Source organism: Dermacentor albipictus, chromosome 4 (genome assembly GCF_038994185.2).
Source record: "Dermacentor albipictus isolate Rhodes 1998 colony chromosome 4, USDA_Dalb.pri_finalv2, whole genome shotgun sequence".
In the NCBI taxonomy this organism is placed as follows: Eukaryota; Metazoa; Arthropoda; class Arachnida; order Ixodida; family Ixodidae; genus Dermacentor; species Dermacentor albipictus.
In genome coordinates, this window is record NC_091824.1 from 21,675,002 (window position 1) to 21,747,090 (window position 72,089).

At 46.8% G+C, this 72,089-nt stretch overlaps 1 long non-coding RNA gene across 1 annotated transcript; it reads left to right on the forward strand.

Annotated features, from left to right (window-relative positions):
• The first annotated feature begins 2,640 nt into the window (after positions 1 to 2,640).
• On the forward strand, positions 2,641 to 38,002 carry LOC135915136 (uncharacterized). The gene is made up of 4 exons (XR_010568523.1): positions 2,641 to 2,655; positions 4,243 to 4,398; positions 4,514 to 4,980; positions 37,879 to 38,002. It is a non-coding gene; the product is annotated as an uncharacterized lncRNA (long non-coding RNA).
• The last annotated feature ends 34,087 nt before the right edge of the window (positions 38,003 to 72,089 follow it).

The window sequence follows — 72,089 nt, forward strand, 5'->3', positions numbered from 1 at the left end:
GAGTCTCTTGGCCACTGAGTGCGCAGTGTACGACCGCTAGACCGCATAGTCGGCGCTGACGATCCGTACATTGATCCTCGGCGTCGGCTACAGTACCTAGCTAAATGGCCAGGCATGCCGCAGCAGTAACACACTGGCGAAGGGCGAACTTCAGAATGCGGATTGAAGTATTCTGCCGAAGACAGCGGTTGAGGGTAACGAGGCTCTTCCCTTAGAAAGTCGTAGGTAGCAGCCAGTCTTCGTGGATGAAAGTTGCGTGGGTATGGATCAAAACGTTGAGGGGGCGAATCATTGCCTGGTGGTTCGGTCGTAATGTAACGCGGTTCGTTTCTGGAGCCGTTAAGATCCGCGACATTCACCGAGTGGTTCCAAGTAGCCGAAGGGGATTCCCAAAGAGGGTCTCGGAAAACGGAAGAGCTGCAACGTGGCGCCGCATACCGTGCCTGTTCGTCATGTCGCTGGAGCTCCTCTCGGACTATCTGGCGGATGGCGGACGAAAGGTCTGGGAGCGGAGGACTCGTGTCAACACTTGCTACAGTTGTTACATTGGCCAGCCGTCGAAACTTTGGTGTAATTCGGCGAGTCTTCAGCGCCTCGAACGTACGGCAGTGCCGTATCAGTTCTGATACAGTGTGCAAGTTCTCTTTACCAATGAGGAAGTTGTACACGTCTTCCGCTTGCAGGTTTGGTAAATTTATAGCCTTGGCCTATACCTTCAGTTATTGATTTCGAAAACAGAAAAGGTGAGTTCATTCTCGCTGACACTGTGGCTTTCTTACAGTGTACGACATGAAATTTGGGAAAGTTTTCACTGTGACGGCCTTATAACCTAAATACTGCTTCGGTGCGCCCCCGTTTGTGAGGGCAATCAGGAAAGTGGAGAAAAGAACTTGCCATAGATATGTCCAGAAATTCAGCAGCTACCCCCAGCCACCCACCATAGAGCCCAACAAGGGGACGCTGCAGGACCACAAAAAGACACGTCCTCCATGCGCCAGCTGTACAAAACTACTATAACGAAATCTGATACAACCAAACTTGGCTATCCCACACAAGGTTAAACCTTGCTACTTGGAAAAAGTGGAAGTAAAAGGAAGCCAATAAAAGACAGGAAAAGTCGAAAGTAAGAGAAAGACGAAGATTAGAGAGGAGGATAAGAAAAAAGAAACAACTGATTTCCCCCGGGTGGGTCTGGGCAGGGTTGCAGTTTACGTGAAGCTGAAGCTAGAGAGGTGTATTGCCGCCACCAAGGACCCGTAAGGTCCAAACACCAGGCATTGGCTCAACCCCCAGGATCCCCTTTTCCCCGGATGCGGCTAAGCCGGGCATGGTTAGACGTGGAATCGTCGATCCTTCGTCTGCTCGGGTACGTCGTGTCGCCACACACCAAACTCCTCCTGATGCAGACGCCCCAGCGGGGCAGTAGGTGCATGTCGAACAGTACAGATAATGATGTGAAAACTACTATCACATAAAAGGAAGCCTACAAAGACACAAGCGTTTGTCCTGTCTTTGTGTCCTTCCTTTTCTACGATGGTAGATTTGGTGCTAAAATCTTTACTCTTAGCTGCCACTATTGGCGAGCGCCTGGTCGCTACGAACAACTGCAGTGGGAGCACGCTTGCGAATAAAATGTTTTGAATTTTACTGCAAGCACATACATCTGTAACACTACAGTCTTCATACCAAAGCGGGTGTAGTATCGCCCTTGTAGTGCTTGGCTGACTGGGAACTGATGGGAATTATGCATGTCATGTTGCCCACTAGTTACACGTTGTGAGTCACGAGGACGAGGAGGTTAACCCTGTGAAATAGTGAACCAAGTAAACGTTCGAAGATGTGGCCTCTTCAGCACTATGTTATGAGTATGGTCCAAATGCGCGATCTACTTAATCAACCTGCTCGTAGTGGCGGTCCCGTCGAAATGTCACGCGTGTCTATTTTCCTCCGGCTCCTCGGGATGGAGGTCTCATAATCCATGTATATAATAAATCTCGGTAAATGAGTTCGTACGTTTGTTCAAAATTTCGTGTCACCTTTGTGTTATGCGCTAAACAGCCTCGCTGGTCAATCATCTTCTCAGAGTTGAATGGCTCACGATATTATATTGCACATTGGCACTCTGCCATTTTTGGCATCATCATATGCGGAGGAATATAGTTCTACGGTACAGTAAAAGCACATCCGTTAGCTAGGTTTCTTGAAGACACCCTATGATAGAATTTAGGATGCACTTTCTTTACGGCGGTTTTCCGCTCAACATTATTCACTGCTGAAAATTTGCCTATTGAATCAAAGCAGCACGGCTCATGATTATTTATTTTCGATGCCTTGTGACCTCAGCAAAAACCTCACACGGTGTCAAAATCGTCGGCTCGTGTTCTCCTGCTGCTTGCTAAAGAGCAGTGCACAGCAGTTTGAGCCGAAGCTACACTGAATCTTTTTTTGCAGATTTGTACGTTCGAGAAAACAAGAGCCGTGTGCGTTCCCACACTTCGTGTACAGTTTGGTCGCTTATCTGCGTTCTTGAGAAAAGGCACATGGCCTTCTGGCAGCAGGCTTTTCAGCTCGGTATTACACTATTTCTTCGCCTATATGCTGCGGCCTTCATCACCACACTCTTCTTCATGCATAGCTCCAGGTGAAAAATGCATGGTACGTGTCATATAACAACTCTTGCGAAATCAGCTAGACTATAGTTGCTTTAGTCAAGTGCCCTGTAGACCAAGTGGCGGGCTTTGTCGATAATTCTGCAGTCTTTTATTGAGATGTGATTTGATCTATGTGATGTCACTTATTGCGACATTGCTTTGTATAGCGACTACACACCAAGGTGTAGCTGTGTCGGTAGCGGTAGGCAAAAATTACAGGGTCTCCTGAGATCTCTCTCAAGAGGTAAACGGCAAAAACCTACCCTTCCTCCTCTTTTACTTCGCTTTGCTCTTCGCCTCTTCACTTTCACTTCTTTTTTTTTAGTCATTACTGCTCACTATCACTACTAAGCATTTTTACTCATTTGTAATCACTTGTGGTCAGTACAAGCCGCCGTTAGACATGTTGGTCATATCGTAGTCATTAGTAGTAATTACAAGTCAATTCAGTCATTATTAGTCATTAATGGTCATTACTAAGCATATTTAGTAATTATTTAGTTGTCATTAGATATATCGGTCATTTCGAGGTCAATACTAGTCATTACTGCTCACCACTAAGCATTTTTAGTCATTTGTATTCAATTGTTGTCATTACAAGCCGTCGTTAGACATGTTAGTGACATCTTATTCATCAGTAGTGATTTCAAGTTATTTAAGTCATTTTTAGTCATTACTGCTCATTTCTAAGCACTTTAGTAATTACTAATCAGTTGTAGTCGGTACAAGTCATCGTTAGACATATTGGTTATTTCCTACTCATTACTAGTCATTACAAGTCATTTGTCATTATTAGTCGTTACTGCTCACTAGTAAGCATTTTTAGTCATTTGTAATCAACTGAGGTCATTACTGCAATCGTTAGACATATTGGTCCTTTCGCAGTCATTAGTAGGCATTGCAAGTCATTAGTAGTCATGATTAGTCATTACTAGTCATTATTAACCTCTACCAATCTCTGTTCTAACGTCATCATTCACGAAGTGGCACTATCAATCATATTTCATTGTTTAATCTGTCTTTAAGCTGTATTCATATGGCATGATGACGCTTCGGTGGACACTCAGGCGGTCAGGTCTGCTGACACAAACTTCACCATGAGCCTAGAAAGGCTTTCCCCTTAAAAATGTCCGTTAGGAGCCCTGGCGCGAAACGGATGCACACACAATATGGGCACACCAGAGAGCTTTGGTATAGGAGCTATAGGGCCTTACCGTCGCATAGAGGCCAGAAACCGACTTGGAAGTGTCGGTAGGGTAGGGTAGTGCCTGGTATGTGTCCTGACGCTAATCGTAGGCTTTGATGTCACGTGAAATTGTTCTGTTTCGTTCTGCGCGTGGACTGGCTGTTTAATACTGCGGCATAAAGAACTATGCAATAGCTATGTCTCTCTAAAATCTACTTGTGTCTACATGTGTGATACAGAGAGCTCTTTACTTAGAAGCGCGGAGGTTTGGCGGCCTATAATTGTTCGGCTACGTGTTACTAAAAGAAGGGATTAAGATAGAGAAAGGCGCTAAGAAGAGCCTTCTTTTTAGATACGTATAATATTTTTGCTTACAACACCCAATTTTTTGCCATTCCGCCGTAGTGGGTCCGAGCCATTCTTGGAGGCAAGCAACCAAACAAAAGACTAGTTGGCTCGTGCCATTTCCTGAGGCTACCATCGCCATCATCATTGGAGCTGCCTCGAGCTAAGCGTGTTCGGCGGTTCCGAGCGTTGGTTCGTGGCTGATTTCAGGGAAAGGTAAGCGGATTTCGCTTGATTAGCGAGCAGGCGTACGGGAGGGCGCAGGTCGGTAATGGCTGCTTCTTCCCATTCAGTGTTATTTTACTCAGATCCCGTTCATTTCTTTCTCCAGATCGTGTAGCAGCTGCTCGATGGAAGCTGACTTGGCTCTTGACCAGCACAGCTCTTCGCGGACGTCACCTGCAGTGGCAGAACCCGCAACGCGTGCGGTAACCCGCGTCCCACTGCATTCACGGCGGCAAATTGCTGCACTTGCCGGCCGCTCAATTTTGCCCCGCCGCGCCGGCGCTGTTGGAAATACCTATCGCTTCAGTGCCGTGAAAGCCGCCGTCCGGCGCTTCCTCAAGGACCCGGTAGGCCAGCCGCTGCCTAAACCTGTCGAGAACTGCCTAACCGCACGATTCAAGAAGATACTGAGGGCTTACGCCACGCTGGTCGCCGAAGAGCTCCGCTTTCTGCAGCTTGTTCAGTACCTGGAAGAACGGTTGGCCGCGGCTGGTCGGGAACTGGGCATCCTACAGGAGCGCCTCGCACAAGCCGAGTCTCATTGGTTCAGCCAGTGGCGGAGTCCAAGAGCAGGTGAGAATGTCAGAGCACTTATAATTGCAAATCACTCTTTCTAGTTTCGGGTTCTTTTTGGCACAACTGGTATCTCTTATTATAAATTTAGAATACGGTTGTAGGATATTTGGTGTTATTCGCCAGATGTAATGAAATACATTCAGATAAATATATGTCCTGAAATCCTTAGGCAATTTGGCCTACAGCACGTATCTATGTAGATCATATCAAAAATTACCGTGTGCCACAGCTAACGTTATTTATTTATTTATTCATATTACCTCACAGGCCCATTGAAGGGCATTGAGTAAGGGGGCCAACAGTACTGACATGAAAAAAATAGCGAAGTGCAACAGGCTATTAAAATAATTCCGCGCAACGAATTCAGGTTATCCCCGAATGTTTGAGGATGGGAAATAGATGGAATGTGATCCAAGCTATTCAACAAAAAACAGACTTTAAGAACACGGTGAAAAATAAGATGTCAAGACTTAAGGCGTTCGATCATCCGTCCTCTGCCGTCCAATTCGCTCAAAGATAAGAAAAAAAATATTTAAAGAACACGTAGCAGGATACGCTGTTAGGATGTGGAGCGTTCGGACGGCAGATAACTGACAATCGAACGCCGTACGTCTTAAAGTCGTATCTTGCATGGTGCTTTTAATGTCTGCTTTTTTTTAATAGCTTGGCTAACGTTAGCAGCAACACCCTGTATAACACCTCATGTTAGCTAGACATTGTGACGATGCACGTCCGCCTTTACTAAGTCTATCTCTCTCTTTTTGTCATCATTCGCAATCTAAATAAGCCGCGCCGGCCGTTGGTGTAGCACTGTTCGGGGCTTTCAGTGATACAAACCGCTAAAGAGAGCGTTATGGAAACACACTGCCGTTTGATTTCATTTTTCCGCCTATATACCGACGCCATTCCGCGTAATTATAGTTTGTATATACGCGTGCCCCGCTTGACCATAACTAAGATAGTGTTCAGTTAATTCTGCGGTGTCTCCGCATTTCACGTTTCACGTCCACCATTCAGAAGCGCTTGCGTGAAGCTAATGGTAGCCTTGGCGGGATAGTGCTGAGAATAAGCATGATACAATTCCGGTATTGATAGAAAAAGAAAGATGAATGCGATCGGCCACATACCTTCGTAATTTTACGAAATCATGCAGAGATAAGCCGAGTGGTAATTCGTTAGTTGCTCGCAAGCGGTACCCAATGATTTGTCAACCTTTCGATACAAAGGGGATGTCATTGTAGCAGTGCTGTACGTTAGGTTAGTATAGCACGCATCTGAACAGTGAAACGGTGTTGTCTTCCCTCTTACCTTTTCTTGTGTTCTTGCGATGTTTCATACATTACAAAGAATACAATTAGTGATTGTATACTGTTACTGGAATGAGCAATGAAAAGCTATTTAGAACTTATATTTACAAAAACAACTGCAGCGTTGGCCAGTTTCGCCGACAGCTCAAAACCCAGGTGCAGTTCGTCTTCGTCGAAGTACACGCACGCATCGTCGAAAACAAACAGGCAATATGCGTGTAGCATTATCCCCGGCGGCAGGAGCACCGTCCCGGGCCTGTAAATATCGGTGTTAACAGGCATAAGGCTTGAGAGGTGCGACATGCACAACGACAGTGGAAAGCGGGGAAGATGAAGCACTTGTATTGACTGGGGTGGTTACATATGTAACTGGAGTCACGGCACGCAGCACTTGGAATGCGCCCGTGTAGCGACAGTTTTTGTGACAGTCCGACGTGACGGGTCGGAGACAATAGCAGTACCAGAATTCCGGGCGAAATGTGCGCGCTTCTATGTTGTCGATTGCACAAGCGTAGTTGCTGCTCTTGGGAGGTCAGGAGGCGAGTGTGGGCAGTTTCGCCAGCTTAGGCTGCCCTCGTGACGGCGTTAAGTGCACGTTCGTCAACCACTGCTGCAGCGTTTAGCGAATTTGCACTTGGTTCGGTCTGCGTGGTTCGGAATTATGTTAGAAATTGTTTTCGCCGAAGGGACGTCCGACGCCAGTCACTGGATTTTCTGCTACATGGGTCCTTAACGCTATGGCGTTAACACCGACCGTGTCGTGGGGCTAAAAAATTATATGCAAATGTGACATAGGGTAGAGTAAGCTTGCGATGAATATGATCAGTATGGATGTGTCCATCTGCAAATTTCATTCTCCGCCGAACAACAGAAAGAACGGGGACCTTTTGGAGGACGCTTGAGCTTCGCCTTTAAGAGCGGAACGCGACAGCATTCAAAGACCCCTAACCTCGTTTCATGCTTCCTGGCAGCAGCAGTCTATACCGTAGAGGCCGCCCCACATGTAGCGTTTTTACTGGCGTTTTCCGGCGTTGCGCTTCTCTCTGTAGTCCCATGAAGGCCGCCAGAGAGGGCGTCCAGCCACACGAGCGGTGCGTGGACTAGCGCTGGTTGGTCTCCGCTCATCAAGGATGGCGTCTTTTTAGGCCGAGCAACGAAACGTCAGAAAATGCAGGGAAAACGCTCAATCTGGGGCGGTCTTAACGTTTACCGGCAAACGCTGGCGGCGAACGCTTGCGTGGGTCGAGTCCTGTTATTGTTTCGCATTTTTAATATTTCACTCTCAGAAGAGCCAAAATAAAAGATATGGGCTGCCGGTGTTCTGTTTTAAAACATTTGTTTGTGGGCTGCCGTTCTTATAGTTCTGAGCCATACCTTCGTAAAGAATGAACGACTAAATTTGCGCAACTTCGGTGCTAGAAGAGTGATTGGGTATGCGTGGTTTGGAATCACGTTCAAAATTGTTTTTGCCGAAGGGACGTCCGACGCAAGTCGCTGGATTTTCTGCTACACGGGTGCTTAACGCTATGGCGTTAAAACCGGCCGTGTCGTGGCGCGAAATATTGTATGCAAATGCGACATAGGTTAGAGTAAGCTTGCGATCAGTATGGTCGGACGAGACATATTTTACGAGCCTGTCATGTTTCTGTTCAGACGCTCCTTGAGACCATTAGTTTGTGGATGGTAAAAGGTAGTAAGGCTGTGCCTGGTTGAGCAGGACTGCAGGATGTCGGTGATGACGTTTTAACGGATGCCCGGCCACGGTCGGGGAGCTGTTGCCGAGGAGCCCCATGTTGTAAAATCAGGTCGTGTAAAAGAAAATCGACAACATCTGCGGTGAAGCTTGTTGGAGGCACTCTGGTGAGTGCGTAGCGCGTGGTGTAATCCATCGCCACTGCGACCCACTTGTTTCCATCTGTGCAAATAGGGTGTGGCGTGCAAAATCCTGGATGACGATGAGTCAGGATAAACAAGGACATATCTTTACTGAGCAGAAGGCACTAGCTGGCGGTCATCCCTGGGTGCATAAATCTCCCGGCTCTCTCGAAGGCAGCGCGTGATGGGAACCACGCGCCCATTTGGCTTCCTAGGCAATGGCCTTTCCTTAGCCAGCCGCCGTTCTCCTGAACGAAAGGCCAAGTAAGGCCAAGCCAACGCGAAAGAACGACTCCGACGAGATGTGCAGCGATTGGACTCCCGGCGGGGAGCGTCGATGGTGTTTTTCAGCTCTGGCGTTTCTGACACGCCGCAACATAGTTCCGGACAGAGTGGGCAGGGCCCGGCCAAAAGAAGGGTCGGCAAATCTGCTGGTAAGCGAGGGAGACGCGGAGGTGACCGGCGGCTGGCATATCGTGAAGCGCATGGAGAACTATTGATCGTAGGTGCTTTGGCATGACAAGTAGTAGGGCCGGACCATCGGGCGGACGTTGTGTCGATATGAGACAACATCCCGGAAGGCAAACAAGCGAAGGGGCGAATCCGATAATTAAGATTCCAAGGGATCAATGATGGTGCGAAAGGTGGCATTGCGGAATTGCTCATCGGTAACGTGGAGACACTGATAAACAACGAAAACGCAAGCCTTGGTAGTGGTGTCAGAGACGCCCGGTAGTTCCTCCATTGTATAACGTGATAAAGAATCTGCGTCTTGATGTAGGTGGCCCGAGTTGTATACTACTATATAAAGATATTCTGGTAGCGGCCGAGCCCAGCGACCACGTCGACCGGTAGGATCCTTGAGTGACGAATGCCAGCAGAGCGCGTGATCTTCCGTGATTACGGAGAAGTGCGTGCCATACTATTACAGGCGGAATGTGGAAACTGCCCAGACAAGAGCTATAATTGAAGCTCTGTAATCTAATAGTCATGAACAGCAGGTTGCCATTATCCCTCAAGAGAAAAGTGTATAACAGCTGTGTGTTACCAGCACTCAAGTACGGGGCAGAAACCTGGAGGCTTACGAAAAGGGTTCTGCTTAAATTGAGGACGACGCAACGAGCTATGGAAAGAAGAATGATGGGGGTAACGTTAAGGGATAAGAAAAGAGCAGATTGGGTGAGGGAACAAACACGAGTTAATGACATCTTATTTGAAATCAAGAAAAACAGATATCCATGGGCAGGACATGTAATAAGGTGGGAAGATAGCCGATGGTCATTAAGGGTTACGGACCGGATTCCAAGGGAAGGGAAGCGTTGCAGGGAGCGGCAGAAAATTAGGTGGGCGGATGAGATTAAGAAGTATGCAGGGACGACATGGCCACACTTAGTACATGACCGGGGTAGTTGGAGAAGTACGGGAGAGGCTTTTGCCCTGCAGTGGGCTTAGCCAGGCTGATGATGATGGTGGTGATGATGAACCTAATAGTTTCGCTCCACTGCTGTGAGGAGGTGGATAGCGTAGGCGTTCACACGTCACAGTTGGCGTTGGGCTGAGGGGGCTCCGATTCCATGGCCAGTGGCATCGGTATTGACCTCTGTATAAGAGGACGGGTCAAAGTGGGTACCTATAGGGGGCGTGGCGAGAATGTAGAAGTGGGAAAAAGTGGCAGCTTGAGCGCGACCCCGCGTAAAGGGCACATCTTTCTTCCCAACACCAGTGTTGGGCAGGCAATCACTGCAAAATCTTTCACCAACCATCGGAAATAGGAGCATAGTGCTGCAAAAGTTCGGACGTCCTTGACAGACTGGGGTAGAGGAAAAGGTGCTACGATATGATTTTTCTCTATGTCTGAATAAAGGAAGCGTCGACAAAGTGACCCAACACTGTAGTACAGTGAACTAGAAGCAATTCATAGCAACGAGCGGAGGGGGCTGCGCCTTGCGGCGCGTGTCACGCGCAGTGGCACCCAAAGCGGTGGCGCTGCCGTCGACCACTCTTGAAGGCGACAGGTCTGGGCACGCAGTACCATTGCATTTCAGCGGCGTGTTTTGGTGGTGGCTTTTTCCTCTGTGCGGTTGTGCGTCGGAAGCGTTCTCTTGTGAATGCGGCCACTTGCATCAATGAGTGCAAAGCAACGTCTCAACCATTGCTACGCTCCAGGGTGTAGCACAGGATACACCCGAACTAACAGTGCGAAGAAGCTATCGTTAATCAAGGCGCGTGAAGACCCGGAACGGAGGTGCACGTGGGAGAGAAACTTACATAGAGCCGACAATCCGCTAACCACAGACTGCGCGGTATGTGAGCTACATTTTGAGCAGTGCTTCATTGTTCGGGACTATGTGCACCGTATAAATGGGGAGGAAGTTCGCATCCCACGCGGTACGCCTACGCTTACTCCGGACGCAGTCCCCACAATTTTGCCAAATCTACCAGCTTACCTGAGCAAACAGCCTACTCCCAAGAGGAACGAAAGAAAAAGGAAGGGCGATGACGAAGTCCCACCACGAAAAAGGCACGAGGGCAGCTTGCAGAGACGACAGAGGTTGACGAACCTACGGGTGCGACGGTTGACAACGAAGTCTGTGTGGCCGCGACTGTCACTGCGGTGATGAAAATAAAAGTGCCTGAGAAGCGCTGGGCGCTACATGAACTTCACGACGCAGATGGAGTATGTTTTACTTCATGTTCCCTCGACTCGCTCTCAGGTGAGGTGAATGTGGAAAAGGCCGTGTTCTTCACTGCAAACAGTGCCGGTGCTATGCACTCGAAGACGTTCGTGCTGGGTAAGCAGGTGGCTGGCGCGTCAGTGGCAACTATTCAAGATGCTATGACCACTCTGCTGGAAGCGCATGATATGCACCTCTGCAAAGGCGCAGCGTCACGGAATGAAAGCTGCCTAACTACCAGCTTAACATTGAGATTGCAAGGCGAAATTAGGTGCGAGGCAAGAGCAGTTTATAGTACTAACTGCCTAGGCAAGATAACAAAAGAAGGAACGGCTTGCGTCGTTTGCAAGTATCTAAGAAAAGCCCTTGTTAGGCGGCAGTGGCGCCTCGAAAGGCGTCAAGGTGAGAACCAAAGTTGCAATAATGCTAGCTCACGGTGGCATGGCAGTGTTTTGAAGAAGTTGCAAGCATGTACCCGTAAAAACAAGCGGATTTTATCGAAGGTAGACAAGCTCGCCTTGGACCTCAAGAAAATCAAAAGCGAATGTGCTGCAACAGCTGAAGATGTACTTGCTGAAAGTTAAGCTTTTTGTCACCAAAGCAGCAGCTCGCTGTTAGGCAGTGCTTCGAGCCATCAAGAAGGAAGAGTCCGCGGGGCATGAAGTACGACAAAGAATGGATCCTTGAATGCATCTTGCTCAAAATGAGAAGCCCAAAGCTGTATCAATATATGCGGAGGCAGAACATTTTGGTACTCCCAAGTGAAACAACCCTGCGTAAATACACTGATCAGTACAGAAGCGGCTACGGGTTCAATGAGAAAATGCTGAGTGTGTTGGAAAAGAAGGTTGCCCACCTGAATGTGTTCCACCGACATGGTGGAATAGTCGTGGATGAAATGAAGCTAGCTGAACATTTGTCAGTGACCACAGGAGCGAAGATTGAAGGTTTTGTGGACCTGGGCCCGTACACACCCGCAAAAGAAAAAAAAAAACATTGCCATGCGATCATGGCTTCGTAGTGATGTTTGTGCCTCTGGTTGGCAGCTGGACTCAGGTTATTGGTGTTTTCGGAAGCAATGAGAATGTGAAAGGGGACCTGTTGGCCAAAATTGTGCTTGAGTCCACAATTTTAGCAGAAAGGGCTGGCCTGTTTGTGGACTTCGTAACTTGCGATGCAGCGGCCTGGAACAGGAAAATGTGGCGCATCTTTGAAGGAAGTGGTCTGCAAGAAGCTCCATCCTGTTGAGAGCAGTCGGTTCTTACATTTTCTCACTGATTTTCCTCACCTAGTAAAAAACGTGCGAAACAGGCTTCTCACCACGAATTTTCACACCCCTGATGGTGTAGTTTCAATGCCGTTTTCAAGAGAAGTTCTCAAACTGGATAGCAATGCTGTCACTCTGAAAGCAATGCCTGGAATAACCAGCGTCCACGTATTCCCCAACAATTTCGAAAAAAATGTGGGCAAGTTATGCATTCCAGTTTGGGCATGGCCCTTTGAGGGCATTTTTTCTTTACCGTACTCAGTTGGAAAGGAGCTGTGGTGAAATTGAAGTGACAGAGAAGTTCTTCATGAGAATGAAGTCACTGATTGCTGTGATGACTGCAAGGTACACAGCCGAAGCTCTCCGACTCCATTCTGCAGGTGAAGAAACCATTAAGGAAATGCTCTGTTTCCTGGACGTCTGGGAGCGCCATGCTGATAAGAAGACATTTCTGAGCGAGTCCACTGCAGAAGACTTAAGAGTTACTCTAACAAGTACTCATGAGCTTCTTCGCTATTTGCATCACTAAGTTGGCTTTAGCTACTTGTTGACATCGCGGCTGAGCGAGGATAAAGTGGAAAACTTTTTTGGAATTGTGAGACTCTCATCTGGCTGCAACTCACACCCAACGCCACAGCAGTTTCTGCTAACTGTTGACTGTCTCTCTTTTTATAACTTGGCGCACAGTGTTGCAGGCGGGAATGCAGAGGGAGATGTCATGAGTTCTCTTCTTGATGTTGGGGACCGGGAAGAAACTTCAACGCAACAGCTGATTGACCAGATGAAGCTTTGCACAGAAAAACAAGCGGTAACTTCGAGTTCACATGGCAGTGAAGCAGTGGAACACGAGTACCGTGTCCAGAGGAGGGACTCAAGGCTTATATATTACATTTCCGGATACGTGGCCAAAAAGTGTGTGCTGCCCACCAAATGCTGTGCGTGTAATGACAGCCCCTTACTTCCAACAGAAGTAGGGCGCCGCTTGCATGCTGCAGAATTTGTGCGCCATAATGATGGAGGTTTGCTCTACCCCTCGGTGGAACTGTTCCGCTCTATAACAAGGCTTGAAGACATTTTCACTAATTGATTAAGTGCACAAAAAGTTCATCGGGAAAGCGTAATGGACATCCTGCATATGATTCATTGCACCGTTCCCTTGAAGGTGGGATGCAGAGATCTCGCAGAAAGCCTGACTCCTCGCATAGTCAGCTTTTATGTCACCACACGGCTCCATTTTTTAATCAAAGGCTTGAATAAAGCATATATGCTGTCAAAAAGAAAAGCAGCACAGCACCTGGAGCTAAGCAGACTGACTTAGCCCAATTGTTAAGCTGCTTGTTAAGTGCAATAAAGCTCTAGGGATGATTCTTGCGCTATTACAGAGCGCCTGGAATAAATTCGTATGGGACAGAGAAAGCAGTTTCGAAGTCGTTCTCCCTTCTTTTTTTCTGCGCGTCAGATTTCGTCTTGTGCAGCACGTATTTTAAAAATGAAGTGCTTTCTCGTCTAAATATTAGATCAGCCTTAATTTGACGGATATCTGTGCATGTGCACCCTAGCAGACACTGTAAACAAGGTGCCTTTGCGATCGCGAACATCACGCGAATATTTGGTCCCGCAAATGACAATTGCTTCGCAAAATTTAGTACACGCAAATTATTCGGGTATTGCCGTCTACTCCGAGTTGACGAATAAGCGTGAAAAATAAATTGCAGCGCATCGACTGTCCTTCGTCTGCTACTGGCTTTGCTTAGTAAGACACGCCCAAAATCTCACGGTCACCTCAAACACCTCAACGCACATAAAGTACCTGAAAAATAATTGCGAACCCAAGCTGAATTGCGTTGAAACAGTGGCTGTACGTAACCAAACACGCTTTCTATTTTTGTGTGCCACGTACGCTTCAGAGGGTAAACAGGACGAGCTTTCAAGAGCAGTTGATTGCAGCGCTGCCGCTGCAGGTGCCACCGCGCGCGTCAGCGGAGAGGCGCGGTCGTGCCACTGGAAAGTATTCTAGTACACTGTAACTGCAGTCTTCCGGCGAGCCAAATGACACTTACAAGGAATCCAGTTAGAGCCCAGCCTTGCGGAAGACTTCTAGAGCACCTGATAACCGCTCAAGGTGTGTCTCATATGTAGGGGAAAATTCGAGAACGTCGTCTAGCCAGTAAAGACACCTTGTTTTTTTCTAACCCTTGAAGCAAAGAGTGTATATCATACGTTCATATGTTTGAACGTTGCTGGGGTGCTGCATAGACGCAATGGCGCTGAGGAGACTGAGAGCGAGCGCGACCAGTGTCATCTACAGGAACGTCAGACGGAGGAGACAAAGGCTCGACGAGTATCGGCGAAGGTCAGCATATGCGCGAGGAAAGGGGGAAATTACCTCTAATAGGAGGATGTCAATGAGGCGTGGCAGTGGCGAGCTACTTGGACCATTGGGTGGCAAAGAAAGCAGATTGGTTTGTTGTTCGGAGTTATCCACTCAATAGGGTTGCGGAATGTGGGATGATAAAAGATGACACTGCGAGGCACAGCTGTGGGTACAGGTCTGGCGTCAGGTCGTGAGACAAAGCAGCCAACAGGAAATCCGAGGTTACCAAAATCTTGCCCCCGTACTGCCAGAATGAGGGTGATCGCTGGTGCTGACATGTCAGTGGTGTGCACAAGTTGGCGCGAAAGGAGCGGAGCTGGACTTGCAGCCTGGACCTGGCCGCGGGCGTCGAGGCCGTGTTAGGGAGGGGAGAGAACTGTGGAATGACGCGGCAGCTTTTGGCCAGCTCGAAGCAGTGGCATTCCCGGACGATGGCGTCGATAATGGAAACATTGTTTTGTGTCAAGTTGAACGCTCCGTCCATGATTCTTTTAAGGCCATCGCCTACTTTGTGAACCTCGACCTTTTTCTTGTCAACTTTACGACAAAGAGCAAGCAGGGCTTGTATGTAGGCGACACGATTTAGTGGCAGACTGCACTCTGAAGGCAAGCTCTTTTCTTGCAGCCAGTTGGCGAGTGGTCGGGCTTCCAGAAAGGTCGCGGACATTCTCCTTGAAAGAACCCCAGCTAAGCAGATCGTGCTTGTGTGTCCGGAACCAGACAGGTGGCATTCTGCCCAAGTAGAATATTAAGTTTCCTTGCATCATGGTAGGATACCAATGGTCGTTCTGCCTAGCATGCTCATACATGCTGCGCCAGACTTCAATGTGAACATGATTTTGGCCGGAGAATATTCCTTGATCGCGGGCGGCGGTTGGTAACGGTGACATATTTCGTAGTTGGCGTCGCAGGCGTAGATGAAGATGATAAGTAGCCACCGGGAGCTATGGTGGAAAGCTGACATTGCGGCTGCTGGAGAGCATGTGGTGAGGACGGGAAGCGCCAACTTCCACCAAAATGTCACGCGAAGGTGGTATGAAAGAATGACGACAGCTTAAAGTGTGTTTTTATAAAAACTATTGCAGCAGTGCCCAGTTCAGCCGAAACCTCGAGACTTGGGAGCATTCATATTCATACAGGTATCTATGTGGACGCATTTACCTTGGCCGAGGCTTTAGGTTTTAATGCTAAGGGAAAAGTTAGTAAACCTGGCTATACATATCTTTCAAAGATAGTTGAAGTACTTGTGTTTGAAAGCTAGGAAGATCCCAGGCTTACGGGAACGTTGCATTTCTTGTTGCATCAAATTCTCTAGGTTTGATGGTTTCTCATTACGAGCCAAGTCTCCCGAGGGCCAACCATAGTGGATGCAGAATTATGAATGATAACTTTCATGGCACCACTCATGATCTTGTTTTAGTGGGTACACTCTTTAAAACAATAGAAATTCCTATTAGAGTTAGAAGAGACAACATTGGCGACGCGATCAATCCGCTAGCAGGAGAGTGATGATTAAAGTGCATGGATTTGTCTCGCGTCCATGCGTGTGCGAAAACGAAATGATGACAGCGTGAAGACGATGACATGACAAGGGCTCCTTCTCCACGCGTTTACTCTTATGTGACCAGCTACTCCGCCGCGCATAAGCTCTAAAGTCACGCAGACCCCACGCACGGCGGATGTACATATATACTGCTCTGCGAGAAAACCGCCGCGTTGCTAAAGTGACGTGGGCATTAAGCTGCTCGTTTCAAGTTTCCACAAACAAACGGCGCCCATGACTACCTATGGCTGCCTACCTATGCGCGTAAAGCGCAGCTGTGGTGAGCCGGCAGTAGGAAATGGTGCATCTTCAGAAGATGCATGCATTGGAGTTCGGTGGCGATTGCGCGTCGCAACTGTCAACCTAGGTGGCCGAAAATCATGACACAATTCTACCCTGGACCATAAAATATTAAAATGCCACATGACCCTCGCACAGTAGCGTGCACGTTGCAAACACCTAGTTGCAGTCCGGCTGCGAACGAGCCCCGAAACTTCATTTTTCAAGAGTACCCGTGCCTGTGTGCGCGCGTAGAATGACCAGCCAATCGTCAGCAAAATAGCTGAGGAAGCTAATGAAAGCTCGACGCGTTAAAATATTGCTGCGATGGCTTGTCAACGCCACAGACTGGTGCCCGTGCTCCCTAAAGTAGGATGATTTTACGTTATCTTCCTTGGACATTCACTCTCAACGCATTTTGGAACCAATCTTTTTTATTTACAGCAAGCTTTGTCATTGGAAGGTGACTGAGAGCGTTGCATTCGCATAATTGATCAAACGACGAAGTCCTCGTGATCAGCGTCATAAAATTGAAAATGGCTTTCAGGCACAATAATAGAAACTTTGCCTGCATGAACTACGCGGTAACACAAAGGCACGTAGGGCATCTGCAGACAATCTAAATTTAGACGCAAGTAAAGTCAACAATAGCATGCTGCCAAGTTTAAAGTATGATTTAGCTTGCGCGAAGGATCTGAACTGTGGGCGAGGCAGCATGTTAGGTAAGTGTGCGGCTTTCAGTTAGCGCCGTCACGAAGAGACAAATGCAGCACTTACATGTGCCTTTGAATTTAGCTGCTTCCGAGTTTGTGACCGCGAAATGTTTGAAATCGTCCTCGTTCACTCAAACAGTTGCGCAGTGGCCTGGAGCTGTGCGTTACACGAGGCCTAGGCACGCCAGCCGTTTTCGGCCAACACTGACGCGATTTGACAACACTGCCACCGTTTCTACATCACAAGATGCTTCGTGTCTTTTAGAGGCTACTATATCCCAAAGAAGAGCATTGACCCTGTATTCTCGCTAATGTATTCACGCACCGGCTTCTAACCTATATTTTCCTCAAATATTTATTCGCCCGATTGCGAGTTGTTTTAGATGGGAAGCCCAGAATGCAGCACGACCCGATGCAAGCAAAATATTTCCTAAATAGAGCAAACGAGAAATCAACGTGCACTTTAGCACGTTAGCGCAAGACATTTACCCATCTTCACCTCAACTTCAGGACACTTGCTTCATGCTCCAGCAAGAAACCGAGACGAAGTCGAACTCACAAACGACTGTATTGTCGCCTATGTTGAGTGGTGGTCAAATTCTGTTGGACGTGTAGTTCGCATGAAGCAGCATGAGGAGTGTCGTGTGCACACGCGCTTCCGAGGTATTGGGAGACCGCAAAGACCGAAATAGTCAGGAATGATGCTGCCTGAAATTTCTCGTAATCAAAGTTGCCGTTGCAGACGCAAATATTTCTGTTTTTTTTTTCGAGAAAGCGATAGAGTTGCCACAGCATGTGAATACGTGGCATTGCTGAAGAGTTTAAGGAGTTCCGCGAGGGCTATTCATGATTAGCGTAAATGGGTATTCTTTGATGGCTACGTTTTTAATATATGAGTACTATTGCGTTGTTATAACATCTTGCGAATGTACAGTGCAAATTGTAGGAGCTACCATACGTATTGCTGATGAAGAGAATTAGACCAAACCAGTGACAATGCAAACAAGAAGGAACGAGAAGCACTGCGTGCATTGTCAATTTTATTGCATTAATTTTCATCATCATCAATGCTCGACCAAGTAGCGCAAGAAATGATTCGTTTAGATCATATCTGCGGTTTCACCCAGAAGTGCGGTAAAACCGCAGATACGAGCCTTAAGTGGCTCGTGCACGATGGCTTTGAAAAGTAGGCGACGTATAGTCGAGTGGTACAAAAGAAAAATCCATGTCGTTCGAGGGAGCGCCGGGTGGAGAGGGGAACCAGTGGAGCATGCATACAGAAAAACAGGTGATGCGTTGCTGCTGATGTCACGCGGCGGCTGCGGCGCTTGTGGCGACAGTCGCCTCCGAACATGGGGAGAGGAAAATTGCGGAGAAGGGGCCCTGACATCGCTCTTTGTGAAGCTAATGGTATCTTCGGCTGCTCTCCTCCATACCCCGAAGCAGAGTCGGGCAGATCCGGCGTTCCCTGAATTCAGAGGACAAGCGCGCTAGCCGAACGCGTGGCTTGTTCTCGGAGGAGGGACATGGCATATGCCAAACCACGTGACTACTGCAAACGTCCGACCGTTCGCCTATCCAAAGCTCCCGGCGCTGCCTCGAAATCCGGCCGGCGCGCCGTGGGATGAACGTTCGCCAGGATGCAGTGGCCTCGCTTGCCTAGGTTACGGTGCACCATCGCCAGCGGCAGTGACGTTGCGCTGTGATGACATTGCGGGAAACGCTCCAATCGCGCCGACTGCTCCTACAACAAGGTTCGGAGCACCTGAGACCGCTTGAAGATGGGGGAGAGCAATTGAGAAGAACCAGCCGAACGCAGGACGCGCCAACCTTTCAACCAGCCGAAGACAATGCAGCTTGCGAGAGCGCTCTACAGCGCTCAGAAACGACCAGCCGTAGATGCCATAAGTGAAGCCGAAAGTTGGCGTTGCTTCGCCATCATGTCGGACCGGTTCTCCCCCTTTGCTTACATTTCTCGCGAAACCAGGCTGCGCTGAGCGCAACCGGGCTGCTCGGACGAGCGCGCTCCGCAGTAATACTACACAAAACGATATAATCACGATGTCTCATCGCATTACGGTTCGAGAAGTCATGTTGAAAGAAGTTCATAATTAATTTCACAAATTGGACCGCGAGGTCAGATCGGCTGATTCTATCGACTTTTATTAAAGTAAACAAGCTTTATCAGGCAAGCCAACTGAACTGTTCTCATCAACCGCAGGCATGGGCCGCTGCCCAGTTCATGCGCGTTTAAAAAAGAAGTCACCTTTATCGCTGCCTTCTGCTTTTTTCCTCTGCTTGAACTTCCTGGGGCTCCCACACGGACATGCGGGCTAGATGTCTGGCGATACGAAAGAAGTGTACGCATTCTCACTGCACTGCAAGAACGCACTGGAGGCAGGTACGACACACCGACCCCTTAGCGATCCATTTGGAGTTTTCGAGCACAAACACGTATTCTCGCCGGGGCTTGAAGAATCGTCGCGCTTTATCGAACATAGTTCTGGTGGCCGCGTATCACTACGACAGCGCGCCGGCGATGTGGCAGAATGTCATTTGTGACTTCGCGTTTAGGTTCAGTGACTGCGGCCTAAGGTGCCTTCTTTCCCCGGTAAATGAAGCTTCACGGAACCACAGCTTTAGGGTAGCCGGCGCACGATGCAGAACATTACGCGCGTAGAATCGGCCTACGTGCCACCATGGAAGAGCTGTTTGATGTGCTCACAGGCGTAGGTTCTGTGGACTTTTGCTCACTCTTGCAGCGCATCCGCTAACCTTCACTCACCGCGCTTCTCTCGCGCACAGATAAGATACGCCTATGGTAGGGAGGATTCGTTCCTTAAGTCAAAGCCACCGTGTCCTTCCTATCTTCGCAGATGAAGCGGCGACTGGTCGCCACACGGTGCCGAGGGCAGCAAAATTCAGATATTCTGCGTAACGCTCTATCAGCACGTGCATTGTAGTAGACCTGTGCAGGTGTGCATGAACCTATGGTAGGTGCCTATGCTTAAAACGATTCGTGCTGTCGCTAGTACTATGAGAAACAAGCAACAGTTGAGCAACATCTGTTTTAATATGCACAAAAGCAACTTGTTACTGAACACGAATATTCTAAAGCCAGGGCTATGCACTCTTGATGCATATGCATTCTACGTGCCGCAAATGCATCATGTGATGTCAAAAACAGGAATCACTGAGCTGCAAGGCCTTCATTCTACGGATTCTGAAACGCATAGGTTTCGGGCCTGCGATGGCACGTTGGCATTATTCCGCCGTAGAGGATAAAATTTCCCCCGGATATTCCTTCGTCCGTTGCCATTGCCGCGGCGCGGTAGATTGCGTACAGCATTGGATGCGCATTCATTTCGTGAGCTTTAGTTCCTCCTGTCCCACCTGGCCACAGCAACATGCAGGAGAGCACGGTTGAGGTAACACAGCGCAACAAAACACGGAGACTAACGCAAAGCTGCCGACACAGCGCCTTTGCCACGGTACAAAACGTACGGAGCAACACGTGTGAGCGCACAGAACCCTAACAACACTGCCATTGTGGCTCGAAAGCATGGCCGTTACAGCAAAAAAAGAAAAAAAAAGGCGACAAGAGGAGATTATACCACGTCACTTTCTCCACACTTTTCTCCTAGCGCGCGGAGGGAGCTAGTAGGGCCTCTCCGCAACTTTTTTCTTCGTACATGCCTCCAAAGCAAGGGAGACGGCGATGGAGGCGGCTCACCCGAGGCCTAGCGGATTGCGCGGCAGGCCTCGGAAGCACGCCGGGCCCGAGGATGCTCGCCAAGCGAGAAACTAGGTGCGACGTGCGAAGCAGCGGGAGTAAGGCGTTCAAACGCGAGCGCTGCTTTCTACTGCTGAGACGATGCAAGGTGATTGCTTTCAGCTTGTTCTACACATTTGTAACCCTTGATGGCAACAAACATGCGGCAGCTTTAGGTAGTGTATTAGGTGCTCTCATGTGTCGTTGAAGGGGTCGATTTAAGGTGTCACACGTGTTCAAAATGTGGCTCATTCTATTTTGCAAGACCTCTGACTTCTCCAATCATATAGCTCAATGCATTACCAAGTGTGGACCAAGATTTCGCCTATCATAGCTCTTCATATTGTTCATATTGTGCGTTTACCCAATTCTTTACAATCGCTCCTAAATTTCTAAATTTACTCCCACGTCACATTGATTTGAATTTCTCCACTGTGTTTCCCTTGCTCATCAGCTTTGTTACAATGAAGACAAGCTCACCGTTCACGTGCTGCACGCGTTACAAGACTTACCCAACTGCACTCGTCTGCATTTTTACTAGACATCTGATAGCCTCACTCCCCATGTCGTGGACCTCGCCGTCTTTCTACACTGAAGCTTTCACACTGATTTAGGAAATGTTAGTCAATGCACACCAGAATCTAACAGTTGCAAGCTTAAACACAAACATATGCGCCTCACCTTTACCTACTTAAACTATAAGGCAAAGACCTGCGTTTTCCTTTCACCGTTTCATTTTCTTTGAAACAGTCATTAAAGCGATAGCGTTAGAAGAATCATGTGTCGAAAAATTGACGATCTGGGGTCATGGTACCAAAATTGGGGGGCGGACCCTCTGTGAAGACCGAGTACATCATTGATCGGTGGACCAGGCTACCAGCACAATGAAGGAGAATTCGATAGAAGAGCCGAGAGCAACGCGTTTTACGGTGTCATGTATTCACGCAAAAGACGTGGAACTTCCGTGCCACGCGCGCTTGATTGCCACACTTTTTTTGTGTCTTTACTGCGAGCTATTTCTTTGCCATTATGAACATCCTCAACCTTTGCGAGGAGGCAAACTAACGACCTTTGGTGTTAATTACGGGCAGGTTAATCAAGGCAACGTTAATTGAGATGGACTTAATTTGGCCATTCGAACCCATGACATTGGCTTGGAGTAGAGCCCACGGCCTTGGGTGTTAATTAGGTCGAAGTAATTATGATGCGTGTAATTAAAATATCGTTAATTAGTACACCCGAACCCACGACCTTAGGTAGGAGTCGAACCCGCTTACCGTGATGCTAATTAAGACAACATTATTTAAGGCTGCTTGATTAAGGCATTAAGATATATTTCATTAAGACACTAGAACCTAAGGCGTTTGGTGGGGATCGACCCTAACATAATAATGTTAATTAGGGTTAAGGTAATTAAGGTGTAGCCTCCATCGACACCTCAACGCGGGGACGCAGAAAGTTACCGGGGTCTCTCATATTATCCTACGACGACTTAAAGGCAAAAGTCCAAGTGTCAATGCATTAAAGAAGAGCACATGAGGTACACAGCCTCGTTAATTCGCTGAGCCACCTCTCTTAATTCGTTTTGATAGTTTGCTTTGTCATCCCTCCTAATTCGAAGTTCGAGGGTGTGACTCCCACGGAAGATCGTTGGTTGGAGAGCCCTAATTAGCTATATATTGTCTTAATTAACTCACCTTCATTAACAACAAAGGTCGCTGGTTCGACCGGCAACTATGATCTTGTGTTCGACCCCCGCCAAAGGTCGTGGGCTCGATTACCTTAATTAACTATATCTTAATTATCTGTGCATTATTTAACATTGGCTTAATCAACACCAAAGGTGGGGTGTTTGACTTGCACCAACGGCATCATCATCATCATCATCATCATCATCATCATCATCAGCCTGGTTACGCCCACTGCAGGGCAAAGGCCTCTCCCATATTTCTCCAACAACCCCGGTCATGTACTAATTGTGGCCATGCCGTCCCTGCAAATTTCTTAATCTCATCCGCCCACCTAACTTTCTGCCGTTCCCTGCTACGCTTCCCTTCCCTTGGAATCCAGTCCGTAACCCTTAATGACCATCGGTTATCTTCCCTCCTCATTACATGTCCTGCCCATGCCCATTTCTTTTTCTTGATTTCAACTAAAATGTCATTAACTCGCGTTTGTTCCCTCACCCGATCTGCTCTTTTCTTATCCCTTAACGTTACACCTATCATTCTTCTTTCCATAGCTCGTTGCGTCGTCCTCAATTTTAGTAGAACCCTTTTCGTAAGCCTCCAGGTTTCTGCCCCGTCGGTGAGTACTGGTAAGACCAGCTATTATACACTATTCTCTTGAGGGATAATGGCAACCTGCTGTTCATGATCTGAGAATGCCTGCCAAACGCACCCCAGCCCATTCTTATTCTTCTGATTATTTCTGTCTCATGATCCGGATCCGCAGCCACTACCTGCCCTAAGTAGATGTATTCCCTTACGACTTGCAGTGCCTCACTGCCTATTGTAAATTGCTGTTCTCTTCCGAGACTTACATTACTTCAGTTTTCTGCAGATTAATTTTTAGACCCCCTCTTCTGCTTTGCCTCTCCAAATCAGGGAGCATGCATTGCAGTTGGTCCCCTGAGTTACTAAGCAAGGCAATATCATCAGCGAATCGCAAGTTACTAAGGTATTCTCCATTAAGTTTTATGCCCATTTCTTCCCAATCCAGGTCTCTGAATACCCCCTGTAAACACGCTGTGAATAGCATTGGAGAGATCGTATCTCCTTGCCTGACGCCTTTCTTTATTGGGATTTTGTTGCTTTCTTTATGGAGGACTACGGTGGCTGTGGAGCCGCTATAGATATTTTTCAGTATTTTTAAATATGGCTCGTCTACACCCTGATTCCGTAATGCCTCCATGACTGCTGAGGGTTCGACAGAATCAAATGCTTTCTCGTAATCAATGAAAGCTATATATAAGGGTTGGTTATATTCCGCACATTTCTCTATCACCTGATTAATAGTGTGAATATGATCTATTGTTGAGTAGCCTTTACGGAATCCTGCCTGGTCCTTTGCTTGACAGAAGTCTAAGGTGTTCCTGATTCTATTTGCGATTACCTTAGTAAATAGTTTGTAGGCAACGGACAGTAAGCTGATCGGTCTATAATTTTTCAAGTCTTTGGCGTCCCCTTTCTTATGGATTATCATTATGTTAGCGTTTTTCCAAGATTCCGGTACGCTCAACGTTATGAGGCATTGCGTATACAGGGTGGTCAGTTTCTCTAGAACAATCTGTCCACCATCTTTCAATAAATCTGCTGTTACCTGATCCTCCCCAGCTGCCTTCCCCCTTTGCATATCTCCCAAGGCTTTCTTTACTTCTTCCGGCGTTACCTGTGGGATTTCGAATTCCTCTAGACTATTTTCTCTTCCATTAGCGTCGTGGGTGGCACTGGTACTGTATAAATCTCTATAGAACTCCTCAGCCACTTGTACTATCTCATCCATATTAGTAATGATATTGCCGGCTTTCTCTCTTAACGCATACATCTGATTCTTGCCAATTCCTAGTTTCTTCTTCACTGTTTTTAGGCTTCCTCCGTTCCTGAGGGCATGTTCAATTCTATCCATATTATACTCCCTTATGTCAGCTGTCTTACACTTGTTGATTAACTTCGAAAGTTCTGCCAGTTCTTTTCTAGCTGTAGGGTTAGAGGCTTTCATACATCGGCGTTTCTTGATCAGATCTTTCGTCTCCTGCGATAGTTTACTGGTATCCTGCTTAACGGAGTTACCACCGACTTCCATTGCACAAACGGTATAGGATACTACTACTACCAGAGGCCTAGGGTTCGATTCCGACTAAAGGTGATGGCTAGGACTCCCACCAATGGCCGTGGATTTGAGTCCGTCCAACATGTCGTGGGTTTGAATGATTAATTAACTTTATCTGCATCAAAATCACCCTAATTAGCCTTAACAACAAAGGCCGTATGTTCCACTCCCATCAAAGGTCGAGGGCTCGTAGCCCGTTAGTACCTTTCTCGTCGTCGACACGCTTTCGCTGAAGGTCGACAGACCGATGCTATAAATAAGGGTTTAGCCTTAATAAAATTGAGTGGCGCCTGCTAGATGCGCAAGCAGGGCAGGCGCTGGTCCACGATATTGGTCAGCCATTCGAGCTCACCAAGGACATGAATCGGCTGATATTGCTCCGACTTTCACTGAATTTCTCCCACCTGGGCCAGTGGCTTCATTGATGATTCAACGACGCCTTCTTGGCCATCTCGAGTGCCACTCGCGTCCCAAGACCCAACCTCCGGCGCGCGCTCTCAACGCTCTTGTCGTGATACGGACCATGTCACACGTAGAGGTGAGCAATATGCGGTGTCGATCGCAAGTCGCCCAAGGCCAGACAAGCACGTGAACAGGCTAAATCCACGGAAGCTCACGCATCTGCGAAAGCGTCACGACCAAGCTTGCGGCGTATCATCTCCACCGCTGACAACTTACGCTCCTCGTTCGTTTCACATGGCCTACGTGAACTGATACAGAGGTATCTGCCTTCACACTCGCCGCGCAAGCGAGCTCTATACCTTTCGTCTGTAGCGCCACGCTCAGACTAGTCGACTGAAAACATTTACTGGTCCCTTTCGCTCCCAACGGACTTGCATACCACGGCCGTTGGGTATAACAATACACACAAAAAAAGAAAGCAGCGGCTTGGTGCTTCAGCCAGTCTGCATTGGGAGCAAACGTGATAACCGTAGCAGCATTCTCGGCCACTGGGCTCGGCCGAACGGTGCTAGAAAGAAAAAAAGGAACTCAGGGACCGGTCGCGTTTTCCGTGGGTGACGGCGTTCGAGAGAGAGAGAGAGAGTGAGCGTTTATTGTAGTAGAGGTTGCCTGGTTATGGTTATAGGCCCCACTGGTTGCAGCCGTTCACCCAGTCTGGTCAAGGGTCGCCGCTGGGCTTCCCAATTCCACCTTCACGAGTCGCGCCTCCCACGACCAGTTAGGGAGAGTGTTGTCTTGCAGCGGCAAGGTGGCAGCCGCCGGGCGTAACGTACATTGGAATCCTACGTGTTCCAATGTCGGTGTACCGTCCTACCACAGGTGTTTGTTGGCGTATTAATCTGGGTACATATTGTGTAGCCTTTATAAATGTGGGAAAGTGTTTGTTTGGAGGTGGCGCCAGTCCCGTGCTTCGTCGTGTCTAGGTCTGGGTGAGGAGGGGCTTTCGTTCGCCTACTTAGTTGCTGTAATTTGAAGATTTCTCTTGGCGCTTCGAGTGTGGAGGTGTTCTCTTGGGTGGTGTGGCCCGAAGCTCGGTCTATCATCATGCTTCGAGCCAAGCAGTCCGGCCGTTCGTCCCCCGCTTTCCCTGTGTGTACCGGGGACCAGGTCACGCAATAATCTATAGTGAGTTCCTTTCCTAGGATGCGGAACACGTAGCCCGGTACAGCCACCCCTCCCCCCCCCCCAAAGGAAGATGCGGCAGGCGTCTTGTGAGTCCATCAGTACGTAGGTGGATCGGCCCTTAGTTTCCGTGGCGCGTATGGCTAGGGCTATGTCCACAGCTTCGGCCGTTGCAACTTATTTCGTGTGTATGGATTCTGCTGTGGTTGTTCGTCCTTGACTAGTCACGACTGCTGCAAATGTATTGAGGGTGCCTGTATTTTTGTCATCAGAGCTCGCGTCTGTAAAGTAAGTATCCGGGTCGCTTCGCCTCCTTAGTAATGTGGCTGCCCGCGTGCGTCTCCGTGCCTCATGTTGGACTGAGTGCGTGTGCCTCGTAGACCTCCTGTCTCGGATTTTAGATGACAGTAGTATCGGCTCGTCACCGCAATATTGTGGCATGAGTGGCTAGTGAAGCCATTGTAAAGTACTTGTAAAGTAAAGTTCCTGAGGCGTCGTGTTTAGCCGTTCACGCTGCGCCATTAGGGTAACAGCTGCATATTCGTCGAATGTGTTCATCATTCCCAAATATTGCAGTAGGATCGTGATTGTGCTTTCAACCAGGCTGAGTGCTGCTTTACAGGTGATTCTTATGAGCTTGTCCGCATGTTCGATGTCGTTACGCCATGTCGTTCGGAAAGGCAGGGCATACGTTAGACGACTAAGGACGAAGGCGACTATTAGTTGCGTAGTGTCTGCTTCGGTCATGCCTTCTCGGCTGCGTGTAACTTTACTAATAAGCCGGTTACGCTCTGAACATTGCGTATGAGATTGGAGAGCGCTATGACGACGCTGGCCGTTTCTTGAATGCACATTGCCATTACGCGCAGGTGGGATGCCCTCTGGATGGGCTCTCACTCCAAGATAAGCTGCAGATCCGGAGCCCTGGTCGCATGGGTATGTCTAGGTTAATATGAATGTACTCCGATTTCACTGGAGCGCACCTCAAGCCTACTCGCCTTGTATAGCTCTGAATGGTGTTGATGGCCCGTTGAAGCGCGTCCTCTCTGTTTCCGTAGGATCCTTTGCAGGCCCAGAGCGTAATCTCGGTATATATGGTGCATCCAAGGTGCCGGTTCTTCTGTAAGTCTAGGAAATTCTACGTAAGCCGATGTTAAAAAGAAGTGGTATCAATATGGATCCTTGAAAGGTGCCCTTATCTGGTAGGCGATAAAGAGCAGAACGTGCTCAGCCTAGCCCTATTTTAACAGAGCGGCTGCTCAAGATATCTTGAACGTATTGAAATACTCTCTCTCCACCCGACATCTCGTAGTCCCTCTAGTATTGTAGTGGGTTAGGTGTTATAAAATGCCTTATTGACGTCGAGTGATAGCCAGATTCTATCCATACTACCCAAAGGAGGGTCGCGTACTTCATCTCTTAATAGAAGGCAGACGTCCTGTGCATTGATTCCCCTGCAGAAGCCGTGCAGACGTGGGTGATGTGGATCTTAGATGGTTGAGCTCGTGCGGCTTTACCGGTTTTGGTATAAGCACGATGTCTCGCTCCTTCCATTTTCGCGGTATTCTTCCGTCCAATCACCAGACCTCTTAAGTCGAATAAGTGCTGTACGTCACAAAGATTGTGCAGCACTGCATTGGTGATTTGGTATGGTCCAGGATCCGTGTTCTTAAAGGTTTGTGCCGCTGTGGAGAGCATTAGGAAGGTGATGGGGGCACCGAAACTCGAGATATCCTGTCCTTGGTACACTCTCATTACGCGTGTGGATGTCCGGGAAGCACCGGTGTAGGTGCATTTTAGGTGTTCGAGTACTTCTTGTTCTGAACCCTTCTCCTATGAGTCGTCGCGTGAAGTCGGACGTCTTGGTGAGCGTGCTAGTTGGAACTAACATGCACAGAAGAATGGCCCAGGGGCTGAGGGTGCTTCTGAGGGAGTCACAGAAGCTGCGCCAATTTCGATTATTCAACTCATTGCATAGGTGTTAGCGTCGTCTGCCAGCAGGGTTATTCGGCGCGTAAGTTTGCCATTGAGCCACTCCGGTTTCCAGAGCTTGGTGAGGCTTCTGTGAGCCTCCTAGAGGTGGGTTATATGGCTGTCTATTGCTTGTCTTGTATTGCTCACAGACGTCAGGCGACAGCGCTCATTACCTCTGAAGTCTCGCCCTGTATAACCAACCGCCACCGACAGCACCCGCACGTGACACCACTGCACTAACCCTTTAAAACTAACATGCCCAGGATGACGAGGCCACCTTTGACGAAGATAGGTCCTCCTATCGAAACGTTGCCCAGCCATTCTGAGGCACCTGATCCCTGTTTGCAAACTTTATACTACACTACCAAATTATGATATTCTCTTTGTGTGTCACTGTGAAGTTAGCCAGAGTATGGGCTCTCGAAATGTTTTGTGTGCGTGGTTACGATGATTTTCGCATCTCGGTCGCCCGAGCTAAGGCTGCTATGACGTTTACGCGTTTTGTTTTTACTCCTTTGAGCGAGTTGTCGACGTACCGTTGAAGATTGTGACGCTCTGCAAAACATAATTACATTGGTGAGCACGTATGTTCAATTTTCCCTTTCAGACGAGTGGTGGGTGTAGGCGTTTGTACTATAGGCTGTGTTTGTGGTAGTGGTTTGGTCTGCCTGTTCGACAGTTGTGTGGGTGCATTAGCTTTATGGGTTCCTCCCTGCCTCCTCGTGCTTTCCATTTATCGTTTAGGCGTTCCGAGCTCATTTTTCATGATGTTTGCCACTGCCGGTACGTCAACATTCGCAAGCACCTGTCACCACTTTGCATCAGACGACAGCAAAGATGGCTCCATCAGTGAAAGCTGCCCTTTTTCGAACACGGAATTGCTGCCCGACATGCGCAGTCTACCACTTCAAGAATTTCCTGCGACAGTGAAGTCACCGGCATGGCCAGTAAAAGACTGTCCTCAGCGATACTTCGGCAGTAGGCTCGGCAAAGCGAAGGGATCATGTCTCAAATGCAACGTTTCCTGCTTTCTGTCCAGGTTGCCATGTTCGCCACTGCCGGTACGTCAACATTCGCAAGCACGTGTCTGCATTTTGGATCGGACGACAGCAAAGATGGCTCCATCAGTGAAAGCTCCCTTTATCGGACACGGACTTGCTGCCCGACATGCGCAGTGTACCACTTCAACAATTTCCTGCGACAGTGACGTCACCAGCATGGCCTATAAACGACTGTCCTCAGCGACTCACAACTCTGGGCCGTCCAGCGAGCCGAGGAAGCCGCTTCGAGACAAGGTCTCGGAACCGCATCCGCGGCGGGTGCCCAGACCCACTAAAAAGACGCCGGACTCAAATCTTGCTGATTTGAAATAAAAGTTTACGCTCTCTCTCAGCGACTCAGCGATACTTCGGCAGTTGGCTCGGCGAAGCGACGAGGATCATGGCTCCAATGCAACGTTTCCTGCTTTCTGTCCAGGTTGCCCTGTTCGCCACTGCCGGTACGTCAACATTCGCAAGCGCGTGTCGCCCCTTTGGATCGGCCGACAGCAAAGATGGCTCCATCAGTGAAAGCTACCCTTTATCGGACACGGACTTGCTGCCCGACATGCGCAGTGTACCACTTCAAGAATTTCTTGTGACAGTGAGGTCACCAGCATGGCCTAAAAAATACTGTCCTCAGCGATACTTCGGCAGTGGGCTCGGCGAAGCGACGGCATCATGTCTCAAATGCAACGTTTCCTGCTTTCTGTCCAGTTGGGTAGTGTCTGTCTGTATAGAAGATACGAGAGGTGTCTTGTAGTTGTGCCGAGCCCACATACGGTTTTGATCATTGCTTCTGAGTGCTTCTGTACGTTGATGCGACTGCTTTGCGGAGACATTGAGCAAAACACTGGTCCCGGTCCCTCTGTGCCAGAACTGCTTCAGCAACTTGCTGAAGGTAAGCAAGCTCTACGAAATAATCTGGCCAATGTTATTTGCCGGCTAGAACCGACAGAAAAAACTGTCGCAAATTTTGGCATGCGCGTGAACGAACTAGACAAAAAGGTGAATGAAATATCAGCAAAGACGGAAGAAATTGAGCACCTACATAAAAACATAGCAGTAGTCCAGGAAACACTGGAATCGTGTAAAGCAAGGTTAGTTGACCAAGAGGATAAAAGTCGAAGGAACAACATGACTGTGTTTGGCATCAAAAAAGACGAAAATGAGACTGAAGAAACATAGCGTCATAAGGTTACTGACGACATTTTCCACTATAAACTTAGAATTACCTGTTCTTCAGTGGCGCGCATTTATAGGTATGTAGGTCGCCGAGCTGCGAAGTCACCAGTTATCTTGTACTTTCAGGATTACTTTGAAAAACAGGGCGTTTGGCGCAATGTTGGAAAGCTACAGGGAACCAGCGTGTCGATCCGAAACGACTGATCTGCTGAAGCAGTCAAAAAGCGTAAATTATTTGGCATAGTGCAAAAAATGAAAGCAATAGCGGCAAGAAGGTTTCACTTATTCACGGCAAACTGCGAATTGATAACGCCTACTACGTGTGGGATGATGCATCGAGTACACGGGCGCCAGCACCTATCAGCAGAGGTGATAGTTCTGAAAGATCGCGGTTGCAGGACCAAGCACAAAAACCACGAATATTGTCTCTAAATGCCAGAAGTATTAAGAATAAAACTAACGCCCTTGAACTACTACCCCTTTCCTATGACCCGCACGTTCTTGTTCTTTCAGAAACATGATTACATGATCAAATAAGTAATGATGAAATTATTCCCCCTGGCTATCATGTTTTTAGAAGGGATCGTGGTTCAAGGGGCGGGGGTGTCACCGTTATTGTGAAGTCATTTGTCCAGGTCACTGTCCTTGACCAAATTCCGGATCACGCAAGCCTGTTTTTAAATGTCATGTTCGCGCTTGACCTTCTTATTACGCGCAGTATGTCGTGCTCCTGATTCTCAATTAACATTTCTTGAAAGCCTATATGACCATTTGTTAACCAAGCGTGAAAGCAATGTGATTATGACGGGGGATTTCAATCTACCAGGCTTGGACTAGTGGAGCTTAGCTTACGGGAGCTGTGCCTCTGGTGATGTAATTATGGACAGCATGTTAGCTTTAAACCTTAACCAAATTATGCGTGACTGTACCCGCAAAAATGCTCTCTTAGATTTGTTCTTTGTCAGTGAATTGTTCTCTAATGGTGAACTCAGGGTTGGGCCTTGTATTTCAAATCACCATTTGCTTTCTTTTTCTTGTCGTACCGATAGCGTTAATAGTACTCGAAATTTCTCTGTTGCCTACGTCCATGATTTTGACCACGGTGACGACGCTTGTATTATTGATTATTTGGATGATTTACTGCTGCGTACTAATCAGCGCGATGTACACAGCTTAGGGGAACGCCTCAAGGAAGGCATATTATTTTCTGTCAAAACTTTTTCACCTCAACGGAAAGTGAGAAATAGGCGTCGAAACCTTTGGGTGAGTGGTGATATTATTCATTTAAAGCGAAGACTTCAACGTCTTTGCCGACATCATTCTACATCTTCTCAGTATTTGCAGAATTTGAAAGATGAATTACCACAGAAACTGTCAACTTCGAAATCACATTATTTTAAGGGTACTCTTCCTTCATTCATAAAAACAGATCCCTGCAAGTTTTGGAATTACCTTGGTCATCAAAAAAAGGTCATAAGAGAAATTAAATGAGAAGGAAATAGCTCAGCTCTTTATTGGATAGTTTCAGACTGTTTTGGGGCGCCTTTCAGATATTTTTGATGCACCGAAACGATCCATCGATCCTGCCGAGGTTCCTGTCGCTACCACAGAAGGGGTTTTGCTTTGCTTTGTAAAATAAATATTCGGAAAGGTCATGGTCTTGACGGCATTCCAAGTGCTTTTTTAAAGCACTTGGAATGCACTTTATGCGGACCAGATCTTGGAGCATCTTGCTAAAATTTTCACTTTATCTCAACAAACGAGTGAGTTGCCTAAGGATGGGAAGAAGGCTCGTGTTGTACCGATCCATAAAAAAAGGATAAGTTACTCATGACTAATTACCGACCGGTATCAATTATTTCTACATCCTGCAAACTCCTATAGCACATCGTGGCCCACTTTATAAATGACTTTTTAAAGGAAAAGGATATCCTATCACCTTTTCAGCATGGATTAAGGAAGGGCATGTCAACCACTACTCAACTAATTACGACGGTTCATGACTTTCTCAGTGAACTGGATAACTCGGGACAGATCGATGTTCTTTTTCTGGATATGGCGAAAGCTTTTGACATGGTACCGCATTCAAAACTTCTTTATAAATTGTAGTTGATTGGTCTTCCGCTGTATCTTGTAGAATGGGTCAGAGCATACTTAAGTGGTAGAACGCAGTCTCTTGATGTGAATGGCGCCCTTTCTGAATCGCTTGCTGTTACTTCCGGTGTTCCTCAGGGTAGTATTTTAGGACCTTTGCTTTTTTTAAATGTATAAATGATTTAGTAAATGTAATTCCACGGTCAGTGTCAACAAGATTGCTCGCAGATGACTACATTGCATATAAAGAAATAACATCAGTAGAAGACCATCAATTGCTCCAAGAATCTTTGCTTAAATTATGTCAGTGGTGTGAGGAATGGAATATGGATATAAACATTGTTAAGAGTGTGCTTCTCCGAGTTACGCGAAAAATAAATGTTAGCTATTACCAAGATTGCCTCCACAACAGTCACATTAGCGAGGTCTCGCAATATAAATATCTAGGAAAAACTCTTAACAACCGATTAACCTGGGGCACTCATATCTCTGAGATCTTATCAACTGCATTCTCGAAGCTTTGTTGCTTGAGACGAAAATTAAAACATACTCCAAGCCATATTAAGCTCTTGGGTTATAAAACATTCATCCGGTCCAAACTTAAATACTCCTCTATAATTTGAGACCCCACATTAAGAAAGACATCTATCAATTAGAGCTCGTTCAGGGAAAGGCAGTACGTTTCATTTGTCATAAATACAGAAGATCAGACTCCCCAACACAGCTTACGAAGGACAATAATATGCCGTTTCTCAGTACACGGAGAAAACTGAACCGCATTTGTTTCCTTTATAAAATTTTGGCAGGAAAGCTTAGCATTGCTGCCCCCTCATTCCTCAGACACTCGACTACTCGAAGGACGCGCCACTATAGCGAACACTCATTACTGCCTATGTTTGCTAAAACAAACTTATTTAAGCACAGTTTCTTCCCTAAAACAATAGCTGATTGGAACGCGCTTCGTGAATCGGTTTTTCGATCTCCTGATGTGGAACAGTTCCTTCAAAACTTCTTTCTTCAGTAGAAAGGAATGAATTTTCTTAGGGGAAACTTTATTGTTCATTGCTTTCGTTTCTACTCTGTCATCTTTTATTTTTGGTATGGTTGTATGTCACACGCAATGTAATTTTTTTTGCATGTACGTGCTGTTATGATTTGTGTTTTCATGCCCCTCCTGCTTGGGACAATTCTGGCCTCCAGTATTATGAAATAAAATAATATAAATGTCCAATCTTGCCTTTAGTTGTCTGTTTTCGGGAACTATTTGTTTTTTTCCTCGTTTTGTGCAATAGGTGTGGTTGTGGAGGACGTCACCGCTGCCCAGCTTAACTGTGGATTTGTCAGAACAGAGACCGCCTTCGATGCTTCTCTGCGTGACCGTTGCGTCTTCCTTGCTTCTCCTCCCTGGACATGCTCTCGTCTTAGTGAGCGGGATCTTCTCTGGTGAGGTGACGCCGGTCTGGACCGTGCGTTCACTCGGTGTGGAGATGGCGCTCTCGTCCTTTCCTGTCAGTCGCTTTGATCGCTCCTATGGCCGTTTGTGCAGTCCGATTCCTCATCCTCTGAGGCGAACCAATGGGCTTTTTTCTGCACGGCACTGTGCTTGTCAGCGCTCTTTCTGACTTGAGGTTTTTTTGGTTGTTTGAGGCGTCGTTGGCAGCTGCGGTCCCCGGTGACGTGGACCAACTCACACCAGGCACACTTTGGCTCACATGGGTGGCCGCCACTCGGTTTCTGAGTCCACAAGTTCGGTACACTTGCAGTTCGGGCTGTGGACAGACGTCGGTCTGATGCACTTTTCCATGAGATGTTTTGCGCACCTGAGCAGTAGCACAATAAGGATGACATGAGAAATCCCTTCCGTTATAGTACACCACCCGAAGTAGCCACGGGCCACGGAATGTAAAGGCGGCGCTCTTTGGTTCGCCGATCATTCTTGATTGGGTAAGTTCGACGCCTTGAGTCCGTGTACGTATGTTTGCTATGATGGTCTCCGGTGGCGTCCGAAGTGGAAGTCCGTGTATAACTCCCCGGATAGCTTCCTCTCTGGGGGCAGCGTATACGTTCACGTCATGCGAACGTTCGTCAATAGCAAGGGAGTGGACTCGGCGTGCCTGCTCCGCGAAGTCCTGACTCGATGTCGAAAATTTGGCGATATTGGTGCCAGCCTTTATACGGAGCGAAAATTGCTCACCTGTTAGTTGCTAGTCGCAGGCCGTGACGATTGCTTCAGCGAGGGCCGGCATGCTGATAGGTTCCAAAGGCAGTCGGTGCGGGCGGATAGCTATCTTGAAGTCATCCTTAGGAAGAGGAGGAAGTTTGGGTGTCCATCTTCGTCGTTTCCTTAGTATCGCCGGGTTAGTGCCGCCTATTGAGTCAGTTTTTCGCTTGCGCTCTCGCGCTTGCTGCTTCTTTTGCAGTAGTGCCAGGACTAGCTGCCAGTCGTCGTCCCTCTGCTGGCGTCCCCCGGCGTTGTGGTGAACGGAGCCTGCTACTCCGTCGTCTGTTCTGTCTAGATGTATTATATCCATGTTATTCGCTGGTGCGGTCTCACCACGCATTCCCGTAACCATGCCCAGGCAGAACGGTTGCTGTTTGCATTCCTGACGCGTTGGAGCAGCACCGGCTGATGATCTGAGCTGGCGTCGCCATTATCGTCGCTGACCAATGGTCCGGGTTTGTAGGATGTCTGGGCTCCGCCAGCTTCACCAATGGACACGTGGGCAGCACGCCCCTGTTCCTTGTATCCTCACGAGTCGACTGGTATCTCAATACCATGGGTGGAAGCACAAGTCTACCACAAACACATCGAAACGCAGAATGTGATGTGGCGGCGTTTGCGCGCGTTTGTTATGCCGATCCCAGAAAAACAGACAACTGGTGGCGCCACGGCTGATCACAGCACTTCCAAAGCACGCGGCACGCCATGCCTTTTATGCGAAGCATATTACGAGAGCTCAACCCAGCTCCTCAGGCGCGGCGGTGTCGCCATGAAATCACGTGACACCGTGACGTCACGACAGAGGAGAAGTGGCTTTGGCTCAACTCTTGCAAGACGGGCTGGGTGGGAATCGAACCAGGGTCTCCGGAGTGTGGGACGGAGACGCTACCACTGAGCCACGAGTACGATGCTTCAAAGCGGTACAAAAGCGCCTCTAGTGAATGCGGTGTTGCCTTAGAAACGAGCTGTTTCTAAGGCGTGCGTCTCTTGCTCAGGCGCACATTTCGTTGCCGCGCCGAACGCTGCTTTGCTCGACGCTCACCGCGTCCAATGCGGGGCGCGTAGTCGCTGCCCTGTAGCCCATTGTCTTACACCCCTTGGCGGGTCGACGGGAACGCTGTCGCGTTCCACTCTTGAAGGCGAAGAAGTAATGCATGAGTTGTTTCTTTGTCTAGCCGAACCAAATATAGCCAAGCAACAGCAGTTCACCAGGCTAAACAGTGGTTCAACAACTAAAATAAAGGCTAGTATGCTTCGCATCCTGGGCTTAACCTTACCTAAGCCACAGCCATTTTTTTTCTTGTCCAGCGGCAGTGGCACTACACAGACTGACCATGGGCCCTGTTTAACCCTCTAACTGGCTGCTCAACAGTATTGTTGATCTCAGAAAAATATCTGCAGACTCTGTGCAAAGCCAAATATTAGCCTTTGCCTTTTAATTTACCATAATATATGTACCTGCTCAACAGCGGTAGTCACAAAAATGTCGACTGTGAGCAGCAGCAGAAGTTTTGGTGACAAAACTCCAAGACTTTTTTGGTATCGTCTTAGCGGACGTTGTGGTCATATCGCTAATGCGAATTTTTTTTCCTTTGTTTAATAAAGCTATTATTTTTTTTTCTCCAGTGAGCTGCATCTCACGAACACACATTTACCTTGCCATAGTAAGTACCGAACACAAGTTTTGGACCACACAATTGTCTCTAAACAGCTGATCAAGAATATTTTTGACCCACTTTATTAACCTAGTTTTACCAGAAACCTTTTCATATTTCATTTGGTACATATTTCCAAAATATTAAGAAGAAATAAAGCAACATCAAACATTCTAGGTCAGGTCTTTCCTATCTTGCCAGTTAAAGGGTTAAACTCTTGTACAACTTTTTTTGGCTATGAAGAAAAAGCTACGGAAGCAAAGCGGGCACAAGTGAGAGCGCTTCCCGAAGTAGTCCCATGTTTTAATCCACTACAAACACCTTATTAGCAACAGTCAAATAAGGCAAAACAATACCTCTGTGTTTCAAATTTTGTTTATTTTGCGGATTTTGCCTTCCGCGTCTGGGCAAAGGCCGCACGTCGCACGTGGAAGCTGCATCGATTCAGCGTCTGTTCTAAGCAACCAAAAGCATTGTCAAGCTATAGAGAAAGAAATTCAAGAAGAGGGGAAACTCGGCAAAACTGGCAACATAAATTTATCACGCCGAGTCTTAATCCCATCTGTCAGTTGACACGAGTATCAAAAAAAAGGATCTGAAACTAACCCTCAACCTTTAATTTTAGGCAGACTTTTGCCTCATGGGTCATATCTTCCAATACAACTTGTCACATTTCTCTCTCATTTTCTTTAATTCACTTGGAAGTGAATACTAAACATATTCATTCTGGATATGAAATACGGTGCAAGTGTAAAGAAGTGGTTTACTCATACTCGCCTCAAAGGTTTTGATAAATTTGGCACTAAGTTGATGTCTACATGTCATCGCAGTTGGCGGAAAGCAACCTCAAGGTACATAAACTTCGAAATCGCTCAGATTGTGGAAAAATACCTGACGCGGCATCAACATGGCTATGTCCGACATATAGTTCTATCTCCATCTCTCCGTTTAGGCAATAAAATGCAGTTTTTACCATAGCAACTTTGACGCAACTTTGCCAACTAACCGTGGTATTGCCATTTTAAAAATTCTTTTCACTATCGTAGCCTAACAGTGGGCATTAAAAACCACGTTGAAGAACGTCATGTCCCACAGCTGTATCAGGATCCCAGAAGGATATAATACTTTTGCATTAAAACAAGTAAAGAGAAACCAAGTAACATGAAGCAACAACGCATTTCAATGAGAATGTCAAGTAACAAATTGAATGTCCCGTGAGCGCTCACGGGACATCACCGTTCATCCTCATTGTCTTATGCTAAAGTCACTGTCAATTTAATTTTTTACTTACAAGCACATATAACTGCTGGCGGGATATGTTGAATAAAGTTAGCCTGAGCACAAACATATAGTTTGAATCTATGCAGTGATGCGGATAGCTTTCGGAGCTGTTCATATTGTTCAAAAGGCAGCCACCATTCCTTTACTGGTTGGCGCTGTAGATCTTTCCAAAATGTGGTACTATTCCAATTTGTTTATTTTCATGTACGTACCTCTCTCTATTTCCAGGAGACCATGCGCGAGGCCCGGGTTGCTGATGCCACGGATGCGTCACACCACCGTCTTGTGGGAGCAAGTACTCGCCAAACACCGCCAGCGGTGTTCTAAATAAAGGCTTTGGATGAAAAAATTACGACAGAACCCATCTAAAGGTTATTCTCGGTGGTGATGTGATTTGCATTTAAACAATGTAGCAATGCACCGTCTTCCTAAAGTGGAGTTTATTTTTACCTCTCTTGGTCATTCTTGGTATTTCCTTGCTCATATATATAGAATGTACACTGCCTCCAGTGTCGGTCGACGTTTCTGCGGCATTCGCTTGCCAAAGTAAAAAATGAGCATGATGGCGTGATGACGACTGTACGACGATGCAGTGCCGACGATGCAAAGACGAAGAGGGAAGGGTGTCGATGGAACAGCAAAGGCCGTATGATGACGAAGGCACGATAAAAGGTTGATTCTGAAATGATGACGATATCAAACGAGGACATTGTGACGATGCCTGTATGAAGACAATGTGATGAGTGTTTCACAAAAGGGCGTCCTGACAACGGTATGACGAGATCCTGATCACAAAGCTGGAATGCCCACTATTGCACGACCACTGATGGAATGACGTCAATGGCACGATAACGGATGCATCAGCGCGAGTGTCTGTCGGTCACGAAATGGCGACTATGGCGTGACAACGATGGCATAATCCTGATCAAATGACAGGACGATTACGATAAAGAAAATAGAATGAAGCCGATAGAAGGACATAGGCAGAATAATGACGGTGGCATGATGGCAATGGGCTTACGTTTCTGAAATGACGATTGCCAAAGGACAGGGCGACGATTATGGCCTGACGACAATTGTATGTCGATGAACGAGTGACAACAATGGTATGACAATGATGGAATGTCGACAACGGCATGACTAGGGTTGGATGATGAAGTCAGAATGATGACGATGGAATGAGCACGATGGCTTCACGACGACTGCATGACGAAGCTTAAAGACAAAGATGAAAGGACTACAACCGCGTCTCATTGATGCTATTGTCACGTGGTAGTGACGGTCAAGAAACACAGCAGCAAAAGTGTCAATAGCTTGAATAACATTTTATTGGGCAAACCTGTGTCCACAAAAGCATGTTGTACTCAAACCACAAAGAAAGCGGCGAACCCAGTCGGCGATCGTCGAAAATCTGAACTGCCGGTCAGGCGCGTCGGCTTTTAAACATGAGTCATCGAAGCTTTGAAAGTAATCGCTAGGGCCGGCACGTCTTCCAGAAAGTGCTACAGAATTCGCGTTACGCATACAATCAGATTGAACAAGCTTCGGTGGCAACAAACAGCGCATAGAGGCATCGATAACATTCTAGTAAGTTCCAATCATGCAAGCGCGTCTTGCATTGAGCAATAGCTTTAGGTTGTTAATGAGTTAAATGCAGCCCCCCAGAAAAGGATAAATAATAACGCATATAGGGGGTTTATTTTTATTTATTTATGTATTTAAAGATTTATTTATTTATTTCATACTGCACACCTAGTTCAGGTCCAAGCAGGGTGGTTAAACACAACAATAATACAATGCATTATGTAATCAAGCAGGGAGGTAAGACAACAGTAGTACAATGAATGAATCAATTGTAACAGGAGTTTGTCGCTGCTGCTCTACGACCCGAATAAACCCCCTTTACAATTGGTGGAGCTGCTGGGTACAACCAGAATTCTGGAACTTCGTAATCGGACACTGCAGCCCGTCTTTTTAATGCCGGAAGAAGGACCACCACAACCACAACCCGCTGCCCCTGTGACTACCGTGGTCTGCCCCGGCCCGTTGCGGCAACGCGACCCACCCATCTTCAGTGGTACAGAAGACCATGATGTCGAAGACTGGCTCGCTGACTACGACCGGGTGAGCATCCACAACCACTGGGATGACACCCAAAAACTTAATTACGTGTCGTTTTACTTGAGCGGTGTCGCCAGCGTGTGGCACCGCAACCAAGAACGTGATCTGGCGACGTGGACGGCCTTCAAGACTAACGTGACATAGGTGTTCGGGCGCCCCACGGTTCGCAAGCTTCGCGCCGAGCAACGTTTGCGTGGCCGTGCGCAACAGTGCGGGGAGACATTTACGAGCTATATAGAAGATGTTGTCGACCTCTGCAATCGCGTTGACGTCGCAATGCCTGATGCCGAGAAGATCCGCCATATCTTAAAAGGCATTGAAGACGACGCCTTCCAGATGCTGTTGGCGAAAAATCCCTCGACAGTCTCTGAACTCGTCAGTCTGTGTCAAAGCTTTGACGAACTGCGCAAACAACGCGTAGCCACCCGCCAATCTACACCTCAGGCCACTTCAATGTCGAGCTTGGGTGCTGCCCCGGATAACACTTCGCTGCTGCTACAGATCAAGGAGTTCGTCCGTGAAGAGGTGGCTCGTCAGCTTTCCTTGATTCCATTTGCACACGGCCAGCCGAGTACTACGTTGGCGCCCGCTCTCCAATCTATCATCAAGGAGTAGGTAGCCGACCACATTTCGCCTTCTCTTCAACAGGCTCCGACGGCCACTCCCCTGACGTACGCCGAAGTCGCGATGAGGCCTGCGCCACAGACCTATGGCCCCCTTCGTCCACCTTTGGGCCCACCCGTATCCCCTCCAGTCCGTCCACTGGTGAACTATGCACGACCACAAGACCATTGGCGCACGGAAGACAACCGTCCGATTTGTTTTTATTGTGACCGTGCTGGACACGTTGCACGTCACTGTCGCCTGCTTACACCGAACGTCCCGAACAATGTGCGTCCGTATGCCCCACGTTTCCAACAACGCCGTAACTATTCGGACGCCTTTGAATCTCCTTCTGCCGTCGACACCGCATTCTCCGCCGCTCGCCGTTCACCTTCTCCTCGCCGCCGCTCGCTTTCCCCCATGCACCAGCGGCGGAGCCCTTTGCGCCAGGAAAACTAATGTTGAATTCCAATGGCGGAGTCGGAACAAGTTTTTCTGCTCGTTTCGGAGCAAGTTTGTTCCAATGACAGAGTGAGGGCGGGAGTAAGGTGTTCCAATGAGAGAGTCGGAGTGGATTCAGAGCGGGAGTCACACAGTGGAGCAGAAAAAGATGCTCCGCCAAAATCGGCGGAGTGGACCGGAACTCTGCGTGACGTATTTCCTTTACCACGTTTGTCTGCTGGGCGGCGCCACCGGTCACGACTCGCGAGGAAGCAAAAGCTGCTGCACGTTTGGCGAGATATCCATTCCGCACTTTTAAAAAACAACAGGCGAACGGCGCTGAAGAGACAAGTGACCGGTGCGGCGGTGCTGGGAGCAAACAGCGGAAGGAAATGACAACACGCAAGGTATCCTGGGTAACTCGGTGATAAAACTTCCGCTTCCGCCTTGCTCCGGCGGCGCAGGCTGTGTTCCACTCGCGGATTCGGAGGCGTTGCTCTACGCCAGAGTCTAGTGCTCGCTCGCGGAGTCCGTCGGCTGCTCCGACTCCGCCATTGGAATTCAACATAAATATCGCAGTTCAGGAGGCGAGAACTGCGGTGCCAGCGAAATGTACAAGGCCTCACACTTCTCCGAAGAATGTTATTGAAGTCGCAATCGAAGGAACATTGACGCTAGCACTTGTCGACACCGGCGCTGCACTTTCAGCGATAGATGCCCGTATTTGCCGCAAGATCGGAAAAGTGACGACGCCGCTTTCTGGACTGTCTCTTCGAACTGCCAATGCGCAGCACATCGAGCCATCCGGCGCCTGCACTGCTCGTGTCGTAATTCAGGAGGTCCTCTATATCATAGAATTCATCGTGTTGCCATCATGTTCACACGACGTCATATTAGGTTGGGACTTTCTCTCCCCACATCATGCGATCATTGACTGCGCCCGCGCTGAAATCGAGCTGTTTCAGTTTTCGCCCGATATTATCACTGAAAATAAGGACCATTGTCGCAAAATCGCTGTTTCAGATGACACCGTTATACCTGCCTGGTCTTCCACTCTTGTCAGTATCTCTTGCGAATCTGTAGATGACGGCACAGTACTCTTCGCTCCGTCTGAACTCTTAGTTCGCCGCCGTTCACTACCACTGCCGTTCGCCGTCCTCGAGTTCAAAGCTGGTGCCTCTCTCATGTCCGTCTCCAACCCATCGGCTGAACCAATTATTCTACGCCGCCGTGAAAGCCTTGGCAGAGCGGAGCCACTGACCTCATCTTCAATTTTTGACACGTTGGACGACTCCACTGATCTTGCTGCTCTCGAGGCATCGCCTCCTCAGTCACTGCCGCGTTCTTTTACGCCAGCTATTGCCAGTGACCTTACGACGCAGCAGCGCGACGAACTTCTTCGCTTGCTCCTCGGCTTCTCTTCGTCTTTTGACTGCCAAGCAACATCACTCGGCCGCACCACGACTGTTTCGCACGCTATCGACACTGGGAGCCATGCACCAATTCGACAGCGTCCCTACCGAGTATCGGCGACTGAAAGGCGCGTTATCAATGACCAGGTGAACGATATGCTCAATCGCGGTGTCATCCAGCCTTTTAGTAGTCCTTGGGCATCACCAGTCGTCCTAGTTAAAAAGAAAGACGGCTCCATACGATTTTGCGTCGATTATCGAAGGCTTAATAAGATTACCCGAAAGGATGTGTACCCGTTGCCACGTATTGACGACGCCCTTGACTGTTTGCAAGGAGCGGAGTTTTTTTCCTCCTTAGATCTCCGCTCTGGCTACTGGCAGGTGCCCATGGCTGACGCTGACTGTTCGAAAACCGCGTTTGTAACACCTGACGGCTTATATGAATTCACTGTAATGCCGTTCGGTCTGCGCAATGCGCCCGCCACCTTCGAACGCATGATGGACGGCATCCTACGCGGCCTGAAGTGGCATACTTGCCTCTGCTACCTCGACGACGTTGTCGTCTTTTCTCCTGATTTTCCTACCCATCTTCGGCGTATACATCAAGTTTTGACCTGTCTCCGGAATGCTGGTCTCCAGCTTAACTTAAAAAAGTTCCGATTTGCAGCTCGAAAACTGACCATATTAGGCCACGTTGTCTCCAAAGAAGGCATTCTCCCTGATCCTGCTAAACTTCGCACCGTATCCGAATTTCCAAAGCCCACTAACTTGAAAGCACTACGCAGCTTCATTGGCCTATGCTCTTATTTTCGACGTTTCGTTCGCAATTTCGCTACGGTGATCGCACCACTAAACCAACTTCTCCAAGGCGACAATGAACTTTCTGCTTGGTCGGAAGCCTCTGATGATGCCTTTACGACTCTTCGTCACCTACTCACGTCTCCGCCAATCTTGCGCCATTTTGATCCCAGCGCACCTACAGAACTTCACACTGACGCCAGTGGTGTCGGCCTTGGTGCCGTGCTCGCACAACGCAAGAACACTAATGCCGAATACGTCGTCGCCTATGCCAGTCGTGCCCTCACGAAACCTGAGGCCAATTACTCAGTAACAGAAAAAGAGTGCCTGGCTATCGTATGGGCTCTTCAAAAATTTCGTCCGTATCTCTACGGTCGACGCTTTGACGTTGTGACGGATCATCACGCTCTTTGCTGGTTGTCCAACCTAAAAGACCCGTCGGGCCGCCTCGCTCGGTGGGCCCTCCGAATCCAGGAATACGATATCCGAGTCGTCTATCGCTCTGGACGCAAACATGCCGACGCCGATGCCCTCTCGCGCTCCCCTGTTACTTCAGACAGCAGCACTTCTACCGACAGACATGACATCTCACCACTTGACATCCTCGACATGGCATCGGAGCAACAACAAGACCCATGGATCGTCATGATGTTCGACTTTTTGTCAAATCCTCCGGCAACTTCGGCACCTCGAGCGCTACGCCGACAGGCGCAGCATTTCAGAATCCGGGACGGACTTCGGTCATATCGGTGGATTTCGGTGGATATCGGTGGACTTCGGTCATATCGCCGCAACTACCACAATGACGGCCGCAAATGGCTTTTAGTAGTGCCTCGCCACCTACGACAAGAGTTATGCTCCGCTTTTCATTTTGACCCGCAGTGTGGTCACGGCGGAGTGTCAAAAACTTACACACGGCTTCGCCTACGATATTATTGGCGTGGGATGTACACCTTCGTCCACAAATATGTACGCTCCTGCATTGCCTGCCAGTGACGCAAATGTGTCCCGCATCTCTCCACCGCTCCTCTCCAACCACTTCCCTGCCCAGCTCAGCCATTTGACCGTGTCGGCATTGATATATATGGGCCTCTTCCATCTACTGGCGCTGGCAACCGATGGATTGTTGTCGCCGTAGATCATTTGACACGGTATGCTGAAACCGCCGCCTTGCCTGCCGCATCAGCAAAAGACATCGCCTCGTTCATACTCCACAACTTCGTTCTCCGCCATGGCGCACCACGTGAACTGTTGAGCGATCGGGGCCGCGTATTCCTCTCAGATGTCCTGCAGTCACTCTTGTCTGAATGCCAAATTATTCACCGCACTACTACCGCTTATCATCCACAGACCAATGGCTTAACAGAACGATTCAACAGAACTCTTGGTGACATGCTATCAATGTATGTTGCATCTGACCACTCCAACTGGGACCTTGTACTTCCGTTCATCACTTACGCATATAACACTGCCTCTCAAGCCACTACCGGATTCTCCCCATTTTTTTCTGCTTTACGGACGCCATCCCTCCAGCACCATTGATACGGTTCTCCCGTACCGGCCGGACCCTGCTGAATGCTCACCTGTTGCTACGGTTGCTCAGCACGCCGAGAAATGCCGCCAACTGGCCCGTTCGTTGACGTCTGCTCAACAGTGCCGCCAAAAAGAACGCCATGACCTCAATCCTCCCCCTCACCCCTTCCCCGTCGACTCACTCGTGTGGCTTTGGGTACCGCCTGTTGCTGCTCCTGGCCTTTCGTCCAAGCTCCTCCAGGAGTACCACGGGCCCTACCGCGTGGTCGCACAAACATCACCAATGAACTACGTGGTTGAACCCGTATCGCCATCTTCCGATCTGCGTCGTCGGGGGCGAGAGACTGTGCACATTGACCGGCTGAAGCAATATTACGATCCGCCCACCTCTTCCTAGGTCGCCAGGATGGCTCCTCTTCAATTCCGGGGGTGATTGTGACGAAGAAGATCGGCAGGCTGAAAAGCCCCGTTGCCATCGCGTGGCACGTACCCAGTTTGTTCGCTGACTGCGCCCTACCTGCTGGAGCTGAGTTTGTCGCTGCTGCTCTACGAGCCGAATAAACCCCCTTTACACAGGCAACAATGAGTTATTCCAGTCTGTTATAGTTCGGCGAAAAAAGAATACTTCAATACATCCGTCCGTGCAAAATAAGGTGTTAGGGAATTCGGATGATGGTATCGAGTAAGCCTAGACGTTGAACTAGAGAGATAGGATGGAGAATTAATTGATAAGTCATCATTAAAAAGCATGGAATTAAATCGAAGTCTAAAGCGTTGCCTTCGCTGCTGAAGGATTTCGATGCCATTACCACGCAATATTTGTGAGGGGCAATCATATCAAGAGAATGTTGAAGATATGAATCGCACGTCTTTCTTCTGCACCCTTTCGAGGCATTTATTGTTTTGTTTAGTAAATGGGCCCCAAACGACACATGCATATTCATGTTTCGGTCTAAGTAATGAATAATAAGCACGCAGCTTTACGTTAGGTGGGGAAATTTTAGGTTTACGTCGCAAAAAAATAATTTACGCAAGGCCGAAGAACAGATATTATCAATGTGTGAGTTCCATGATAAATTGTAAGCAATGGTGACTCCAAAATACTTACATTTTGTTTCTTCCTGCAAAGGCAACGAACCTAACGTGTGACTAAAGGTTAGTGGAGCTTTCTGACGAGTGAAGTGACGAAAGACTGTCATTTCAGCTTTAATCCGCCTTCCTCACATATTGCACCAATCAATAATGCCAGCTAGAGAAGTACTTAAATCAGTTTGATCATTTGTTGAAGTAATTTCTCTAAAAAGCACACAGTGGTCGGCGAACCACCTAATTTGCACACTGGAATGGATTGAAGTAGTAATATCATTTATGTAAAGTGAAAAGAGCATTGGGCCTAGGATACTTCGTAGAGGAACTTACGAGTTGACCGGAAGGCAGCCAGACTGTTGTTTATTAATTTACACGAACTGGCGGCGATTTGTTAGATAGTCTGTTATCCATGCAATCAATATTCATGGGAGCTCAAGATGTCTAAGTTTTGGTATTAATTTGTCATGTGGAACTGAATCGAAGGCTTTGCTAAAGCAAAGAAATACAGCATCAATTTCACCATTTTTATCAAGGCATGAGGCGATTGAATGAATTACGGTTACAAGCGCTGTAACTCTTCAATAGCATTTTCGAAATCCATGCTGAAAATTAGACACTATTGAATGTTTAGTTACAAATTCGTTAATCTGATTGGCAACAATAGGTTCAATTAGTTTACAACATGAGTATGTCAATGATATTGGACCGTACATTTCTAACAATGAACAGTAGCCCTTTTTGAATACGGGTGCAACTCTGGCTATCTTCCAGTAATTTTCCAGCACGTAACGAAGCACGAAATATATTAAGAAGGAACCTTCAAATTGTTTCAGCGTAACATTTAAAAAAATGTTCGGAAAGTCGTCAGGAACACATGAAGATGTAGTTTTTAAGTTAACTAGCATAAAAACTAAGCCAGTGTATGAAATAAAATTACCTTCGGATGGGTGAAAGATTTTGTCCTTGGACGAACCAGTGCGAGAATTAGAAAATACGCTATAGAAATAATAATTGAAATGACTCGCAATATGCCTGTGATCGGTAATGATTGATCCATCGATGCAGATTTGTGCTACTGGCTTCTTTTTTTCGCTCAAGTAATTCGACAACTTTTCGGGCTGTTCAACAAGAAAGTTTGGTAGTACTGCATTGAAGTAGCGTTTCTTCGAGGTACGTACTGCCTCCGCAAGGTTTTCCTTCATTTCTTTAACTCGATCAGGTAGTAATCGTGTTTTGTTTAACCATTTTATCTTTTTTTATCTTGCGGGTCATGTGGATACTATCACGTGTCATCCACGGTGTTTGTTTGCGGACTAAATTGTATTTATCAGGCAAAAATTTATCAATACAGAACTGACACATGTTTTTAAAATGGTGCCAAAGTTCCATGATATCACTGTCGCTAAAGTCGGGGAGGCATGTTTCCATATGTTCTGTTATGGCTGCATCATTGGCACATGAGTAGTCCTTGAAGGAACGCTTCAGAGTTTTCACAGATGGCGTGGAAGAGAGTATGGATACATCGATACTGACAAGTAGGTGATCAGATATGCCTTCTACAACTGCAACGCTATATTCAGTTAACATCCTGCGCAAAAAAAATACCACATCAAGCACAGATTAGCAAATTCATTGCACACGTGCTGGCTCCTGAACGACTTGAATTAGGTCATGCGTTAGCATTATGTTAAGCATGCTGTTTAAATGTTTCCTGTTTCGTGAAAGTGCTTGCCAATGCTCCAAAACGATGTCAGGTAAGTTTAGGTCCCCTACAAGTAACAATTTGTTTGACTGGAATTGGATCATGCTTTCTAGTAGCTTAACTGGATACTCAGGTGGTACATCGGGAGGTCTGTAACTTGCGTACAAAAAGAATTTGAGGCGCCAACACGTGATTTTTATACATAAGCATTCGAGACTTGTATCGTCTTCTAGGAGAATACCTTCTATATGGTGTTTAATAAGGACTGCAACAGCGCCTTCCCTAGAATTCCGATCCTTGCGGAATATTGGTAACAGTGTGGGAACACATCCTCGTCACCTGTTTCGGACCGCCGCCACGTCTCCGTTACAACTGCGATGTGTGGGCTTTGCCCCCAAGAAAGTAATTTCAAGATTTTCTGTTTTGTTTAGGGCGCTGCGAGCATTTAGGTTAATAATATGCAAGTGTTAGTGGCATTTTTGGGAAGAGCGTCAGGTTTCTTGCTGCGATAAGGGTTTATTCGTGATTTGTACACGCATGTTCTTTGCCTCATGCCATAAAAAAGTTCTTTATCAATATTATGTTTATCATAAATCGGGTCTATTTTTTTTACCCCAAAGTTTCTCAGCTTGTGCGCTGTCCCACAGAAGCTTCCTACTTTTAGTGAAGCTTGTGAGCAATCGTTTCCAATGCTTATGCTCGTTCCTTTTAATTTTGCAGAGTTTTGAATTATCAGTTTGTTTTCATTGAAATCCTGGAGATATACGATACAAAAACACACATGAACATAACTGGACGGTCAGTGCTTTTTCGGCCATGTCTGTGAATGCGGCCCATGGAATTGCACTCTACTTTCAGCTTATCTTTCATTACCTCAGTGGTAGCCTTTGTCTTGAGCAGCACTTCAGTTTCATCGGGGATGACAGTTATGCCGTGAATAACTATATTTGACAGCCTGTTGTGGTCTTCCAGATCTGTTTTTTTTGCCTAGAAACCAATCAGATGCTCCAATGATTGAACCGTGGTTTCAACCTGATCATCTTGAGTACGAGAAGCTTCTGAAAGCTTTTCTTCAATTTTAGTGAGCATCTGTTGAAGGTTAGCAATCGTTTTTTCGGCGTTGGCTAGTTGAGCTTTCATTTCCGAAATATCATTAGAAATAGTGGTTTTACTCAGAAGTAATTGTTCAAAGAGCTCTTTCGGTGTTGGACCAGGGTTGCTCTCAATGTCCGCACAAAGATGTAATTTCGACACATGAACACACTCATAGGCTAGGTCGAGACATTTCCATGGGCGCGTCAGGACAATAATGCTGCGACAATCACTGCGCAATGAATTGCTCTAGGAACTACAGACCTGCAGAATAAAGAGCAGATTTCTGGTTAGTGACATAGCCAGGCTGCGTCCGCCGTGCCCACTGAAGATGAACTCACCAGGTACTTCCTATATAGCTGCACGGTGAGGTGACGTCACCCCACGATTTTCCTAACATACGTGTCAACCCCCCAAAATTTTGCAATACTCTGAAACCAAACAATAGCTCCAATAACATTTCCTTGACTTCAAATTTGCTTTCCTTGGTTCAAACGTGCCACTTTATCAGTGGTCAGACGTAATGAACTCATATTTTTCTTCTGTTTCTACTCATGAGCGCGCACTGAAGGACTTTGATTTGCCCAGCCACAGTTTTCCCCTCATGTTTCCCATTACAAATAATTCTCAAGGCATTATGAAACTTATCAAAAACCAAAAGATTTATAGTGCATCCGGGCCAAATAACATCACTGCCAAGAGATTAAAAGGTACGAAAGAAATTTCCAGCCTAATATTACAAATAATTTTTACCCAGTCATTACTGATAGTTCACTTCCAAATGACTGGAAGATTAGTAAAGTGGTACCGGTATATAAGTCAAACAGCCCCTCTGATCCTTCCAATTATCGCCCCATTTCCCTGACGAGTATTCCCTGAAACTCTTTGAACATATAGTATATTCGCAAATAGCATGTCAGCTCCGTGATCATTCCTTCTTTTTTCACAATCAGCCCGGTTTCAGGTCGGTTTGTCATGCGATACACAGCTTTCTGAATTTATAACTGAAATTCGACCTTAACTAAGACTCATCACTTTAAACTGACGTAATATACCTAAACTTTGCGAAAACATTTGACCATGTTCCCCATTAGCGGCTTTTGGCCAAACTTTCATGCCTCGGTCACGACCCTCTCACATTGTCATGGATCCGTTGCTGTCTTACTAATCGATTCCAGTACACAGCTGTCGGAAATCATTGCTCCACCACTGCTCGCGTCATATTCAGAGTACCACAGGGGTCCATCCTCGGTCCCCTTTTCTTTCTCATCTTCTAAACGACCTTCCTAACGGCACATCATCCAATATCCGACTTCTTACAGATGACTGCGTAATCCATCGTCGCATTACAGACCCAACCGACCATGCAATGCTCCAAAAAGACTTACATTTATTAGAAACCTGCTGTTCAAACTCATTAATGAAACTTAACATATCCAAATGTAAAGTTACGCAGGTATCCCCTGAACACTCTAACAAGGATCACCCGTACTTTTAAACTCCACAGCCCTATCCACCATTGAATAGTATCGTTATCTCACTATCACTATCAATAGCATGTTTGCCTGGTCCCAACATATAACAAAATTGGCTAGCCATACCAATAAATGTCTTTGTTACGCCAGATGTACCCTTGTGCTGTGCCCCTCATCCACAAGAAAACTAGATTATGAAACTTTCATTCGAAGTAAACTTGAATACGCCTCAGCTATTTGGAGCCACCAAATTTACCTAATTAATGTATTGGAATCAGTACAATATTCATCACTAGTTACTAGATTCATCACTTCCAGGTACAGCCGTGAAGAAAGTGTCAGTGCAATTAATTATCTCTAGGACTCGGACCATTGTTGCTGCGTCGGAAAATTGCAAAACTGTGCCTTTTCCAGCGACTTAATAATAACGTCCCTGAACTGCATGGAAGGCTTCTAATGCAAACACTCTGTGCATCTCGTCGCCTTTTTAATTCTTGCAGCATCCAGTGCTTGCATGGTTCCGAATTTTCCTTTAATCAATCATTTTTGTCTAGCCCCATTGCACAGTGGAACACTTTACCACATAGAGTTGTCAAGGAGCGAAACGCCATTATCTTCAAGCAGCTGCTTACTGGTCACCTTAAACCCTAACCTTATAATGACCGTACTGTGCCTACATTGTTTTGCCATTACCGTCTCACAATGTGACTGTTCTGTTGACTTGCTTTTGCATTCTATTCAGTCTGCCTCTTGGCTTTTCTCTCTTTTTATTCTTATGCGAATGCGAAGGCTGCGTTTTGTAAGAAATTCTAACCATATCTCTGTTTCTGTCCTTATCTTCTGTAACCCCCCCCCTCCCTTATCTAACACCCCAAGAGGGGTCCTTAAGGGAAAATAAATGATGAAGATGATCATGATGATGACGTCACGCCACGACTGCCAAGTGGCGTCGCTAGCAGTATCACGGTGTCAGAAAATGCAGTCGCTGTAATCTTGTCGGTGGAATAATCAGGACGTAGTCCATAGGTGTCGATGATGCCACCAGCTTGCGGACGCGTGTAGCCACTTGTTGCCGTAGATGTGACGAGCTGCAGAACGCAGAGCAGATTTCTGGTTAGTGACATAGCCAGGCTGGGTCCACCGTGGCCACTAAACAAGTACAGACGCGAGCGCAAGGAAAAGGAACACGAATGATAGCGCTGGACTAACGACTGAAGTTTACTGCGAATGCATTCCACCAACCTCCACCACGCTTGCGTAGAAAACCAAGGAAAATAACTAGGTGTATCACTAGATCAACACAAAAAAAAATCCTAGCCACATCGTTGCTGTTATTCTTGGTTTTCTAGGAATGCGTGACGAAGACTTGTAGAATGTGTTCGCAATAACCAGCGTTCTCCTCTCCGTTTCTTTTGCTTGTGCTCACGTCTGTACATGCTGAAACTCGCTATGCGTTCACCAAGCACTAATTGCCCCATCAAATCACACTATTAAATAAGCACACGCGTCACCATGACAACAAATCCTTTACTTTATGACGGTGACGCAGGATGACGACGGCATCACGCGAGTCAGACGACTAAGCTAGAATTACCACGGTGCAACGACTATGGCGGCATCGTGACCATGAGCGCAGTTGTAGTTGTGCCAGCTATTAGACATTTTGCGGCAGTGTGTCAGCATAGAAGGTGTGACGGTGACGGCAAGAACAGTCTAATAAAGAAGCTGGAATGGCGACGATGGAATGACCGTGACGGCATTCCGACCATGAGCTTGACGGTAGTGGCATGGCGACGACTGTGTGACGTCGGTGGCGGAACGAGGGCAGCATGACGAGAGTCGGATGACGAAGCTAGAATTACGACTATGGAATGACTACGACGATGGGACGACAATGGTATGACAACCAATTCATGACGTGACGCAATGACAGCGATGGCTTGACGGTGGAATGACGAGAGTCGCATGGTGCAGTTGGAATGACGGGTATAGAAAAACCACGAAGACCTCACAATAATTCTATACAAACAAGTGCATGGAGACTGTATGACGGCGATGGCGTGAAGATGACGGCATGGCAAGAGAGGGATCATATAGCTGGAGTAAAGACACTGTAACGACTATTACAGTATTGCGACCATGAGGACATATCTAGTGGCACAAGTAATTATACAACTAGGCCACTTCGTCACCGAAGTAGGCATGACGACGGCGGCATGACGAGAGTCAGGTGAGGAAGCTGAAGTTAAGAAGATGGAATGACAACGGACGGCATCGTTATCATGTACACACACCTAGTCGCTCTAGCTGGAAGACAACGTGGGCTCGGTTGCTGCCGTAAGTGGCTAAAAGTATGGATGGACGGACGGACGGACGCATGGGCAAGCCCAAGCGCCAGAAGAAGGCAAATAATGCTAATCACCTTAAACTTGCTCCTGGCTGGCAGAGACTTCTGGTACTCAGGTAAACCTAGCTTTCACTAACGTGGACACAGCCTTCATTTGCATGAGTGATTTGGCCGAGAAGCTGCCCAATATTGACACGTGTACTTCTTTATCCTTATCGCGCGACCACGTTTCACCACTTAACAAGTGTTATCGCACAGCGCAGGACGCGCCTGCATTTATAGGACGTTTCTGGAATGTTATCGATGGTTCTATCCGCTGTCGATGACCGAACCTTGTGTAATCTGATTGCATGTATTAAAATTAAGAATTAAATTATGGGGTTTTACGTGCCAAAACCACTTTCTGATTATGAGGCACGCCGCATTGGATGGCCCCGGAAATTTCGACCACCTGGGGTTCTTTACCGTGCACCTAAATCTTTATACACGGGTGTTTTCGCATTTCGCCCCCACCCTAATGCGGCCGCCGTGGCCAGGATTCCATCCCGCGACCTTGTGCTCAGCAGCCAAACACCATAGCCACTGAGTAACCACGGCGGGTCTGATAGCATGTATGCGCGATGCGAATAATGTACAACTTTGTGGAAGACACGCGTGTCCCAGCGATTACTCTGGAACATTCAACGATCGATGTAAAAAGCTGACGCGCTTGACCCGCTGATCAGGTTCTTGACAATCGCCGACTGTGTTCACCGCTGTCGCCGTTCTTTGAGCATAGCGTGTTTTTTGAGAGCACCAGTTCACCCAATAAAACGCTAGTTTCGTCATTCCCGGTATTGCTGCTTTTCTCACCGTCACTACTACGTGAGACTACAACAGGGGATGGGCGAAAATTTAAAGAAGCGGAAGAATTCTACACTGACTTTTACAGTGACCAGACGACTCAGGAGCACTCTATGCAAAGCAATAAAGAACAGTATACAGAAACTCCTATAACTAGAGATGAGGTCAGAAAGGCCTTGCAAGGTATGAAACGGGGAAAAGCGGCAGGAGAGGATGGAATAACAGTCGATTTAATCAATGATGGAGGAGACATAATGCTAGAAAAGCCGGTGGCTCTCTATACGAAGTGTCTATCGAGTGCAAGGGTCCCAGAAAACTGGAAGGATGCCGACATTATACTAAACCACAAAAAGGGCGACGTTAAAGAACTAAAAAAATATAGACCCATTAGCTTACTCCTAGTATTATAGAATATATTTCGCAAAATAATCCCCAATAGAATAAGGACAACACTGGACTTTAGTCGACCAAGGGAGCAGGCTGGCTTCAGGAAAGCTTACTCTACCATGGATCACGTCCATGTCATCAACCAGGTTTTCGAGAAATCCGCAGAGTACAATAAGCCTCTCTATATGGCTTTCTGAGATTACGAAAAAGCATTTGATTCGGTAGAGAAGCCAGCAGTCATATAGGCATTGCGTAATCAAGGAGTACAGACCACGTACATAAATACCATGGAAAATATCTACAGAAATTCCACAGCCACCTTAATCCTACACAAGAAAAGTAGGAAGATACCTATAAAGAAAGGGGTCAGACAAGGAGACACAATCCCTCCAATGCTATTCACTGCGTGCTTAGAAGAAGTATTCAAACTATTAAACTCAGAAGGCTTAGGAGTAAGGGTTGACGGCGAATACCTCAACAACCTTCAGTTTGCCGATGACATTGTTCTATTCAGCAACAATGCAGACGAGTTACAACAAATTATTGAGGACCTTAACAGGGAGAGTGTAAAAGTGGGGCTGAAGATTAATATGCAGAAGAGAAAGATAATGATAAATAACCTGGAAAGGGAACAAGAGTTCAAGATCGCAAGTCTGCCTCTAGTGTCTGTGGAGGAATACGTTTACTTTAGTCAACATTCACAGGGAACCTGGACCATGAGAAGGAAATTCACAGAAGAATAAAAATGACTTGGGTTGCATACGGCAGACATCGTGAGCTCCTGACTGGGAGCTTACCGTTATCATTGAAAAGGAAAGTATACAATAAGTGCATTTTACCGGTGCTTACACACGGGGCAGAGACTTGGAGGCTGACAAAGAAGCTTGAGAACAAGTTAATGACCGCGCAAATTGCGATGGAACTAAGAATGCTAGGCGTGACTTTAAAAGACAGAAATAGGGCGGTTTGGATCAGAGAGCAAACGGGTGTAGACGATATTCTAATAGACATTAAGAGAAAGAAATGCTGCTGCGCAGGTCATGTAATGCGCAGACTAGAAAACCGTTGTACCATTAGGGTGACAGAATGGGTACCAAGAGAAGGGAAGCCCAGTAGAGGACGGAGAAGAATAGATGGTGTGACGAAATGAGGAAATTTGCGGGTGCTGGTTGGAATTGGTTGGCGCAGGACAGGGGTAATTGGAGATCGCAGGGAGAGGCCTTCGTCTTGCAGTGGACATGAATAGGATTATTATTATTATTATTATTATTATTATTATTATTATTATTATTATTATTATTATTATTATTATTATTATTGGCCAATTGCCAAATGTATTTATTAAATTGCAACGTTTGCATACAATTTCCTACTCTTTGCCAAAGCGTGACTTCCACTTGCCGCGAGTATTAAGTCGCAGTTCACTAGATCCAATGCCAGTGCCATCTTTGTAAAGCGTGTGGACAAGTCGATAGCGGCGTCAGCTATCTCAAGCGTTAGTCCCGTCACTATCATCGGCGCGTCCTTGTTGTGTGTAATAGGGAAGCACATTCAGCGACCGGCACTGCTATGTGTGATCTGTACTATGTGTTCTACTTTATTCTTCTAGGTTTGTCCTGTTGCTCTTTCTTTCCGCTTTCCTCCCCTCCTTCATATTTTCCATTTCTGCGTTGCTGTCTCCTCCCTTCCGAAGTGTAGGCAGGCGTCGCACCCCGTCCGGTGGCAGTTTCCAGCCTGATCCTTGCTTTCCTTTTCCTCTTAAATGTATATGTCTGTTCAAAACAAATAGGGAAGCACCGAGCAAAGTTTGTGCAAATTGCACATTATTCTGCATTATGGGAGCGAGTGACAAAATGCGAGCGAGCGATGCCAAACAACGGGCGCCTGGTGTCAAGACCGTCGTTTGCGTCCCTATACCTAAAGCCCCTGCATCTACGCGCCACCGCCGCTCTCTTAAGTAGCGCCAACCTTTGTGTGCGCCGCCTTTTCCCCTCACACCAAATCCGGTTCCGGCATTTCCGCTTCCGGTATTTCCGGTTCCGGCGTTTCCGCTTCCTGTAGTTGCGCTGCGAGAATTTCCGCTGCCATAGCAGACGATGGTGAGGCGCCCGTGCAAAGCAACCGGTGCAAATCTGAGTTGCTCGCACTAGCCATTCCACCAAGCGTCATTCGCGTGCATCTACGCGCTTGTTTGCGTACGCTGCGCCCACACGCTTTGCCTGTCGTCCTCTTTCGCTGACAAAGTGCGGAGAGCCATGGACTGTGGCTGCATCATCGGCTGCTGCATGTGTCCGGCATGTTGGAAATGACCCGCCCCGGCGCCTCTCGGCGATAACGACCTGGAATGTATCGACCTGGAAATTCGCACCTTTGCACGCGTTACAACACGCGCACACGCACCAATTCACTGCACACCTCCGCTCATATCGCACAAGAAAAGCACACTTGTTTTCACCATGTCACTGAATGCCCTCCACGCAAATTTGAACTTGTTATATTTCATAGCTTCACGTCATTGCAGTCCTTCACGTAGTGCACGCACTTGGGACGTTCGCTACCTTCGATCGTACGAGACAACTTCAACCTCAGAATCAACAGCATAAACTCTATGCGTCCGCCGTACAAATTGGCGTCGCGAACTCCTTTACTAAAGTCCCTCCATACGTGCTGGCTGGAGGGGATGTATGCTTCAAAACAAGAAGAATTCAAAGGGGACAAGCTGTTGTATTCCGCTGAAGTAGTAGTTCGCGGCCGCTGTTTTCCAAATGCACGAAAAACGGGAGCGGTCTCCAAGCGCCCAGGCACTACATTCCACTGTACGTTGTCTCTCGTGGCACAACCCGTCGCAGGTTGACGCGAAGCAGCGAACACGACCAGATCGCCGATTACAATAGGCGGTGGTTCTTGGATGGAATCGCATTCAGAGTTTCAACCGCAGCTGGTGCAATTAAAGCCTCTCTATCGACGCGAAAGTAAACAACGCTAAAAAACATAGCGTCACTTCCACTCGGAACAGGAAGTTGAAGCTACGTAAGTTCTGCTTCACGCCGGAAGCTAAGGGGGTGAGAGGAGAGGAGCGTGGAGGAGGAGGGTAGGTTGGCGGTACTTAGCTTGGCCGGCGGTGGCGCGTAGATGCAGGGGCTTTACCTATACCTAGCAAGAATTCCAGTTATGAACCCTTTGAAGTCTCAAAAGGCAGGCAGAATTGATTGCCATTATTCAAGGAGGAAACATTGCTGCAGGTTCAACGTGTATATGTATAGCGAAGCTTTGGGTGGATGCACGAAGAGTCGAAAGAGGAGTTTGTGCTTATTCAATTCCCGCATATAGCAACACGGAAGACTTTATGCTGGCGCTATAGAGAGGCTCATGCATTGACGCCGCCGCTCTCGAGGATGCGGGAAGGCCACCTTTCCAGTTCCTTCGTTTTTTTTACGGCGCAGCTGTTTATGGCTATGATCCCGGGAATTTTTGTGTCAGCCACCTCGTCAGAAACCCAGGTGGGTCGATTCCAGCGCCAGTACAGGGCCAGGAGCAACGGCGGATATCCCCGTAAGGTAGAGGCTTCAAGACGACGTACAGGAGCGTTTTCGGTTCAATGCAACGTGCTAAAAAAAGCCGTCAAATCACACCATTGATTGAGAGGCACACGTACTTTCGTGTTCATCAATCAGTCAACTTTATTTCGCTTGGATAGGAGGAGTACGGGACTAAAAGCTTAAGCAGCTTGACGAAGTACCGACCCCGTTACAGTTGGCAAAACAACAGGATGACGGTAAGCCATGCATGAAGAGTTTAAATAAATCGACGAATATTACATTACAACGAGTAACACAAAATTTTGTAACAAAGCGCGAATAAATAGAACCCATTTGCAGAGGCCTGAAATGGCATGAAAATGAAAAGCAGCGATCGACAAGAAGAGGAACGAAAATTCGAAAAGATGTACTATTCCTGAAAATAAATTAACTGTGCGAAGCGTTTAATGAGACAATTTTGATTACACGAAGGGTCCAAATATCCATGGTTTATTAAGTTTAGAAGGCAAGGTTGCTTGTAGGACAAAGATTGTTCATCATAAGTAGTTCTCGGGGTGGGTACAGTCGACATTATTTGTGCCTAGTTGGATGAACACTTTTGTTTGCTTTTAACTTAGTAATATTATTTACGGTATCGGTACGATACTGAACAAAAGCTTTATAACACAACATCGGCCTATAATAATATACACAGAACACTCGAAGGATTTCGTACTTTGTAAAAAGAAGTTTTGTAGAAGTATAATGCACGGAAGTAATACGTTGTATGGCTCTTTTCTGCTGCAAATACACCGTGTGCAAATTAGTTACACAAGTAGTACACCACACTATGCTGCAGTAGTGCAACAGAGAGGACAAATATGCATTGTCGATCATAATCTTCACCTTTGCAGGAAGAATACATCTCGTACGTGCAAGGACACAATCGCAGATGACATCTTTGAGTGGAGGTTTTCAACTTCTACATTCCTTGCGAGGTGGTTAAAAAAATGCACTCCAAGGGTTTCAACAGAATCCACCATCGCTAACTGCTGGGAGCCCAGAAATAAATTCGGCTTCCTTGTCAGCGTTTTTCCTTTAGGCGTGTACACAGTAGCTTGTGTTTTTGAAGGGTTTATTTTTAAATAATTGACCGAGGCCCAGGCCTCTAGGTCAGACAGCGTTTTGTTAGCCATCGCTTTTACCTCTGTTTCCAAAGACTCTAATACAAACTGTCATGTCATCAACATACGAGACGAACGTTGCGTTGTGTGTGCAGTGTACAATGTCATTTAGGTAAATCAAAAATAAGAGTGCTCCTAGTATGACTCCCTGTGGCACACCAACAATGACCTGATTCTGTCCAGATGTTTCATTGCTTTTATCTACGAATTATGTGCTGTTTTAAAGACAGGATTCTAAAAGCGCATGCGCTGTTCTACGCACACCATAGTTTTGGAATTTGCTAAAAAGCATGGTATGATCAATGAAGTCAAATGCCTTGAAAAAACCGACTTATATGCTTAATTGCATTTGATTAAGACTGAATGTACCTATACATATTTCTTTTTAAGTCAACAGCGCTGTTTCGGTAGAGCGGTGCTACCTAAACCTATGTTGAAAATCTTGAAACAAATTGTGGTGATTCGAAAATGATAACAATCTGATGTGCTATAATTTCTCAATACCTTTCGAAAACAATCGAATTATTGAAATAGGTCGATAGTTGTTTAGTGGCTCCTTATCACCGTGCTTGAAGACTAAAACAACGCGTGAAGTCTGCATTTGTATAGGAAATATGCATGTAGATAATATTAAGTTATAAATATGGGTAAGAACAGATCATATAATATCAAGCACATACTATATGGGGCGAATCTGGTTACCATCCGCGTCCAGGGACTGGCCGTTACCTATATTGCTGAAGGAAGAAAGCACTTCTAAGCGGCTAGTTGGGGCAAGAAATAGAGTGTTACTAAACGCACTTACAGGCAGCAAGTGAGTACAGCTGTGGAGACAATCAACGTCATTTAACTGAGGTTATAATGAGAAGACATCATTAAACGAGTTTGGTATAGCATTTTCGGCAAATTTCTGCCCGTTATGACACAAAACCTCTGGAATAGCTGAAATTGAATTGGGCTTTAACAAACGGGGTGGGAGGGGGCGGGGGCATTGAATTTGCGCTAGATTACATCACTTTTTTTTTATTGACTGGGTCACTAAAAATTCCCATGAAATAAGCATCCTTACCAGTCCTAAGCTGATTTGAGAGATTATTTCTATATTTCTTAAACTCCCTGAGCAGGGCTTGATCTCTAGATTTGACAAATCGAGCATACAGAGCATGTTTGTGTTTGACCATGCGTTGCCGCCAATCATTCGCCGGTGGCCGTTGTCAGAGAATTTAACGTAGACATCTGAAACAGAGCAAAACAAAGCAGTGGTTCACGCACGTTGTGCAAGACTTTGGCCTGCGTTACTTCAGGGATCCGAGTCAATCATACGCATGTTATGCATCAATTTAACTTTGGCTAAAAACATAGTACTAATAAATAAAGGGTTTTCTGGGACCCTACAGTCGATAGACGCTTCGTTAAAGAGCCGTCAGTTTTCCAAGTATTATTTCTCCTCCATGTTTGATTAAATCAACTGTTATTCCATCTTTTCCTACCGTTCTTCCTCGTTTCATGTCTTGCAAGGCCCTTCTAACCACATCGCTAGTTATATCAGCAGTTTCTTTGTCCTGCTCATTACTGTTCCTACTTTAGGTATCCTGACTCCTCTGGGTACCGTACTGGTCAGTGCAGGGTTCTTTCGCTACTTTTACTATATCTTTGAGATCGCTTATGACATTACCCTGCTTACTTTTCAGTGAATACATCTTGGATTATCCTATGCAATGTTCTCTTCTCACTGACTTCAGGCTGCGACCATTTTTAATGCTTCTTCAGTCTTTCTCACGTTATATTTTCGAATGCCGCTTATTTTCAAATTGTTGATCCGTTTTTGACAGGTGCGCGAATTTGATCTCATCTCTTGAATTGGACACTTCCATTCTTTGTCGTTTCTTTATTAGGGTCCTAGTTACTTGGGAGAGCTTGCCTACTGGTTGTCTTGGTGCCTTACCTCCCCTTTCAATCGCTGCCTCTGAGGCCAGCCTATTTACGGTTTCTTTCATCCCCTCTATTTCATCTTCATCTCTCTTTTCTAAGGGTGCATATACCCGGCTACCAGGTTTGCAAGTACCAGGCTGAATTTGCCTGCTTTTACCCTCACTGACTCTAGGTTGACCTGTTTTTTCTTGACCAATTTCACTGTTTCTCTCTTCAAATTGATGCTAATTCTATCCCTCACTAACCTGTGATCACTGCACCCTTTGCGCTACCAAACCCTTCGACATCCTGCAATATGCTGGGATCAGCAGAATGTATGAAACCAATTACATTTCTTATTTCACCGTTACCGCTGTTCCAGGTCTACTTTCTATTGCTACGCTTCCTGAAAAAAGGTGTTCATTATTCAAAGATTATTTCTTTCTGCGTATTCTACTAGCATCTAGCATTCTAGTATCTATGCTGTAGTTGCCCATCACTACAGTATACTAAGTTTGCCCTTTTCTCATCGCTAATGCCACATGTTCATAAAACTGATCTACTTAATCATCATCGCGACTTGATGTTGGAGCGTGGGCTGGTACTACCTTTAATCTATACCTCTTATTAAGTTTATTTATTTATTTATTTATTCAAAATACCCCCAAAGGCCCTCATTACGAGGGTATTACATGGGGGGGGGGCAAACACAAGCACTGGTCATAGTTTGTACATACTAAAAACAAGAGAGCGTAACACAAGTAATAATACAGTGAAACATAGGTAATATACAAGATAATTAGGTCACAATTATTACAAAGACAGCATTAGTACATATTAGGAGAACATAAGGCAACTGCACTGAAAAACACCAACAAACATCGAAAACACTGCAGAAGTCCCCAAAAAGAATAATAATACGATTAGTCGACAAGTCGTGAGCGAAATAAATGTTGAAACTTGACTAGTCAAGTCTGGTTCCGTGGCAATGACTGATGGTAAGGCGTTCCATTCAGTTATTGTGCGTGGTAAGAACGAATTTGCATAATGGGATGACTGGCAGTTAATGCGTTTGACTTTGTATGGATGGTCACGGCGTGGAAAAATACCTGTTGGTGACTAAAGAAATCATCGTGAAGTGATGGATGGTGATGAAGCTTATGGAAAAGTGTTAGGCGAGAAATTTTACGGGCGAAGTGCTAAGTTGTTCAAGTCAGCTTTATTCTTTAACGAGGTGACGCTGGTGTAACGTGAATAATCTGAAAATATAAATCGCGCAGCATGGTTCTGCAAGGCTTCGATGTTACTGATGATATACGTTTGTTCGGGATCCCAGATAGCAGACGCGTATTCTAGTTTAGGATGAATTAATGTTGTGTATGCTACTTTTTTAGCATGCATTGGGGCTTCTTTTAAGTTGTTTAATAAGTCCAAGAGTACGATTTGAAGAGGCAAGGGTAAGGTTAATATGATTATTCCATGATAAGTTTGGCTGAAGATTGATGCCAAGGTACTTGTAAGTAGTTGCGAGTTCCACAGGGTTGTTATCAAGGGAGTAGGTGGTAAAAATTCGTGGCCTATTGGTGAAAGACATGAGTTTAGTTTTGGAAATATTTAATGGCATGAACCAGTTAGAACACCATGCACTTATTGCGTCCATTGATTACGACTACAGCTACCCTCTCATCAATGTTGTAGAATTCTTCAATGTTGCCCGCTATGTCCTTATGGATTAGGAATCCTACCCCGTATTGCTTCTTATCTGCAAAAGTCGCGCTGGCTGTTTGATTTCCATGCGTTTCGTGCACATGTTGTTGCGGTTCAGTGTGTGCGGCGATCAATGGAACGAATGCCAAGCGCCTGAGACGACGTGCCTGATCGTCACACTCCTCAACATGAAAATACTTGTTCGTTGGGTGTGTGCGACGGGATTATGCACCAGCGCACATCCCATCTCTCGTTTGTCCTACGTTTTTCCCCTCTACACCAAGGAGCGGTATCGCTCCGAATTCCTCTGTGCGGTTTGGCCAGTTGGTTAACCATTTTTTGACGTGACGTGACCTACGCTCCCCACTACTACTTCAGTAATTGGTATTTCTCCGTATTCCTCGGTGTGGGGTTGCCAGTGAGTGGTTTTTCTCCGTATTTCTCTGTTTGGGCTGACCAGTGTGATCACAAGGCCTTCTAGCACCAGTGGGATCACAAGGCCGTCTAGCAGGGAGAAAGAGAGAATGAAGTTGCCCGGATTGTGTGGAGTATAAGGCGGTAATCGAAATGCCACGAACACATTGTCTCTGTCCATGCGTGCAGGAGCACGCACGCGTAACGTTCGCTCATTCGTAATGATGTATTAACCTTCTGTTATCAGCTTTTACATGATACCACCTTTCCTGCCGGACCCTCAACGATGCTCAATCTGGTTCTAACTCTAAGCAGACACTGTTGAAGGTAGCCGAAACCCTGTCCCCGAGACGTCTTTTTGTTTGGGAATCACCGAATGACTGGAGAAAGTCTCGTGTCACGTGACGCACTGTATCGCTTAGTCTGACGTGCTTTTCGTGCGTACCATTGAAGAGCATTTTCGAAGCCAGTTCGCATTATATTAATGTCCAAGGAGGCGAAAATAAATGAAAAATATGATTGGGAAGCACCCATGCGCCTGCGAAAGTTATGTGCGGTCACGTGATACCCTTCGCCACCTAGTCTGAGGGTCGCTACATGGGTACCACCGCATATCGTTTTCGATTCCCGTTCGTTTAATATCGATGCCGGTATGTTGGCAAATTAACCACGGGCTTGGCCAAACTTACATGACGTTGCGTCCCTCTTTTTCACGGGGTCTGAAGTACGCGACATGCCTACCATCGCACAGCTTCTTTGAAGCCGGTTGGTCTGATATTCATGTCAGTATGGTTGGGAATGACCCATGAGCCTGCCCAAAGATACTTAAAATCACGTGACACCCTTTTCCTTCTAATTTGACATTCGGAACGTGCGTACCATCTACTATCTTTTGCGATCCTCGTTCGTTTGATAGCAATGTCGGTGTGTTTGTGAATCCCATGTCGGCTTTCGAAAGGTACGCTAGGCCGCGTGGCACTCTTTACCACTTCGCCTGAGGTGCCTCGCGTGGGTGCAATCACGGAGCCTCTTCGAAGACCGATTGTTTGATATTCAAGTCAGTATGCTTGGCAAATACCCATGAACCTGGCGAAAATTACTTAATGTCACGTGATAGCCTATTTCTCGTTGTTTGACGCGCGTACCATCACAGACGCTGTTCGAAGCACGATCGTCTGATATTGGTGTCAGTATGTTTGGGAACCCCGCATGGGCTAGCGAAAGATACGTGAGGTCACGTGACACCCTTCCCACTTAATTTGACGTTAACTACATGTGCACCATCGCATATCTTTTGATTTTCCCGTTCGTTTGATATCCATGTCTACATGGCTGATAATTATCGAGGGTCTGGCTAGAGTTACGGGATGTCACGTGGCTCTTTTGCACGTGGTATGAAGTGCGCAATGTACGTACTATCGCATACCTTGTCGGAAGCCGGATCATTTGATATCCAGGTCAGTATGAATGTGTATCGCGCATGGGCTAGTGAAAGATAGATGTGGTCACGTGACACCCTTTGTCACGTGATTTGACGTCACCTACGTGTGCACCATCGCATAGCTTTTGATTTTCTCGTTCGTTTGACATCCATGTCGGCATGGTTGGTAATTATGTTTGGTCTGGCTAAACTTAATTGATATCACGTGACTATTTTCATGTGGTCTGAAGTACTCGAAGTGCGTACAATTGCAAACCTTGTTCGAAGCCGGATCGTTTGATGTCCATGTCCGTATGGTTGGGAATCACGCATGGGCCAGCGAAAGATACGTGAGGTAACGTGACACTCTTTCCCGCGTGATTTGACGTTAACTACGTGTATACCATCGCATAGCTTTTCATTTGCCCGTTTGTTTGACACCAATACCTCACTGTCTTTGCCAATCACGTGTGGGCTTCCGAAAGTTACGCAAGCTCACGTGACATCCTTTACTATGTGGCCTAGCGTAGCCTTCCTGGGTACTAACACAAATCTCCTTCGAAGCCCGATCATTTGGTATCCATGTCAATATGAATGAGAATCGGGAGTATGCTGGCGAATCTTATGTGAGATCTCGTAACACCCTCTTCCACGTGATACCAGATGTGATACGTGGTTACAATCGCATAGATTGCGCGAACTAGTTCATTTGATATCCATGTCAACGGGTCTTGTTGAAAACAAAATGATGAGAGGTCACGTGATGCTGCTTTCAGCTTGTTTTTGTCAGCTTTAGCAATCAACATTTTGTTGCTTTATCCAGCTTTGTTACAATGCATGTGAGCAAAGCTATCAACCGAGCTACGTTTTGCATGACCTGTTCATGCCAGTAATATCATGTCCATAACAGTGCAATATTTCGATGCTGTATCACGCGGGAAATGCATTTTTGCACTCACATGACAATGCTCTTCAAGCAAGCTCTTTAGTTATGTTTGGTGTGCGCAAAATATAACATTTCGCGATTGTTTTGAACTTCTACAACACCTCCACAAATGCATTTTTGGATGAATTTCGCGGGCACACAAAGCTGGCCTGCCCTACCTGAAAATCCAGTGTGCAAAAAGTAGCATTAAGAAAGGTTCATTGATTGTGCTGAGGCAATGGTGTACAACCTCCTAATAACATGTAGTAAGAATTATGTGGGACAGAAAACAAGGTTTCTGAATGAGCCTTTAGAGTAACACCGCAATAACGTAAAGAAAACTCGGGGAACGTTATTCGATGCGCACTGCAAACATTGTAAGCATTCCGTTGTCAGTGCAAGCAATGATCAACGCACTAAGTACCTTCTAGTATGTCAAGAGTACTCAGTTGTTGGCCACAGGAGGGGCCAGTTAACTCGCGAGTTTACCGAACCTGAAATGATTGATAGGTTCGGGGACCAATGCGTTTCAAAACCGTCAATCATCCTTTTGATTAAAAAGTTATTCTATCTCTGCAAACATAGGCGAGCCTTGCAAACTGCGCACTTGTGGCCATTCGCCACGTTGCCTATATACGTGGTTCTCATACTCGAAATATACACATAAGTTTGCGACTGTGTGTACCACGTATTTTTGTGTGCACGTCTTTTTGTTCTCTATGAGAATAATCTAGTACTTTGGTATTTTTCTCTTGGTTCTTAGATTTGTGTTTGGTTGCCAAAGATACAGTGACAACAGCTTCCACCATTGGCAACTTGTTCATATTTTTATTTACTACACAACGAATTTCGTTTCTATACCGCCACCTAGATGATTATCAGCAGCACACAAGCATGGCGTGCGTGTCTTAGGTGAGTCGCAACGATACCATTGCACGGACACGAATGCGTCCTTTCTCTCTTTGCCTGTGATTACAGTGAAAAAATTACGCACCACTGTCACCACGTTATCTTGCTCCCGTAAGACGTGATTGCTGTGCCAGGAGCCTCGCGATCCGATTCTGCAACGAGCGAAGCATGTCGAATCAGATTGCAAACGCTATGCGGATTGTGCTCTACAGTCACGAGCTTACCGGGTGTGCTCAGGGTATTTGAGAAGGCTGCCTGGAATTTCCATACATAATGACATTCTCACTATATCTCCCTAGACATCTTAATTGGACTTCACTAACTCATTTATTCTACAGTATCCGCTTCTAGGCTGAAACAGGGCATTCATCCGTACGCTGTCCCAGTCGCATTAGACGTAGACTACTGCAACTTCAAGATCACTGCCTGCTTGAATCTCGCGAAATCCTTTGCTTTCAGGGTGAGAAGCAATTTCTGGGCATGCCTGTGGCAAGTATAAGCACTGCCAGTAGCCATAGGCCAATTAGGCAATCGGTTTTTCCCAGAAAATGGAAACCATAGTGAGCGAGAACGCTAGAAGGCCAAGCATTCTAATTTCGGAGCAGCATCAAGTGGCAGCTTCAGCAGTTGAGCTTTAGGTGCACAATATCAGCAAAAGTCCCGTCTAAGTAATTTGCTTGCTCCCACAATGCCTGCGCGACTCGTTAGTGGCTCGCTCTAAACCGCGTCACCTGCATTGTGGCGACCTCGTTACCAAGCAGCGCCTACACCATTCAATAAGTCTCCTAAGGCTCTTGCCGTAGATCCACTGCCCAATATCAGCATGTGATATCTGATTCTAGCATGCAGCAGTTATAGAAACCAAATTAAGCCAATTATTGAAGTTGCACATAGTTTTATTCAAAAGCCCAAGCAAACAACGGTCACTGAATCAGTGTAAAACTTCTGGAACGACTAATTCGATTTTTGTCTGAAATATTGCGGCTATTCGTGAAGTATTCATTGCTTTCTCAAATACATCGAACACCTGGTGCCCCAACCTGGCCATGACCAACGACCGTAGGGTGGGGCGTGGTCCGTATTCTGTAACACTTTGCTTTGGTACTGGTTCGGTCTGGCTGTTACGCCAAGATGATTTCACTTGGACAAAGAGTGGAATGTCGCGGCGCACGGGAGACCAATGAATGAGCGGCGTTCTGTCGTAAGGTCACGTTATCATCTTTTGTTTTTACTTTGGGGATGATATAGTAATTGAAGGATGTCGCTAGTGAGGTAAAGAAATGTTGGTTTGTGTACAACACTTGCACACTTAATTTCCACTAATAACTGAGCTTCCGACGCAGGCAGCAAGTCTTTTTTTTCTGCGTTGCCTTTGTTTTATTCTTTTGTCGCCAGGTGGTGCGCGATAGGTTATGCAATCAAAGCGGTTCTTTGTTTGTAGGCCGTGGCTCTAATAGGATTTCGTTTAGCAGTGGCTGAGCTTCTCAACGTGGGCAATTGCGATGAATGTTCCGTCCACACATCCCAAAACTTCGACGATCTTGCCGCAGTAAAAGAAGCGTCCTTGACTGCGGCTTTCTCCTGCAGCGCGGAGAGAAATCTCACACCCCTTTTTTATTTTCCCTCGCCCATAATGACCCTAGTGACTGCGGGAATGATGTAACTGACTGATGGTTGCGACAACCCACAACTTCAACATTCCAGGCGCACTGCTAAAAAACACCCGTAGCAAAAAAAAAAAATACAGTGTCTCTTTAAATCTCTCTTAAGAGGCGAACGGCGAAATCCTACGCTTCCTCCGCTTATTATTCGCCCCTTTATCTTTGTCGCTTCTCTTTCTCTTCTTTCTTTTAATCATTACTGCTCATTACTAAACATCTTTAGTCATTTGTAATCAATAGTGGTCACTAGAAGTTTTCCTTAGTCGTGTCGGTCATATCATAATCAGTATTTATTACAAGTGATTTCAGTCGTATTTAGTCAATCTGGTCATTGGTAAGCATGTTTAGTCATTTCTAATCAATTGCCGCTACAAGTTGTTAGACATATTGGTCATTTCGTAGTCATTACTACACAATACAATTCATTTCAGTCATTAGTAGGCATTTTAGTCATTTGTAATCAATTTTGGTCATTACAAGCCGTCGTTAGACATATTAGTAATTTTGTAGTCATTAGTAGTGTTTACAAGTCATTAGTAGTCCTTATTACTCATTACTAGTCACTATTAACCTCTACCAATCTCTATTAAACATCAGATTCCCAATCTGTCACTATCAATCATTTTTCAATTGTTAATCTGTCTTTAACCTATCTTCGTATGGCGTGATGACGCTTCGGCGGACACTGGTGGTCAGGTCTGCTGACACCAACTTCACCATGATGCTAGAAAGACTTTCGTCGTAAAAAAAAAGAAGAAACGCATAGAGCGCACAGCACTTACGACGCAGTGTCAGCGCTACTAAATTATGTGGTCCGCGCTATTCTAGCTCGTCGCAAATATATCGCATTCTGCTTTTGAGGCGCCTAAAATGACTTGGGAATTCGCCTTCGCGCCATGCCGTACGCGTCGCACCGCTGCCTCTCGCTATGTCGTTGCCTTTGGCCAACGCTCGCCAGCAACACATCCAAAGATGTCACCATCGGCATCCCTAGTGGCGCCAGGAAGCGTGAGACTAGCAGGTGGCTGCATTAGCAACCTTCAAGATCATGCTCGCCCCCCCCCCCCTCCCCCTCGCGCGACCCTCGAGAGAACAACTTCTTCCCGGCTCCTCTCGTAGCAGACGACGGGTTCTTTCCCAAATGATTGACGGCCTTTGTGACAACAAAATTTGTTGTCACGTCCACCAGGTCTGCCGACAACGAAGCGCCAACCCATGGCATTCAGAGAGCGAACCGGTTCCGAAGCAAACCGTTACAGAACAAAGCCCATGGCATATTCATAAACTTTATGAACGCCCGTTCCTTCATCAAAATTTTTTCAATACCCCATCTGTTATACTCCCCCGTCATGATCATGCTTTGAAACTAATGCCATCTTGGGCTGGTCGTTTCTGAGCGCTCTGGAGCGCTCTCGTGAGTGGCGTTGTCTTCGGCTGGTCGAAAGAGGGTGGGCGCCCTTGGAGCACTCTGTGGAGTTCCGAGCTCTGCCTTCGGAGCAGTCGTTGAGATTGAAATGTCATCACTGCGCCTCATCGCTGCTCTTGACGACGGCCCACCGTAACCTTGGCAGCCTAGGTGACGGCATGCCGGCGTCTCGACGGACGCTCGTCCCACCGGCGCGTCCGCCGGTTTTCCCGACAGCGCCGGAAGCTTTGGAAAGGCGAAACATCGGACGTTGGAAGTAGTCACGTGGTTTCACATCTGCCATTTCCTCCTCCGAGAGCGAGTCGCGCGTTCGGCTTGCGCGCTTGTCCTCTGCTTCGGAGCTCGGGGAACGCCGGATCTGCCCGACTCTGCTTCGGGGGTTGGAGGCGACCAGTCGAAGATATCGTAAAACGCGCTTTTTGTCGCACTTCGCGATACGCTCATTTTTTCATACCGCGCACTACATCCGAGTGGAATGCGATGCCATCTGACATTGCAACAGAACTCTATTTTAATCAATTCCAGAATCTTGTTCGGTCGTGCGTTAGACCTTGAATGTTTATCAACCGTTCTGGTCCCCTTTTTATCGATGTTGCTGTTTCCTTTCCTTTTATTATTTCTCAGTTTTTTTTATATTTGCTGAGTGTGAAAAAGAACTGTTCTGAGGCACTATATGTCCCTGTTTTGCCTCGTATAACCATTGCATTGTTCTGCATTGTGTACCATAAAGCTAACGCAGGTTGGCCTTATTTTTTTTTAGAGTGAATGTTTTTTGCTTTCTTTTTTTGCCTTGTATTGTTTGTTTTAGCGGTTACATGTAGCCTTTGACGACGGTGCATATCCCCTCTATATGGAATACCCTCCAACTTTACCCTCCGCCTTTAGGGTATACTGAATAATAATACATGGTACGAGAAAGGGGGAGTGGGTGCAACGGGGGCACGGCAAGCGGCGAGAGTGAAAGAATAAAACGGTGAAATTTTCGGTGATGCTAACATCGCCTTCTACTGAAGTTATGGCCAATCCAGCGCCTCGGCGGCAGGCAAACCCCCGCTTTGCGGCGGTCGTTACGATGGCACCGAGCCATCGCCTGCACGACGTGCCACCGTCTGCTCGACACACCATCACGCTTGTGTTTTGTTCGACACTTTTACAATGAAGTTGTATCGCAGGAGACGAAAGATCTGATTAAGAAACGCCAATGTAAGAAAGCCTGTAACCCTACTGCTAGAATAGAACTGGCAGAACTTTCGCAGTTAATGAACCAGCGTAAGACGGCTGGCATAAAGAAGTGCAATATTAATATAATATAACATGCTCTCCGGAACGGGGAAGCCTAAAAGCAGTGAAGGAGAAACTAGGGAGAGGCAAGAACCAGATGTATGCGCTAGGAGACAAAGCCGGCAATATCGTTACAAATATGGGTGAGATAGTTCAAGTGGCTGAAAAGTTCTACAGAAATTTGCACAGTACCAGTGGCACCCACGAAGATAATGGAAGAGGGAATGCTCTAGAGGAATTTGACATCACACAAGTAACGCCGGAAGCAGTAAAGAAATCCTTGGGAGCTATGCGAAGGGGGTAGATCGCTGGTGAGGATCAGGTTACAGCAGGTCTGTTGAAGGATGGTGGGCAGATTGTTCTAGAAAAACTGGCCACCTTGTAAACGCAATGCCTCATGAACTCGAGCGTACCGGAATCTTGGAAGAATGCCAAGATAATCTTAATCCATAGGAAAGGAGACGCCAAATACCTGAAAAATTATAGACCGATCAGGTTACTGTCCGTTGCCTACAAAGTATTTACTAAGGTAATCGCAAATAGAATCCGGAACACCTTGGACTTCTTTCAACCAAAGGACCAGGCAGGATTTCCTAAAGGCTACTAAAAAATAGACCATATTCACACTATCAATCACGTGATAGAGAAATGTGCGGAATGTAACAAACCCTTATATTTAGATTTCATGGCTTACGAGACAGTGTTTGATTCAGTGGAGACCTCAGCAGTCATGCAGGCATTACATAACCAGTGGGTAGACGAGCCGTATGTAAAAATACTGAAAGATATCTATAGCGGCTCCACAGCCACCGTAGTCCTCCATAAAGAAAGCAACAGAATCCCAATAAAGAGGGGCGTCAGGCAGGGAGATACGAACTCTCCAATACTATTCACAGCGTGTTTACATGAAGTTTTCAGAGACCTGGATTGGGAAGAATTGGGGATAAGAGTTAATGGAGAATACCTTAGTAACTTGCGATTCGGTGATGATATTGCGTTGCTTAGTAACAGAGGGGACCAATTGCAATGATTGCTCACTGACCTCGAAAGCAAACGAAGAAGGGTGGCAATAAAAGTTAATCTGCAGAGAACTAAGTTAGTGTTTATTAGTCTCGGAAGACAACGGCAGTTTACGACAGGTAGCTAGGCACTGGAAGTGGTAAGGGAATACATCTACTTAGGGCAGGTAGCTAGTGAACGCAGATCCGGATTATGAGACTGAAATAATCAGAACAATAAGAATGAGCTGGGGTGCTTTTGGCAGGCCTTCTCAGATAATGAACAGCATGCTGTCATTATCCCTCAAAAGAAAAGTGTATAACAGCTGTGTCTTACCAGTACTCACCTACGGGGCAGAAACCTGGAGGCTTACGAAAAGGGTTCTACTTAAATTGAGGACGACACAACGAGCTATGGAAAGAAGAATGATGGGTGTAACGTTTAGGGATAAGAAAAGAGCAGATTGGGTGCGGAAACAAACGCATGTTATTGACATCGTAGTTGAAATCAAGAAAAAGAAATGGGGCATGGGCAGGACATATAATGAGGAGGGAAGAAGAAATGTGGTAATTAAGGGTTACGGACTAGATTTCAAGAGAAGGGAAGCGGAGCAGGGGTGGCAGAAAGTTATGTGGGCGGATGAGATTAAGAAGTTTGCAGGGACAACATGCCCACAATTAGCACATCACCGGGGTAGTTGGAGAAGCATGGTAGAGGCCTTTGCCCTGCAGTGGGCGTAGCCAGGCTGATGATGATGACGATGTATACCTCTACCGTCCTAGGAAATTTCGCGTCGTTGGCATGGTAAGCAAAAAACTCCCCACACGTGTGCCGATCCCGGAGATAGTGCAATGGCGGGCCCACCCACGCCGTACGTGAAGCAGGCATTAAGCATTCCCAATATCTGGGCCGATCCGGAAGATAGTGCAATGCCGGGCCCACCCGTGGCGTAGGTGCAGTTCGCTATTAAGGGACCCGCATACACAGCTTTGGTGGTGATCTTCACAGAGTGGAAGGGCACCGAGTTTTCTTGTACCTAGTATCTGCGGAAAAAATAACACAATAAAATTACTGCTTTTCCATGAATTGAGGTTCCTAGCTTTCATCAAACGATGTCGTCTGCAGGACGATACGCGTGCAGACGGCCCTCGCGCATGTTTATAATTTTTGTGGTAACTCAACGACTTGGCTGCTTGTTCCAACAATGAGCGGGCGAGCACACCTCGGTGAAAGAACGTTTG